The 72,089-nt window shown below is 38.9% G+C and overlaps 1 protein-coding gene and 1 pseudogene across 1 annotated transcript; one reads left to right on the plus strand and one right to left on the minus strand.

Moving 5' to 3' along the window:
* Window positions 1-20,295: 20,295 nt before the first annotated feature.
* On the minus strand, window positions 20,296-21,349 carry LOC144220021 (heterogeneous nuclear ribonucleoprotein A1-like; annotated as a pseudogene).
* Window positions 21,350-28,529: 7,180 nt separating this feature from the next.
* TIPARP (TCDD inducible poly(ADP-ribose) polymerase) lies at window positions 28,530-58,193 on the plus strand. Its single transcript, XM_077750128.1, has 6 exons — window positions 28,530-28,752; window positions 31,651-32,608; window positions 49,152-49,320; window positions 50,657-50,817; window positions 56,134-56,412; window positions 57,117-58,193. The coding sequence occupies exons 2-6, from the start codon at window positions 31,692-31,694 to the stop codon at window positions 57,562-57,564; spliced, it is 1,974 nt and encodes a 657-aa protein (XP_077606254.1). The 5' UTR covers window positions 28,530-28,752; window positions 31,651-31,691; the 3' UTR covers window positions 57,565-58,193.
* The last annotated feature ends 13,896 nt before the right edge of the window (window positions 58,194-72,089 follow it).

The following is a 72,089-nucleotide window of genomic DNA, read 5'->3' on the forward strand; positions in this document are numbered from 1 at the left end:
GAGAGAGAACTTGGACTCAGAATGTTGTCACCTCAGCAGAGCTAACTGTGCATTTGACCCTGCTCCCTTCTAGCTCTGGTGAATAATTGCAATGAGTGCATTTTCCCATTTTCAATTAATACTATCTCAGAAGCATGTTCCATGTTGCTGTGTAGCCCTTGTAATTTGAATTTTAACTTCTACACCATATTTGTAATTATTTCTCTGCTACTGGGCATTTATTTTGTAATCTTTTCCATAATAATGAACACTGCGGCTAATCATTGCTTATTTAGCTTTCTTCCTCATGGATTATTTCTTCAGAATACATTCTAGGAGGTAGGATTAAATAAAGGTCAAAAGCCTAGACGCGAGAAGGTTTTTATTTCACCCAGTAAACAACTGGCTCCGAGGACCCCACCTATGGTCTCCCACCTTTTCCATCAGAGACAGACAATTCTCCATCAGAAGTTTATCAAGTGGCTGTAGTCCCCCCACTAGAATGCTGCGACAAGCTCAGAGTTCATTTCAGAAATATATAGGCTTAAATATTCTGACCTTTCACCCATATGATCTTGCTATACATTGCCACCACATGATTCTCAACAAAAAGTAACACCAGCACTATCAGATTATAACAATTTCACTGAAAAAAAGAAAAGTGACCAAGTAGTGACATTTAGAAAGTTGTATTCCCCTTTTAAACAACGTAAAACAGTTCTTGTTTTAATCTGTATTTATCTTGAACATTAGCAAGATTGAACTAGTTTTCATGTATCTGTTTACTAGTTATATCCTCTTGAATGAAGTATCTATTTCCCCAGCTCATTTACTTGTAAGAATCTAATACTTTTGTATGAGGATTTTATAAAATACAGATTTTAAGCCATTTAAATATATGCTAATATTTCCAGTTTATTTTTTCTTTTTGATAGAATTCTAACATTGTGTTAATAAGCCATACCCACCTCTAATTCTCATAGCATTGCTTCAGAAAGCTTTGGATATAGATTTTGGTTCAAAGGGCAATTTTATTTGCGTAAATCACTAACATACATGTTTCCAGAGGAAGTAATAGAAAATTGTCAAGTGTTGGATTTTTACAACATGCCAGGATTAAATGATGGAAATATCTTTGGTCAATGTTAAATTTATGTAGTAACCCCCCCCCCTTTTTTTTTTCTTGTACCATATAAACAGAATAATCAATATAGGCTGGGACTGGAGGGAACCTCAATGTATGTAACAGGGTTGGGGCCTTTGGAATTGGAAAGACAGGAGGTGGACTTTCTAGGGATGACATGAGCTAAGGTCATGTGATATGAAATGGACAATGTGTGGACTGGGAAGAACCGAGTTAGGAGGAATTTCTCTCCTTTCCATCCTTCTACATTCTCTTGTCCAACCTCTTTCTGATTGCCAGATCAGATTTCCTTAGGAAATAGTTTACAAATATTTTTAGGGTCTCCCTTCATTTCCTTTATCTTTGCTATACTCCTTGCCAAATTTGCTCACTCCTTCCTTTTCCTTTTATTATGGCAGGACAGCACAATCACAATGGGGTAAGCAAAGCTGGATCCAGGCCCTGCCATTTGATTATTACTTGGCCTTTGCCACATTATTCTCTGAGCCTGTTTCCTCTTCTGTAAAATGGAAACAATAATAGTGCTTAATTCTAGAAGGCTGTTAAAGAAGATTAAAAGAGACGTGTTTTTTAATGCTTAACACAGTGTGGTAGACTATTTTATTTACAAATATTTCGTGTTCCCACCTGGGGAAGGATTAGACCCTCCAAACCTACTGATGTCAGCTTTGGCCATGAGGCTTGATTTGGTAAATGAAGTATGAATGGAAGTGACATATGACACTTTGAGGCAGAAAATTTAAGAGCCAGTACAGAGTTTGCCACGTTTTCTTTTCCCTCTGCTGTAATGGTGAGTAGTGCTCCAGTGGAAACTGTTCTATCACTCTAAAGTCTCAAAGAGGATGTAGAATAGTCACAGTCTACATGCAGTGGGCATGTAACATGAGCAAGAAAAAAACCTTTGTGACAAGTTTTAAGCCACTGAACTTGGGAGGTTGCTTGTTATCACAGACTAACCTAGCCTGTATTGATTGATAAACACAGTATATGGCATACTGTAAGAGCTTATGTAATGACTGGTGAGCAGTTAGCCAATGTCCAATGCTCAGACAGGCCTAACAGACATTTGAGATCTGACAAGCCAGAATGGAGTGTCCTTGATCACACATAATAACAGCTTCAAAATACATGAAGTGAGAATGAGTAGAACTTCAGGGAAAAATAGGCAAATCCACAATTATAGTCAGATATTTCAATACTTCTATGTCAACAATTGGTTGAATAGACAGAAAATCAGTAAGGGCATAGAATACTTGAATAACAACCAATTTGACCCACTGGGCATTTATAGACTATTCCAACCAACAATAGCAAAATACACATTCTTTTCAAGTGCACACAGAAACCTTATTCTGCACCATTAAACAAGTCTTAATTAAAATCATTCAGTATATTCTCTGACTACAGAGGAATTAGAAATCAATAAAAGATATTTGGAAATTATATGCTTCTCAGCCTTTATATCAACAAGCACAGGAGAATTAGAAAACATCTTAAACAGTATGAAAATGAAACCAGAACATAGTGAAATTTGTGTGGTACAGCAAAAGCAGTGCTTGGAAGGAGATCTGTACCTTAAAATCTTACATTAAAAAAGAAGAAAAGTCTAAAATCAAAAATCAAAACTTTCAATTTAAGAAGCTGTAAGATGACCATTTAAACCAAAGTTAACAGAAGGAAAAAAATAATAAGAGCAATAATTGATAAAATAGAACACATACAAAAAGGAAAAGTCAGTGAAACCAAAAGCTGGTTCTTTGAAAATATCAATAGAATAAATAGACAAGAAGAAAGAAGACACCAATATTATAAATCAAAGAAAGGACATGACTATAGATTCTATAAACATTAAAATCATTTGTCAATAAATTTGACAACTTAAATGAACAAATTCCTTAAAATAATCAATATTGATTCAAGAAGAAACAGAAAACCTGCTTAACTTCATATCTATTAAAGAAGTTGAATTCCTATTATATATTTTTAAAATTGAGGGTACTTGTGGGGATGAGCACTGGGTGTTATATGGAAACTAACTTGACAATAAACTATTTAGAAAAAATTGAATTCCTGGGGTGCCTGGGTGGCTCATGTCATGATCTCACAGTTTATGGGTTTGAGCCCTGCGTCGGACTCTGTGCTGAGAGCTCAGAGACTGGAGCCTGCTTTGGATTCTGTGTCTCCCTCTCTCTCTCTCTCTCTCTCTCTCTGTCCCTCCCCTTCTTGTGCTATAAATAAATATTTTAAAAATTTAAAAATTAATACACAAAAATAAAAATTGAAGTCCTAATCTGAGCCCAAGTCTAAACCCAGATAGCTCTACTAGTGAATTTTGTCGTTTGAGGAAAAACAATATCAATTCTATATAAACTCCTTCAAACAATAGAGAGCAGGAAGGAATATTTCCCAACTCATTTTACAAAGCCAGCATTACTAATATCAAAACTTATTAAAGATATAAGAAAACCACTAACCAATATTACTTATGAACGTACATGCAAAGACCCTTAGCAAAATATTAGCAGATTGAGTCCAGTAGTGTTAAAAATTATACTATATCATGATCTAATGAGGTTTATCCCTGGAAAAGGAGGTTGATTTGAAGTTCAAAAACTGATTGATGTACTTCACCATATTAACAGAATAAAGGACAATACAATATGATCATCTCAGTAGGTAAGAAAAAGCATTTGATAAATGTTTCATTTATAATGAAATCTGTCAGCAAATCAGGAGAAGGGATACTTCCTAGAGCTGAGCAAGGACATCTACAAAAGCCTACAATTACAATTGACTGCATGAGAAAACATGGGAGAAAACCTTTAAACTTGGGATAGGCAAAGTTTCTTTAAAAATGAAAAAGCTGAACTTCACTGAAACAAAAAACCTCTGCTCTGAGACAATGTTAAAAAAATAGATAAGCCACAAACTGGAAGAAAATATTTGCAAAATGTACACTTCACAAATGATAGGCATCCAAAATATGTAAAGAACTCCTAAAACTCAGTAGTATGAAGATAAAACAATCCAATGAAATAAGGAGCAAATAATTTGAACAGGTACTTGACAAAGATCTATAAATGGAGAGTAAACACATGAAATGATGCTCCATATCATTAGCCTTCAGGGAAATGCAAAGTAAAACCACAATGGGTCACCACTATATATCCATTAGAAAGGCTAAAATTAAAAAGGCTGAAATACCAACATTGGCAAGAACACAGAGCAATTAGAGCTGTCAGACATTGCTAGCAGGAACATAAAATGCTATAAATGCTTTGAAAAATAACTGGGTGGTTTCTTAAAAAGTTAAACATTCACTTACCATACAACCCATGAATCCCATTCACAGTTATTTACCCAAGATAAATGAAAACTTGTATCAGTATATATCTGTACATGAATGTTTGCAGCAGCTTTATTCATAGTACTCAAAGGTGCAAACAACCCAAGTGTCTATCAACAGATGAAATGGTAGGTTGTAAGATATCCACACAAAAGAATATTCCTCAGCTATTAAAAGGAACTAATTCATGCAACACTATCAATGGTTTCAAACGGTATCTGAGCAAAAGAAACTAGAAACATAAGAGTACAAATATACGATTCTATCTTTATGAAATTCTAGAAAGGCAAAATCTAATTTATAGTTACAGAAAGCACATTAGTGGTTGCCTAAGGAGTTGTGGGTCAGGGAGTCTGGACTGAAAACAGGTACAAGGGAATGTCTTACCCTGATGAAAATTTGTGGTTTCTTGACGGTGGTTGTAGCATGGTTGCATTTACTTGTTAAAACTCATTAAACCATTACTTAAATTAGGTGCATTTTATGGGAATTATACATCAATAAAATTTATCTTGTAAAAAGTTACAGGTGTCTGGGTGGCTCAGATGGTTGAGTGTCCAACTCTTGCTTTTGGCTCAGGTTATTATCCTGGGGTCATGGGATTGAGCCCTGTGTTGGGCTCTGTGATGAGTGTAAAGGCTGCTTAACATTCTCTCTCTCCATCTGCCCCTCCCTGCTCATTCTCTTGCTCTCTTTCTAAAAACAAAACAAAACAAAACAGGTTGCAGGCAGTGCTTTAAGGGCACATAGTCTGAACCTTGGGTTGGAAATCAGCTCCTACTCTTATTATCTGTGTGACCTTGGACAAATTAATCTTCCTTTGCCTCAGTTTTATCACCTGTGGCAATAAGATAACAACAGTACCTACTTCATAGGATTGTTGTAGGGATTAAATGAATTAATATACATAAAGCTCTTAGATCAAATGGCAAGTATTACTATTATTACTATTATTTTCATTGGTCACCTGGCCATTCACAGAGAGGCACAAATTTGAAAATGGGCCACTTTGTGGTTCACTCTTCTTCATCATATCTTATTCATTGTTCCCTCCAGTATCAAGCACAGGATGATGCACATAGTGGATATTTCATAGAGATAACATATATATATGTAGATGTTTCTGTTTGGGGTGATAGAAAAGTTTTGATGACGGTTGCACAACATTGTAAATGCAGTAAATGCCACTGAATTATACGGTTTAATGGTATATTTTATGTTATGTATATTTTGCCACAATAAAAGATAAAATTTGTACATACTCTTAATGAAAAAGATTCTACAGCTTTGGATTTCAGCTCTGCAGAGGCTATATATAACTTCAGAAGAGTCACTAGAGTTCTTTTGTCGGTGGCTAAAATGTGGAGGAAGATGTTCATTTGTAATGTCCTTTATAGTCTTAAGATGGGGATGTTTGTGGAACATCTTGACAGAAAAAGTAAAAATTTGGATTCATTGTGTGGTGCATTAATAACCAAAAAGCTTGATCTATCAAGCATTTGTCTAGTAAGAGAAAATTTCCACCAACTAAACTATAGCTTACTTCCCACACTAAAGCTATAAAAATATAGGAGATTCGGCACCTGTTAGTAAAATTATGAATTGAAATATCTTCAGCTCTCATGTTAAATTGCTCAATAACTATATGATTAGCATTCCTCTTCTTTAGAACTTATATAACATGATTTCCTTGCTTATCTTGAACAGTTCCATAAAAATACCAATTTTGTTGATATAGTCAGTTTTTAGGAAATGTTCTCAAAGTGACAACTTGACAAGTATCATTAGTTTATTTCAGACACTTACAGCATTTTATGGATATAAAATATTTACATGTTTCTCCTTCCCTTAATGGAAATTAATTAAGAACTAATGGTATCTAAAAATGATTAAAATAACCTAACGAGTACAGAGGAAAAGGAGTTTTAGTGGTTGAATTACTTTTGATGAGTACATAGTATTTACTACTTTCTATCATAAAGACAGAATAAAAAGATTCCTGATAGCTTACTGCAAAGGAAAGTTTTAGTCATTTATTTCCTTTCCATTTCCCTCTCTACTGCTGCACAGCAACCAGTGGAGAAAAGAGGAGGCATCTGGCCTGACGTAGCGCAGTGCTCTGCTGTCTGGTTGTATGTTTTGGCTCCGGTAGACTACCTAAACTTCTATACCACATACCAAATACCACAATGATCAGAGTTTCTCTCCCCCAAGGAATCCAATTCACTTTACAGTTAATAATCAGCAAAAGCCACAGGGAATTTTTTTGAAGAAAAGATAAATGAATCATGTGTATTATTTTCTTTACATAGGCTAAAGCTTTGAATAGAATACCAGGTGGGAGTTTGCAGGATATTTTAAATATTTCAAAAACCCCAGTAAAAATGTTAACAACACTAAATAAAACAAAGGTACCTGGCCCTACTTTTGGCTTCCAACTTTCATAGCATGCTGATTAAATGCTCTAAATAGAGGTTATATACACCTAATTAGAAATGGAAAAGTAAATTATTGTATGATGAATATAGTTTGCTTACTAGACAGATGTTTTTAAAAGTATGAGGTGCTTATAGGAAAAGTATAATGAATGAAATCCTTGTGATGAAAATGGGAATCAGGAGTCTGTATTAATCATTTGGTAAGTAGTCATCTTTCTTTACTGCTGCTGCGTAAGTGGGTATTTATGATTTATACCCTACCTTTTTCTGAAAGCATTTACATTATCTCATGCTAGCTAAATAGTCTTTCAATATTTTGATTACTTTCTTACCTTCCCAATGAGACGGCAGAATCCCTAAGGAAAAGGAGGACCAACTTAGATGTCTCTCTGAACTTCATTTTGTTTTTCTTTCTTTTCTTTGTTTAATGTTTCTTTATTTTTGAGAGAGAGAGAGAGAGAGAGAAACAGCACAAGCAGAGAGGGCAGAGAGAGAGGGAGACGTAGAATCTGAAGCAGGTTCCAGGCTTTGAGCTGTCCGCACAGAGCCCAACACAGGGCTCGAACTCACAAACTGTGAGATCATGTCCTGAGCTGAAGGAGAACACTTAACTGACTGAGTCACCCAGGTGTCCGTGAACTTCATTCTATTTTTCTAACAGGCATTTTCTGGCACAGAGTAAGTGGTTTCACCTTGTCCTACTCACCTACCAATGGGTTGTTGGAGGAATTTTCAGGTCAGATCCATTTGTTGCCCTATTTCAGGACATTTTGTTGCTTACTGAGAGCCTACTCAATATCAATCCCTGTAACTAATACCAAGTGTAATTAGGTTGAAGGGAATACACATTAAAGAGGTAGGCAGACTGTTTAAGGAAAGGGAAGTTTATGCAAAAGCCCTGAGGCAAGAAAGAGCTAGGCTGGTCTGGGGAACTGAAAGGACAGTAGGTTTAAGTTCTGTGGGCATGGGAGAACACAGAATGAGATGAGTCTAGAGAGGCTAGCAAGAGCCAAGCCATGCATGGCCTTGTAGGCCATATTTGGAAGCTCTTAAGAGTTTACTCTCTGACTCATGTTCTGGATGAAGAGACTGGCATTGAGGTAAAGGTAGTAAGAAGTGTGTCAGAGAAATCAATTTGGAGACCAGGTGTTGGCTTAGACCAAAGTGGTAGAAGGTAGGAACCATAAGGTTTACAGATGGATCAGCTGTAGGAGATGAAGGAAAGGAAGAAGTTTCTGGCTGGGGCAATTGCATTTACTGAGTTGAGAAGACTGGGGAAGAACAGGTTGAGCTGGGAAGACTTGAAAGGGAATTAAGAGTTTGGTTGGGCTATATTATGTTTGAAATGCTGAGAGTCCTTGAGAGAGATGTCAAATTAGTAATTACTATTTACAAGCCTGGAGCCTATTCGATATATCGTTGATCAACATATACTGATGGTATTTAAAGATATGTTAGAGGAACTCCATATTTTAGTGATTGAAGAGGGAAATGTAAGGAGACAGGATAGGGAAAGAAAGTGGAAAGGAAACCACAATGTGTAATGTACCAGAGGTCATGAAAGGAGAATGATCAGAAGTATGCAGTTTGATACTACTAAGATGTGACCATGAGGAGAGAAAAGTGACTATTATACCGGATTTCACAAGGGTCGTGCCACAAGCAGGCAGTTTCAGGAATGTGAAGGACACTGAAGACAGATTGGAGAGCAGGTGAGATGGAACAGGTACGTTTGAGAAATACAAGCAAATAACTCTTTGGGAGTTTAGGAGAGCATATAAAAAGGAAATTTGGGGTGTCTAGGTGGCTCAGTCAGTTCAGCATCCAACTTTGGCACAGGTCATGATCTCGAGGTTCGTGAGCACGAGCCCCATGTCAGTCTCGTTGCTGTCCACACAGCGCCCACTTTGGATCTTCTGTCCCCCTCTGTTTCTGCCCTTCACCTGCTTGTGCTGCCTCTCTCAAAATAAACATTTAAAGAAAAGGAAATTCAAGAGGAGATAGATATGGGGGAGGCAAATGGGGCTGAGATACATTAAGGTTTTAGGTATGGTGAGTCTCACATAGCTGCAGAGCATCCAAGTGAAAACGTCTAGCAGAAGGCAAGATTATGACTGGAGAATTTTGAAACCATGTGTGTGCAAAGCCGGGACAAGAATCTTTGGCCCACATGCCTTTTTAATGAACCCTGTCCACATTCAAGGTCTGATGTAAAAGATGTAGCACATAATCCCTCTTGTGGGCACTCCTCTTGGACTACTCAGCTCACCTTAGTAACTATTCTATCTTCTTTCTAGAATCTACAAGCCACCTTAGTCCTTTACTTGGTCCTTTGGAGTTTTTCTGTAAACTAAATTTCTAGAGGAAGCATTTCTGGGCTGCAAGTTATATCTTGAACCAACATGTCAGAGGGCAACTGCACCCTCTTAGGGACTGTAGCACGTTGTGGAAAGCTCAGTGAGATATGCTATGAATGGAACTCACTCTTTTCTGGGGTCAGTTAGTGTAATCTCTTGGGCCATTCCATGGCCCAAGATTTTCTTTCAATATTGGGGAAAAAGGGAACTATGAGAATCAGAGGTGGGTAGGCTTTTGGAAGTGGAACTCATTACATACAACTGCCAAGACGTTTTTCAGTCCCTTAATGAAGACTATTAAGATTCCTCATGAGAATGCTTTCTTATGAGAGCAGTGTGTGCGGGTATATTTTATAGGCTTCTTTTCCTTTTTTTTCAAAATAACTTTAACATACACCTACTCAAATAAGTTACTGTCTTCTATGAACTGACTCATTTGTCAATAATAATTGCAGAAGCCAGTGTGGGAGCTCAAAACTCCAACAAGAACACAAAGTATATTGTGTTTCAGCTTAAGTAGGTGGAGAGCGGTGAACTTTTTCTTGTTCTAGTGACATCCATTGACATATATGGTTTCTCTGTGTCCTGAAACTGTAAGTCCAGTGGAAAGGGGCAGGGACACATCATGGGCAGAATGTAAGAGATGATTTACAGTACACCAAAAAAGGAATATCTCACTGTATTAGTTTCCTAGGGCTGCCATAACAGTGTCATAAACTGGTGGCTTAAAATAACAGAAATGTATGGTCTCCTGGTATTGGAGGTCAGGGGCCCAAAATCAAGGTGTCACCATGGCCTTGCTTCTTCTGAAACTTACAAGGGAATCCTTCTTTGCCTCTTTTTAGCTCCTGGTAGTTGGCCAGAAACCTCTGACATTCCATAGTTTACAGCTATGTAACACCAATCTCTGTTTTCATCATCACATGGCATTCTCTGTGTCGGCACATGGCTATCTTTTTTAAAGGATACCACTTATATTGGATTAGGGGCCTACCCTACTCTAATATGACTTTATCTTAACTAATTATATCTATTTCTAAATGTTTTTGGTACTGTTTCCAAATAAGTTTACATCCTAAGGTACTAGAGATTAGGACCGCCACATATCTTTTTTTGAGGAGACAAAGTCAACACATAACACTCATAAATTTTCACAAGAGAGCTAGAGTGAAGGAGGATAGTGGTGTAATTATGGCTAATGGGTTAGGAGGCTACTTGTCTCTATTACTCTTTCCAGACCACTACTTCCTTACCCTTTACACAAAAAATTGCATCCTAGGGGATCCTGGCTGCAATTTGGCTAAGCTACCCTCTCTTCCTTTCTTCTGGTAGATACTGTTATATACCAGCTAGTTACTTCTCTCCACTAAATATTGGGCGGTGATTCTCAAACTTTGTTGTATATTCCAGATCACCTGGGAACTCAGTAAAAATATATAGAAGCCCTGACCCTATCCTACTTAAACAAGACTTATTCTTTCAATGGCCCTCTAGGTGATTCTAATACACTCCTAAGTTTAAGAACACCGACACATAACTTGTAGTTTTTCTATCCCAACATTTGCCATCCATAAATATGACTCATCCAACACCAGACCTCTCATTTCTTGACCTTTTCACCCTTAATGACCTTCTACTCCTCTCCGTCATAGTCTGCCCCACCCGCAGCCACACTCTGGACCTTGCCAACATTATCTCACTAATCTGGGGTAATCAGTATTACAGTTAATGAGCTGCAACTCTGGAGGACAGAGTTATAAGGTGAGTTCTTCTTTGCTCCCAATTGCCCTTTCAACTCCCTTTCTAAGCTAGTTTTTGTTTTGTTTTCCTTGTTACGAGAGCAGACCACTAACTTTTCTAGTTCAGGTCATAAGAATTCTTCTTGGAACTCTCAGTTACAAGAATAGTCTCAGTGCAATTATTAAAATGTTCAATAGAATTTGAACCATATTCAAAGCTAAAGCTCCTCTCCTCCCTCATCCTGTTGCTGCTGCTCAATGAAAAGGCTGCGGAGGGAGAGAGCTTCTGCTTCTTCTCCATCCTATTCCAGTTCAGCTGCCTCTGTATCCTCCAGGATTGGATCAAGAGGAGAGAGAAGAGGTTGTCACAGTTTCACTTGATTGGCACAGACACAATCCACCATGGCGGCCTTTGGGATGGCAGAATCCCATTGTTGACTTTTTCCTTTGGCCATTTTTTGTGAGTTTTGAGGAGATATTTCCCATTTGGATCATTCCAGTAAGCTGCCACGATGGAGGCAATGTTTCTCACCTCCTACTGCCTCCAATTTCTTCCTCAGCCCCTGGCCATCTGGTGGCCACTCTCTCAAGCTAGTAATGCAACCTGAGATAGCTTCAGACTGGCTCCTCCTATAGCTCTGCATCTGGCCCAGGGGAAATATTCACCCCCCCCCCCCAGCTGCTGGTGGATGTGTAGCCTGCTCCCAATGCAGCCCTCCATCCCAGCCCACTCAGTCCCATCCTGTCACCACACCTGTCTGACCTAATTTGGTCAGAGCTTCTCTTGCCAGCCCTTACACTCTTCGAACTCAAGGAGGCACATTTGAAGCTCTTCAAATGGTTTCCTTAAAGTATCTCTCATGGTATAAGAGGAGCACCACTCCCTTCATGTAGGATACAGGAGAGAAAGGCTGAGGTACTCCAACAATTCTCCAAAGGAAACTTATCTTTCAATTGTTCAACTCCAGTGCTTGCACAAACTCCAGGTGGTTGATGGAGTAAGAGTCATGCAACCAGTTTGACCATAGCTTTGCAGGTCCTGCATAAGCAATATAATGCCTAATTATACCACCTATTGTTTTCTTAGTCTTTAGGGCATCAGCCAAAAATAAAACCAAAAGAGCTCCAATTAAACATCTTGTTTACACAGAACACCGATCCCTAATTTAGAAAATGGCTAGTTTGTTTGTTAAACAATTCTCACCAGGACCATTACTTGACTTCAAGGGGAGTCTTCTGTGATTCATGATTCCTTTACTTTCTTTCATCACTAATATTCTCCTGCCTCCCTCACTCCCAGGTTAGATTTCATGGTCCATACTTTCAGTAAACCTCTTGTCAATACAATAATTTCCTTTGTCTCTTTATTGTTTCATAACATCAACCTGGAAAAACTTCAATCATAGATGAACTCAGCAGCCTCTATCCTCCATGCCTGCACCCAGGCAACTGTGCACCACAACTGAGAAATACAAAAGGGCAAGTTAATATGACTATAATTTTCAGGTGACTAGCTCTGGGCCCTCAACACTGCCAACAATTCCATTATACTTCTTTGGTCAAATGGCTCTCTTGCTCTCTAGAAGGGCCATTTCAAGTGTTCCCCCCACCACTCTTTTTAACCTCTAATCCCCTATCTTAGTGCTCACTCTCCGAAAATAACTTCCCTTTTATTTCCTGGAGAAATCAGAAGTCATTATCTTGTAACACCTTCTCCCTAGCAAATTTATTACCCAACCTACACCTTTAGCCATCCTATTCTCTTCGCCTCCTGTTAAAATAAAGATGCTTTTTAGTATAAGGCCAACTCCTCTGTTTCTTGTCCTCTCACCATTTTTGGAACTATATCTGTTAATTGTCCCTTCTTACAACTTCAACCTCCCTCTTCTGGATTCTTATTAATATCTAAACACTTAGCCTCCCCTATCTGAACAAACCTGTAACAGCTTACACTATAATTACTATATACCACTATTGTTCTAAGTATTTCACATATGCAAATTATTCAATCATCATATTGCCCCAGAAAATAGGTAGTATTTTTATCTCCATTATTTTTAAGAGGAAACAGATTCAGAGAGATTACATAACTTGCCCAAGATCATACAGTTGATGGATAAAGTGGGTTTCAAACCCAGGCAATTTGGTTTTTTGTCTTTTATTTTTTAATGTTTTCTTTATTTCTGAGAGAGAGAGAGAGAAAGACAGCATGAGCAGGGGAGGGTCAGAGAGAGAGGGAGACACAGAATCAGAAGCAGGCTCCAGGCTCTGAGCTGGCTGTGAGCACAGAGCTCAACATGGGGCTCGAACCCACGAACTGTGAGATCATGACCTGAGCCGAAGTCGGACGCTTACCCGACTGAGCCACCCAGGCACCCCAAATCCCAGGCAATTTGGTTCCACAGCCTTTTCTATTCTCTGGATACCTTGTTGGTCTGTTTTTATTGTCTATTATTTCTCTAGGTTTTCTATTGTATTGTCTTGTCTCCTCATGACCTACTTCCTTCATTCCTCCAACTTTTATTATGGTAAGTTAAAAACTTAAAGAAAAGCTGCAAGAATAAAACAATGGTACCTCTATATCCTTTATTGGGATCCACACACATATCTAGGTATACAAACACACATTCAGGCAGTTAAACATGGCATGATTCAAATTTCTGTTACCATAGTATACTAACTATAATTGCATAAAGGACAACTTCACTGCCAGGACTTCAATCTTCAAATCACCCTATAATTGTCAGATTACCATTACAAGCAGTGGCAGGGCCCAATCAAAACACGTCTCTCTTTTTTTAAAAATTTTTATGTTTGTTTATTTTTGAGAAAGAGACAGAGTATGAGTGGGGGAGGGGCAGAGAGAGAGGGAGACACAAAATGGGAAGCAGGCTCCAGGCTCTAAGGCTTTGGCACAGAGCCCAACATGGGGCTCGAACCCACAAACTGTGAGGTCATGACCTGAGCCAAAGTCAGACGTTTAACCAACTGAGCCACCCAGGCACCCCTCAAAACACTTCTTTAAAAATTTGTCAATGATTAGTCTCTGCACATCTGTTATTCAGTTCAAGCACAGACAGCAAAGCATGCAATTGTGTTGGCCTCTTTTTCTCCCCATGATAAACTCACGTGACACTTTATAAAAATGATATTTGAAAGAGGAAATCAGCCAAAAAAGATGAAAGTGCAGGAAAGAAATTAAAAGTGATAACACTGAAAGTGAAATCTAAATCAAGCACAAATTGAGGTCAGAAGAGATAAGTGGGACTCTTGACATTGCCATCATTAGAAACACTCTAGATACACAACCAGAGGAACCCACTGAGATTAAGGAGGCAAGTAGTTGTGACGAAAAGGTTGAAAATGTCTTGGAGGAAGTGACATTGGCAAAAACTTCACACTAAAAGAACTTTTGAAAATACTTCGCAACATTGTAAGTGCAAATGATAAACTGATGCAATCTGATCCAAACTTAGAAGTATGACCATTTGCAAAGGCACAGAGAAGATGCTTAATCCAAATAGTTATATGATCAGAAGAACTGCTCAAATTATCTTTAAGTTTTTCACAAAGAAATGAAATACTTCAATCCTCAATGTTTTGTGTTTTAAATGATAGTGTACCAAGTAAAAATTAGTTTTACTAGTTTTTCACTTTCTTACATTTATAACTGGTCATCATAATGTTTTGACAAAAATGTTTAAAGGTCATGGAACAATGGTAATTTTTTCCACTGGTTATTAAAATCACTTTTTATAATTTCACTTTACATGGTCATTTGAGTGCTGCACTACTATGTAAAGTGAGTACTGCATATATGTATTTTTTTTCCTGAACCATTTGAAAGGATTCTACAGATATGATGGTTCACCCTCTAAATAGTTCAACATGTATCTTTATCTGAAGAACAGGGACATTCTCCTACATAATCACAATACCTCTCATCACTTTCAAAACATTAAATATTGATAACATAATATATCTAATACTCAGTACATATTCAAATTTCCCCAATTGTCTGAATAATATCCTTTATAGCATTTTCTGAATATCCAGTATCTACATAAAGATCAAGCATAACCTTTGGTTTCCTTTAATCTAGAATAGTTGTGCTGGCTTTTTTTTTCTTTTCCTCTTAAGTCATTGATATTTTTATTTTTTTAATTAAAAAAAAATTTAAATGTTTTATTTATTTCTGAGAGAGAGAGAGAGAGAACGAGTGAGAGTGAGCGAGAGCGTGAGCAGGGGAAGGTCAGAGAGAGAGGGAGACACAGGATCTGAAACAGGCTCCAGGCTCCGAGCTGGCTGTCAGCACAGAGCCCGACACGGGGCTCGAACCCACGAACTGCGAGATCATAACCTGAGCCAAACTTGGAAGTTTCACCAACTGAGCCACCCAGGCCCCCCACGTCAATGATATTTTTAAGGAGTTCTTTAGAATGTTCCATTATTTGGATTTATACGATTGTTTTCTCTTGCTTAGATTAAATATTGATGTTCTAGAACTGGTTTCTTCTACCTGACCTGCTCCTACTCCCCAGACAGGTTCTAGGTAGCTATGGTAAGGTACAGTAAAATTTCTATAATGTTCTTCTCTCCTTTTTATTCTTTATCCTCTCTCCTTAACCAACCAACAAATAGCCAACCAGTCCTCTGCAAAAAACAAAACCATATAACTCCACAACTAAATCCCTCAACTCTCCCATATGTTCTTAAGAATGGCAGAAAATCATAATCCATTTTCCTGTTTCAAGGAAAGTCTCTTTTTATCTCTTGGGTGCTCACATGCCCTCAGTTCTCTACCCCCATCAAAATCTACTTTCAAGACTGAAAGTCCTTAAACTAAAATTGATATGACTTGCAGCATTTTAAAAAGACACATCTTCCAGGGGAGGATTTGCCTTTTAGCAAAGCCTAGGAAGATGTATGCCCAGTGCCCATATAGTTCCCAAGGCATAACAGACTCTGACATTTTGAAGTAAATTGACCTCTATATAGCTCAGTGGGCAAAATTAAAGATTTCAAAATCAAATTGTCTTAATGAAAGCACTACTTTGAGTTATAACTGTTTCTATTGATAATTGGTAACAGTTTATACAGGAGAATGCTAGAATCTTGGATGACCAGGTAGGCATTTGAAAAAAAATCTTTGAAATATTGTAGCTTTAATTTTGGCAAATAAAATAACTCTCGTAACATAATTATATTGGATGGCTTATCTCACCAACTAGTTTATAAACTTGAATTTAAAGAAGACATTATTACAATATCTTAGGTCTTATTTTCCACAGCTCCTAAAACATGACTTTTCTGCAATTAGAATTGAGTAATTTAGCAATTCAGCTTGCTAAACTATAAAAAAATATATGTATACATATTTTATAAGAATACTACATTGATGATGGTTTGTCCTCCTCTGTTCACCTTATCAGAAGGCATATATGGTTAACAGTCATTTTAAATGTAATCATTTGGTTAAGGTGGCATGTGTCAGACTTTTCCACTGTCAAATTACCTCTTTCCTTTTGTTGTTAATAATATATAAGAAGATACTTGGAGACTATGTGAATATCCTATTTTCCAATTGTTTACCCAGTGGTGTTAACATCCATTAATAAGCATTTCCTTATCACTTACTATTTTGGTGGTTACAAAATTATTTTTTAATGTCATTAATCCATCTACATTTATTAATTGGCATTCCTCTGTAAAGAAAAGTTTTCCCTCTTTGTCCTTTGAGTATTTTTATCAATTCATGGATTCTTTTTCATTCAGTATGTTATAATGAATTGCCATCATTTTTATCATTCAAATTGCCCCACTTTATCTAGCAGAACCTTTAATCTGGCTTCTGTGTCCTTGGACATGTCCCATCAGTTTGTGAATGCTTATCTGATTATTTTTAATTGAGTGTCAGATATTGCATTTAGAAATTGTAAAAATAGTTTCAGGTCTGGAATGATATCTTTCCCTAAGGAGAGTTTATATTTGCTTCTGGCAAAAGATTAAGGCCACTATCAATCCTAGACCACCTTAATCCAATTGAGGGACCTGAGAGGATTTGAAACTGGAAGGGATAGTCTATTTCTTGTTTACTATTACTCCCAATGTAGTCCTTTGGGTTCCAACTTATAGTGTGTCATCATCACTCCCCTTGACCTTCCTCAGACTTCAACTTTTATACCCCTTCCTCTGTTAATCTGTCAAAAGTTCTGTTCAGCTTCTCAACCACCTCTTTGGGAAAAGTAGCTCTAAATATTCTCACCTCTCTGGGTTTCTTTCTCTCAGATCTTGCTACCTTCATTCTTCAGTTTAAATCCTAGAATGATTTTTTAAATACTTTGTCCAACGTCTGTGGGTCTTGTCAGTAAGAATATTAGCCTGAATTACCAAATCTATTACTGGAAGTGAAAGTTCCCTTTACCTCAGGATTGAATTTTATACTTTTTTTTTTTAATGTTTGTTTATTTTTGAGAGAGAGAAGACCGGGGGTGGGGGGCAAAAAGAGAGGGAGACACAGAATCCAAAGCAGACACAGAATCTGATGCAGGGCTTGAACTCACAGACTGCAATATCATGACTTGAGCTGAAGTGGGACACATAATTAGCTGAGCCATCCAGGTGCACCCCCAGAGTTTACTTTTAAAAATAAAAATATGGTCATGTCATTTTCCGAATTAAAACATTCCAATGACTATTTTTGTCTTTTTATAAAGATTTTATTTTTAAAACTTTTTAAATGTTTATTTTATTTTTGAGAGAAAGGGAGACAGAGTGTAAGTGGGGAAGGGGCAGAGAAGAGGGAGACAAAGACTCCAAAGCAGGCTCCAGGCTCTGAGGTGTCAGCACAGAGTCCGATGCGGGGCTTGAACTCATGAACTGTGAGTCATGAACTGAACCGAAGTCAGACACTTAACTAAGCCACCCAGGCACCCCTAAAGATTTTATTTTTAAGAAATCTCCATACCCAACGTGAGGCTTAAACTTACAACGCCAAGATCAAGAGTCATATGCTGTACCAACCGACCCAGTCAAGTGTCCCTGCTATTTTTCTTTAGAATCCTTAATTAGGCCTGAAGGTCTACAGCTCTAGATTATCTCCAACCCCTCTCCCTCTCACTTTCTACTTTCCAGACCCACTGGCTCTCTGCATGCCACACCTTCACAATTCTGGCTTTGCACTTGCGTTCCCAACCCCTGATCATTGTTAACTGCTCCTACCCATCTCCCTCTGATGGAGTTAATGCTTAATCGTCAAAACTCAGCCAAATGTGTCTTCCCCAAAGATGACCTTCCTGGCTCCCTTAGCCTAGGTTGGTCTCTGTCATGGTATCCTGTTCTTCTTCAAAGTATTTACTGAAGTCTGTAATTATATGTTCATTTAGTAACTATTTGAGTAAAATTTGTCTTCTTCCATATGCTAAATGAAGGTGGGGATCTTGTCTATTTTGCTAACCATTGCATGCCCAGCAACTACTCATAGAAAATATTCAATGAATGAATAAAAAATGATCATCAATCAACAAGTCCTTTTCTGGGCCACTTGTCTATGCAAATAGCCCACCAACAGGACTGCATCTAAGATTTTGGTGATACGGCTAAAATTTCCTGGCCTTTTGAAATCTGATTTTTAAAAAAGTTTCAGTTTTCTTTTTTCTTATGGTCTCATTGATTTCATGTCAAAAGAGCATTATTTTTGACCAAAGAAACATTGGTTTTTGTTGACTTCGCAAACCTTTAAAAACCAAGAGGCTAACCTTGGTTTCAGTGTAAACACGCTTATTGCTGAGAACAAGTCATTCAGATTCTTGACTTCTAATTTAGCTAACTCCTCAGACAGTGCAAAATAAGAGTTTCAGACAGGTGATGAAGTCAAAATAATATAGGAAATAATATTGGAAATATTTTCTTTTGCTTAATATAGATTTTCCTGATCTAGTAAATTTCCATCTGTTTTTCATTTGAAAATAAAAGACAGCTGCTTCTTTACAGTTTGTAGGCAAGTAGTCAATAAATAATGGGAACTCTAATTGAAAATACAAGATTTTGTTTCAGAATGAGATTTATGCTTACATTACTAGAAACTTGTATGAGCCTTCACTGATTTATTTTCATATTTTAATATGCTTGAAATGGAGTTGGCTATTTTTTTTCCCTCTAAACCCATAGACCATATAAATGTAACTGTTTCAGTTGCTCTTTAGCCTCAAAGTAATTTCTTATTCAGTCAGCTTCTCTGAGTAGGATCTTCACTGACAAAGCTGGGCGATGCGAACTGTAAGTTAGCTTAGGTTTATGGGAATTACGGTTTACCTCTGTTGGAGGAACGAATGGATGCACCACCACTGGACAATACTTCACTTCTAGGCTTTGTGAAAACAAATCGCCTTCCTCTGCAAATGCAGGATACAGCCCAGTACTTATTTAAAAAGATATACTTTTAAGCCCTCCTAATTACCCTTGTCAAATAAAGGAATCAGTGTGTTTGCTCTGTAAGGTTAGAAATGTGGATATTCTTAGGCATGGTAGCAGGCAGTGCTAGCTTCTCCCTTAAGCTCTAGTCTTCATTATTCAACTGCCTACTAACCATCTCCACCTTGGATATCTATCATATCTCAACCTTCTAAAAAAATGTTTATTTGTTTGTTTGTTTAGAGAGAGAGACGGAGAGGAGGGGAAGGGTGGAGAGAGAAGGAGAGAGAGAATCCCTAGCAGGTTCTGCTCTGTCAGCATGGAGCCCAAAGCGGGGCTCAACCTCTCAAATTATGAGATCATGACCTGAGCCGAAACCAAGAGTTGGACGCTTAACTGACTGAGTCACCCAAGTGCCCCTATTATATCTCAATCTTAACATGTCCATAAATACACTGTTTCCCCTCGCTCCCAAAAGCCGGCTTCCCACAGTCTGCACCATCTCAGTGAATGACAACTACATTCTTCTAACTGCTCAAGCTATAAAGTGAGGGGTCATTCCTGGCTCTTCAGTTTCCCTCATAACCCATACCTAATTCAATAGCAAATCCTCTCAGCTCTACTCTCAACATGTATCCAGAATCTAAATACATCTTTTTTTTTAAAGACACATTTATTCTAGCATCGTGATCAGACTATTACATTTAGCAATCAACAGCATGGGTGCAAAAAAAAATTGACATTAAAACCCTTTGTTAGAATGCTTTACACTTTCCACAGAACAGAAACTAAAATAACCTGTTATACAATTAGTCACAAATACTTGAGGTTTTTGCCCATACACATGAGTATTGTCTAAAACATGTCTTCTTTGTAGCAGTTAGACCCTGCCACGACTGTGCTTGGCTGAGCTCACAAATCTGTTGTAACCTATCGCGTCCCTGTCACTTCTCTGCCTCTTCTCTCCTGCTAAGCTTTGCTTCCTGGCATAATTAAAACTTCTGCCACTGCCATAGCCACTGCTGTTGGAACCTCCATAGCCACCTTGGTTTCGTGGTTTGGCAAAGTATTGGCTTCCACCACCATAGGGGCCAGAGCTTCTGCCTCAAAATTTCCTCCTTTCAGGAGTCCAAAATTTGAAGATTGATTGTTGTAATTGCCAAAATCATTATAGCTTCCACCACCTGCAAAGTTGCTTCCATCATTACCAAATCCATTATAGTCATCCCCACTGCCACCATATCCACTACCACCTCGACTGCCACCAAAGCCGCCTCAGCCACTGAAGTTTCCTCTGTGACCAAAGTTGTCATTTCCACCAAAACCACCTCCACAACCACCACTGAAATTTCCAGAACCACTTTGACCTCTTTGGCTGGAGGAAGCACTAGCTGTCTCTTGCTTAGATAGAGCCTTCCTTACTTGGCAGTTGTGGCCATTCACAGTATGGTGTTTTTGAATGACAATCTTGTCTACAGAGTCATGGTCATTAAATGTTACAAAAGCAAAGCCTCTCTTTTTGCCACTGCCTCGGTCAGTCATGATTTCAATCACTTCAATTTTCCCATACTGTTCAAAATAATCTCTTAGATGATGTTCTTCAGAGCCTTCTTTAATGCCACCAACAAAAATCTTTTCACAGTTAAATGGGCACCAGGTCTTTGAGAATGTTCTCTCGAGACAGCCCTCTTTGGTTCCACCACTCTTCCATCCACCTGTGTGACCTTGCATTCGTGGCTGCATCCATCTCTTCTACAGTGGCATAGGTGACAAACCCAAAGCCTCTGGAGTTCTTGGTGCTTGGATCTCTCATTACCACACAGTCCATAAGCATTCCCGATTGCTCAAAATGGCTTTGTTGTTTCAAAGCTTAAACCTCAGATGAAAAGCTTCCACAGCTGTTCAGGCTCTTTGAGAGACTCTGACTTAGACATGATGGCGGTGGGAGGGGAGACTTTAACCGATCTTGCAATCTTGCTTATTCAGCAGAGTCCACAGGCAGAAAAAGCCAGAATCTAATCACATCTTATCACTGTCATGGTTACCACATTTGTTGAACCACAATAATCTCTTCTCTAGACTATTAACTGATCTTCCTGCTTTCACTTCTGTCATCTTACAAGATTCTTCTACAGACAGCAGCCAGACTTCTCCTTTTAAAATGTAAATTGTATAGCTTTCTGTGTCAGTGTAGAATCCAAAGTCCTTACCATGTGCCTAAAAGGTATGAAATCTGGCCACTCCTTTGACTTCTTCAACAGATTTTGTTCATGCCAACCAAACTGGCTTCTGTGATTTTCCTCTAGCATGCCAAGCTTACTTCTACCTCAGAGCCTCTGTATATGCTGTTCTGTTTACCTGGGATGCTCTTACTCTAATATCCTCATGGCCAGCTCCTGTATCTCCCTCAGGTTTCTGCTTAAATGTTTTCATTTAGGATATGCCTTTCATGCACAGCACATCATTTTTTAAAAAGCACCTCAATCCCTTACAGCTTTTTAATATCTTAGCCAGAATGATTCTGTATCTCAGTTTATCCAGGACAGTCTTGGTTTCATCTGCATTATCTTGGAATAATTATAATTAATTACTCTCAACGTGTTTTTATTTGATAAATTATGTGGTTGTATACCCTTACCATGTCTTATTTTTAGAGCTTTCATCATCACCTGATACTACTTGTCTATCTTTTCTCATTAGAATGTTGATAAGAGTTGACCATTTCATTCTCTGTTCTATCCCTAGCACTTAGAAGTGCCTAGAACACATACTCAAGTGTTTGGTGAACAAATAAATAAACAAATGAATGAGTTGGGGTCATTAACTATCTGATTATGTCAAATGCTTTGCTGGGAATTAGGGAGGAAAAAAATAAATAAATATAGTGCCTATTCACAAGCACAAGCTCCACCTGAGAGATTCTGATTTGACTGGTCTTGTGTAGAGACTAGCGATGTTTATTTTTAAAGTGGCTCAAGAATTCTCATGTATAGGCCAACCTGAAAACTTATGGTCCAGGAACCATCTGTCTAGTGGAAGAGTCTGAGACTAAAGGCAGATAGGCATGAAAACCATCTCTCCTCAGTAAACGGCTAGTGTGCCAGTGTGCCAAAATCACCATTTTTAAAGTTTAGACATCAACATGAAAATTGACACTGTGTACATGATACCACCCAATGGGGCTGGCCAGGGCTCCTGATGATTTAAATTCCTAAATTCCATTTTTGTTACTGAACAAAATCTTGAGTATTGGCTTTTCAGAGCCTGAAGAGCAGAAAAGGAAACTATCATGGCCTCTTGATAGTATAAGTGGGGACAAGAAAGTTGTCCCATAGAGAACTGATTCCGGGACTTGATGAAAATGAGCACTTGGGCATGATTTATTTGCAGGGAACAGCTTTGTAATCAAGCCTGTGCATTTACCCTAATTATAGCCTTTTTTTTTTTTAAGTTTATTTTGTGAGAGAGTACACATGGGAGTAGAGCAGAGAAAAAGAGAGAGAGAGAGAGAGAGAGAGAGAGAGAGAGAATCCCAAGCAGGCTTCACACTGTCAGGGTGGAACCAACACAGGGCTGAATCTCATGATCTGTGAGATCATGACCTGAGCAGAAATCAAGAGTCGGACACTTAAGCAACTGAGCCTCCCAGGCGCCCCTATCATAATTATATCCTTAAGATGAACTCACAAAAGTAGAAATGCTGTTAACTCAGATGGATCTCTGAACATGATTTTCAAGATAATTGGGAATTCACTTTTTCAGAAAGTAAATGTTTTTTCCTCCTTATTAAATTTATTTGTACTCTAAGCAGAAACAACTGAGTTTCTTAACATGCTAAAGAGTAATAATTCTAGGTACTTCAAGAAATCTCCTGTTCTGAATTCTCTCCTCTGAAATTATGTAGTTAGGCTTAACTCCTCCTTATATATTCTTAGCACTTTGCCTGTATACCTCTATTTTAGCACTTACCACACCACAGTGTATTTGTTTGTTTTCCTATCTGGCTATACCTCCTCCCCACCACCCCATCTCCTTCCCCTCCCGTCTTCCACTATCTCAAGTGTTTTAAAAGATTATGAACTTGTAAAGCAACAGTACCTAGGGAATAACTTCAAAGCGCAGAATCCCTTGCCCTCTGAAATTTAGATCCAGGATGTCTGGGATAGGACTTGGAGAATCTGCAGCAGACTTTTGCAGGTCATCTGTGTGGTCAGTTGACAGACTTCACTCACTATAAGAAGCTGACAGAATAGGGACTATTTTAGTCATCATTGCATAACTAGTGCCTGGCACACACAAACCCAATAAATTGTACTGAATCAACTGAATGAATGATCTGGAAAACATCTGGGGACTCCTCTGAGGGAATCATTGTATATAGACCCAAGACCAGTTAAATCAAATAGCACTTTGATTATGTGCTGTAAGAATTCCTCAACAGGTCTGAAACTTGAAAGGGATTGAAGAACACACTTGATTGTCATGCATCCTGTGAGAAGAACAATTGAGCAGATTATTAGGCAGTTGACAAATGCTAATCTTAGATAAACAGAATAGTTTGTGATCTGGCATAAACATTTTAGAACTCATGCTATTCATATTTTATGTTTAATTTTCTACTAGGTCTTGAATCCTCATCTTTCCCAGACAGAGGTACATTACTGCTTCAGCAGAGGTAGAGAAAAGTGTCTCAGGAAAGAGATTACAAAGGAGAAATATTTTTAAAAACTTGGAAATAGTCCTTCAGGTGAATATTACATCACTTTATGAAAATATGAATCTTAAATTCACATTTATCAAAGCATGTTCATGTCTGGCTCTAAACCAACCTACCTCTGAGCTTTGAATTAATTCACCCTTAATTCATGCTGATTAAATTCCCTACCTTTAGTTTCTCTGACATTTTCTAGCAGCATCTTCCAATTTTTCCCCATCGACACCATATTTAAAACCCACTTCAGGTAAATAAATTTCAGCCAAAACTCTTTCTTGCACTAGAATACTAAGAGTGCAGCACCCCCTCAAAGGAAAGTTAGGTAAGTCCAGGGGTTGACCTATTAATAACACTATCAAGACACAATTTTAAATAATAGATTTTATGTTTAGAAACAGAATTCTTTTGCCTAGATAAGAGGTTTGACTTTTCTTTCACTTTGAATATATTAGATACACGCACATATGAATTTCATTTAAGTTAAAGAATAAGTTGTCTTTATAAACATAGTCAGAAAACATTAGAGCCTGGGCTTAGCACTCACAGATAAGGAATCCTCAGTCTGCCTTTTATGCAAGTTGGTTGTGTTCTCCATGTAATCTAAGTATAGCTTTGCTAAGAGCTAAGGCCTCTCTTTTCAAATCTTGGGTCTTTCATTGTGCTGAGTCACATTAGTCACTGTTTCCTTCTTGGTGTGATAACCAGAAATGATTATCTTTCTACCAGAAGGATGTTGGGGAATTAACTATTACTAATAACTGTGAAAACCGAAAACAACAGATATTGTTACTCATACTTTATAGCTTGTATTCTGTTAATAAAAATGGGAGAGGAAAAAATGGGAGGTCTTCAGATCCACCTGAAATTTCAAGTAAGTAGTTTTGGCTTTTTACATGAATAAGTTGTTCATTGGAAGTGCTCTACTGAACTGATCTGCCATCCCAAGGCAAATCTGGCAGACAAGGGTAACCGAAATTAGCAATAAAAGGAATATACAGAGAGGAATTGGAATGTTTTAATCTTATAAATATATTTAAGTAAAATATAATTCCTTAGGAATATATACAAATAGAAAGTGTATACCTACATATGCCCTATATGTTGCATGTATAGGTTTCTTTTGTAGTTTTGAAGAATATTTGAGCGGAGCCACTTAGTCATGTATGTTTACTTACAATATTTAATCCAGTGACTTGAATGTAGTAGATGCTCAGTGAATAAACGATTTTTTAAAATGAATTGACATGCTCTATGACAAGGAACCAGTAAAGTAAAACTTGTTGTAGTTACAGAATATTAAATGGCTATTTGTTCAAAAGATTGTGTTAACATAGAAAGCTATTTATAATATAGTGTTAAACAAAATACAAATATATGGTAATGTAATAATGATAGGAAAAAAAACCTTTGAATAAAATAGACCAAACATAACTATAGCAAAATGTTAAAATAAGACTTTAGAAGATTCAACTATAGGTATTCTTGTGTTTCCTCTCTAATTTTTTTTTTCTTTAATAAACATATTTCTTAATCATACAATTTGGTATACCTGTTAAATTGGCAGGGAATGTTATAGGAGTTGATGTATTACTTTGTGACAGCTCACATTTCTGACATAATGTCATGTTGCTATCTAATTGGTAGAGCTTCCAAGCAAGAAGACTAGTTAGAAGGTAACTTATCATAGTTTATGTGAACACTAAGAACTAAGAACATGTTTAACTACACATAACAGAAAACAGTCTAACCAAATTGGGGTTACAATGAGTTCAAGGGTAGCCAGTTTAGGACTGCTGCTACAGCCTCAAGGTGTCATAAATGACTCAGATTCCTACCTTTCTGTTCCAGAATCCTTAGCTTATGGATCCCATCTTTATATTTCCCACATCATGTTCGCTTTCATTTTTGTCATGAGGCTCCATCTCCATCCTTAGGTCATGTTATAGGAGGAAGAAGAAAAGAACAAATGGAAGGGGTGTCTATATATGTTAAGGAAGAAATGCATTTTTAGCACCAAATGTCTAGAATTATATGCTGTGGGCACTCATAAGTGTACAAAATCCAAGAAAATGAGGTTCTTGGCTAGGCACATTGTTAGCCCTCCCCCCTTCCCGTAAAAAGTATCAGGTTCATTCTGATAGGGAAGGGGCAATCATTAGTATCTACTAACCCCCTTCTCATATAAGAAATATACTTTTCCCCTACCTAAGAGAAACAATCTAAAAGTTTCATCTAGTTATTGTAATGAGCTTACAGTCCAGGATCCAGAAGTTCCAATGATAGGAGATACTCCCACTGTGTGGCTCTTCATGCTCTGGGAACCAACTCTGACAGAAAAGTTATTTGCCTCATACTCTTATTAAGTAATGGTGGATGAACAAGGTACAGAATGGTGGTAAAAGTCTCATCAGAAAAGGGGAAAACGGGAAACAAACAGTGAGCACTGGTCCATAGAACATCACCAATCCTGTTGGGTAACTGTAGCAAGAAATCTATGCTCTTGGTCATTTAATCTGTCAGTTCCTGATCTTGCTCTGTAGGACCTTTCTTATCCCATTATCTTCCAGGGATCACCATTTGGGGTAGACCTTATTAAAAAATACTCTTCTGGAACAGTAAAACTAACTGTTTGAGGAACCTAGATCCAAGAGTGGTGAGTCAAGAATCTGGTGCCATTTTTCTCTTTGAGGCACTGATGTTCTGAAAGTAGTAGAGGCTGAGAACTAGCTAGAATTTTCAGCTGCCTCAGGGGAAGTGGGTGGGAAGTGGAAGGTGAAAGATTTGAGTTCAGGGCCTGAGGAAGAAAGACTTCAAACTGGAATTCCAAAGGGCTACACTCTGGAAGTAACTTTTAACTATTAATCCCTGGATTACGGTGGTTTGCCCTTAATCTGAGTGACCCCCCCCAACCCCCCCAGTGAACCACACCTTCCCATATTCATGGATTCTTGTGGGCCCCTCCTATGTAGAGGCTGAGTTTAGTCATGTGACTTGTTTTGGCCAATGACACATGAGTAAGCATGATGAAAAGACTTACATTCTATTTTACGTCTTAGCCTCTGAATTCTGTCCACATCATTCCTACCTTAGTTGAATGGCCATCACTTGATGGAATTTGAAATAAGCCTGCTGAGGAGGTACTACCCTTAATCTATTCTTTGCCGGTGTGTCACCCAGTCTGGTATAGAATAGTTTAAGAAAACTTGAAACCATTACCTCTATTACTACTGCTGCTTAGCTCCAATTTTGATAGGCTTTCTTTCATGTTTTGTAAGGTAATAATTGGCTTTTTCAACCCAGAAAGTCTCCGAATTATGGAATTCAGTCAGTTTAGATTTCAGGCAGAGGGTACAGCTTTGCAAGCTGTCTTCCCTTCTCTCCCTCTGCCAGCTGTTGGGGATATAGTCATAATTAACTTTTAGGAAAAGAAACGGACCTTTCTCCTCCAATGTGTAGAGACTGTATGAATTGAACGTAGTGTTTCTTCCTCTACCACTGAAAGTCTGTTCAACATAGGAAGAGGCTTACCATCCAAGACATTTTACAGTCCAGAAACTATAGCAAATTCACACGCAGTGTGTATATTGAAGATGAGTGCATGGTACTCTGCAAGTTCCATGAAGTTCCATGGCATCTGAGCTGATCAAAGCTGTATGCAGCCTAATCCTAGTTACATACACAATAGACACCCCACAAACATTTGTGGAATAAATTATTCACTACGGTGTTTAAGGGCTTTCAAGCACATACACGCGCTTTTACTGTCAAAACCCCAAAGCTAGGTTTCCCTTCGGTTACGCTGCCTACGTTTCTCCTGAAACAGGCGTGCCCGCGACCGCGTCGGGTAGGCTGCCAGCCCCGAGGCGCTGTTGGGCTAGCCCGTCAAGTATGGGGCGGGCGACCCCGTCTGGCCACAGTGGCAGTAGCAGCCGTTTGTCTCCTCTCAGGGTCCAGTGGCGTCAAGGGCAGGAGGCGTCTTAGGAGGAGGCAAATAAAGCCAACTGTACAGAAACGGCTCGTTCCGTTTCACATCCTCTCTCGGGTTCGGGTTTCCTCGGAACACAGTGACCCTTCACGTGTCTGCAGTCAGGTAGAGTCAGCCCCCCACGGCGCACAGCAGCCTGCTCACAGCGGCGCGCGATCCCCAGCGCGCGTAGATCTGGACCCTCCCGGACCCAGCTGGCCCGCGGAAGGACACGCCCCCTCGCGGGAGCACGCGGCCGCGGCCGGCACACTTCGCGCGCCTCCCTGCCAGAGAGCGCGCACGCGCACGCGGGGCGGGCCTCCTTCCCGGCACCCACTGAGCGCCCGGCCCTCTCACCCCACCCCTCTCCCCCGCGGCCCAAGCTCCGCCTCCGCGACGGGGCAGCGGAGAGGAGGCAACCGGAAGCCACTTTAAAGCAGAGCTCGGGGTGACAGGCGAGCGAGCAGAATCGGGAGTGCGGTCGCGGCTTTCTGCACTCCCGGTGTTGGAATGGCCTGTGCGCTGCTTGTCGCGTCTCCGGTCTGCGACCCTTAGACGCCTAAGCTTTCCCTGCGCGCCGATCCTCCCGCGCGGACGCTGCCAGAGCCGGCTGAGGCGACTCGGCTCCTGCGGTCCGTTCTCTCAGGCTGCGCGATCAGGTAAAGGGCTCCGGGTGGGCTCTGAGGGGCTGACGAGAAACCTTAGCTGGGATGGCGGGCGCCGACGGGGGCTCCGGCTTCGCAGCCTCTCACGGATCTAGGGGTAATTGATAGGTAGACGGTGCCTTTTTCTACCGAATTCACTCGGATCCCGTCAGGACCGCGATGGGAGTGATTTACACTTCTTAATCACTTACGGCCTCGGGCAGGTGTATAAATCTGAGGAAGACACTGAGGGTTTAGTCAGGGTCGCCCCGGCGGCGTCTCCCCAGTCCCACTTGGTCTGGGTGGGCGCGGGGGCGCGTCTATGCGGCCTCCCCCGCCGGGCGGACCCCGAGCGCTCCGAGGCGAAGTGAGGAGAGGCACTTCGCAGATTGAGGGGCAGGGCACGGCAGCTGAGGGGAGCCTTGCGGCACACCCGCGTTCCGGCTGCAGCCCAGAAGTTTGCAGGCTGTTTTCAGATCAACTTTGAAGGCACAGAAGTCCTCGCCTTCCTGCCCGCCGCCCCGAGAAGCGCCGGCCGCCTTTCGCCCCGCGCTTCTCGGCTCGTTTCTGCGAAGTCTCCGAGACCCGCAGGACGATCCTCTCAGGACGGTCGGTTGAGGAGGCGAGGAAGAAACTAAGTGGGGAAGGCGCCGTGAGGGGCTTCTGGGATGGGGGGAAGCCTGGGTAGGGCCCGTTGGTCGGGGCGAGGCTGGCGGGGAGGGTTTGGGGGCGCTCCGGTGCCTGCCCAGGGGAAGGCGAGGGAGTGCGATGCTTCGGAACGCCCGGAATGGGCCGAGCCGGGCGGCGGCTGGGTCGGGCNGCTGGAGGAAGTGTCCTTCCAATCTTTATTTTTCTGTCATGCAAACTGATTGAGGAACTAGGTTCTAGTGACTTCCCCACTCCAGCCACTTCAGTTCTCTGCCTCTTCCTCAGTTGTATTTCCGAGTTTGACGGAGGGCAATAACCAGAAAAGTTACCGTGTGCGTACACCTCTATAAATAAAATTGGTTCAGTGTTTTGCCTTGAGTGGATGTGGTAGGAGTGGCGTGTGCGCGCGTGCGTGCGCGCGCGCACGCGTGGGNGTGATGAATAATAACGCCTGGCTTGGCCGCTTTCCAGTTGATTTATGTCTTATGTCAAGTCCCTCCTTCGTGAAGCTTTCCCTAACAATGCCAGCTCACCCTGCGCTCTTTCTGCTTTTTCCTTTTGTACTTACCGTGTGCACGAACACCTGGTTAGATACAATTGAGCACTAAAAAACAGGTTTGAACTTTCCGGGTCCGCCTATATGTATGAGGATTTGTACACTACTGCGAACGTATTTTCTCTTCATTATGATTTTCACAGTAACATTTTTCTTTTCTGTAGCTTACTTTGTTGTAAGAATAACAGTATAATAACACATGTAACACAAAATTTGTATTAATCGGATGTCTATTAATCGGTTAACGGTAGGCTGTTAGTAGGTAAGTTTGGGGGAATCAAAAAGTTATAGATGGATTTTTCCAGGGGTTGGTTCCGTGAACCGTGGCTTTCTCCCGCTCCCACCTTGTTCAAGGGTTAGCTGTACTGTGCTTTATTTTGTTCGAATTTGATCATCATAAATTTTTTATACATAGATTTATGAATCTTTCCAATTAGATCTTTAATATTCATTTTTCTGGGGACTAGGTCTTATAATTTTGTTATTGTTAACCTATAAAGGCTAACCGAACTAGGTATTTAACAGGTGATCTTTCTTCAGTAATTCAGTTAAAAAATATTATGGAGCACATACCGTGTGCATTGTGCTAGGTATTGTGTACTGGTCACCTGGGGTGAGTATTTGATGAAGCCATGGACCCTTGCATCAATGATCTCTTCTTCTTTTAGTCTGTGGGCCAAGAGAGAAGATTAATTGCTTATCACCAGCTCTTTTCCACCTCCTACAGTGCTAAGTGAAGGAGGAGGAGACCCTATTTGTCATTTTACAGAGTTTTCTTTGCCTTTTACTTTAAGTTGTAGTTTTTTTCAAGGGGTCTGATTCTTTGAAGAGAGCACCTTTTTGGTTTCAGTAGTTCATTAGGAATCTGACATTTGGGGTGTATGTTTTATATTTTTGCATTATTTTTCTATAATATGCCTTCATTTGCTTTAATAGAAAAAGTCATATATGTGTCATCTGAAGACAAGGAGGCCCTTTCTCAATTAAGAAGTTGTGTGGTTTCTAAAACAGCATATAGTGGTTGCTGCTGATGTAGTTTCTGTTGCTAAACAAGCGACTGGTATTCCTTCACCAATGGTGGTAATGTCTTGGGGATTGTAAAAGCAGATCCTTAACATCCTTCAGGAGTATATTGGAACTGAGAAGAAGTGCAGTTGAGGGCCCCTGTTTCCTGAGTAGATCCTCATGCTTTAAATTCACTCACTATTTAACTTTCAAGTTTATCCTTCATTTGGTAAACTTTTTTTTTCTTTTCTTACAAAGAAACCATTTTTGTCACCTCGTGAGATAGTTGATAAACAAGTGTGAAGAGAACCACAAAAGCAGAGAAGATGCGGTTTCCCTGCTGTCATCAGTTAGCCACACTTATTTCTGCGCCTTAACCCCCAACCCCACCCTAGACTTAAACAGTAAAAACTGATAACACCAGCAGAATTACCAATCATATATTGTCCACAAATACATGTCAAGAGTCTATTGGAAGATACTATCTCTTTACGTTTACCTGCTGTGGGCTTTTGATTAGCCTCGGCTGCTTTGGAACCTTAATTTCTCATTAAAATTTAAAATTGGCCCATAAAGATGAAATACGGTATAAGAGGAGTGACTTCAGGGACTTAGTCACAGACTAAAACAAAACATTTTGATGAATGAATGGGATCCACTTGTTGTCAGCTTGTAAATGATCATCATCTTTCTTTTCCTTGCAGGATTTTTAGACTCTGAGGAGCAATTGGAGCTAATCCACACCATGGAAATGGAAACCACCGAACCTGAGCCAGACTGTGTAGTGCAGCCTCCCTCTCCTCCTGATGATTTTTCATGCCAAATGAGACTCTCTGAGAAGATCACTCCATTGAAGACTTGTTTTAAGAAAAAGGAACAGAAGAGATTGGGAACCGGAACCCTGAGGTCTTTGAGGCCAATTTTAAATACTTTGCTAGAATCTGGCTCACTTGATGGCGTTTTTAGATCTAGAAACCAGAGTGCAGATGAGAGCAGCTTACATGAACCTATAGTGAAAAAACCCCTGGAAATCAATCCGTCATGTCCACCAGCAGAAAACAGTATGTCTGTCCTGATTCCTGATGGGACAAATGTTGGGGGCCAAATACCAGAAGCTCATCCTTCCACTGATACTCCAGAACAAGTGGTTCCAATCCAGGATCACAGCTTTCCACCGGAAGCTATCAGTGGGACGGTGGCAGATTCTACAGCAGGGCACTTCCAGACTGACCTTTTGCATCCCGTTTCAAGTGATGTTCCTGCTAGTCCTGACTGCGTAGACAAAGTCATGGATTACATTCCAGGGGTTTTCCAAGACAACAATTTTACAATCCAGTACATTTTGGACACCAGTGATAAATTGAGTACCGAGCTCTTTCAGGACAAAAGTGAAGAGGCTTCCCTTGACCTTGTGTTTGAGCTGGTGAACCAGCTACAGTACCACACTCACCAAGAGAATGGAATTGAAATTTGCATGGACTTTTTGCAAGGCACTTGTATTTATGGCAGGGATTGTTTGAAGCACCACACGGTCTTGCCATATCATTGGCAGATCAAGAGGACAACTACTCAAAAGTGGCAGAGTGTATCCACTGATTCCCAGGAGCACTTGGAAAGATTTTACTGTAACCCAGAGAATGACAGAATGAGAATGAAGTATGGGTATGTATTCATAACTACTTTAAAGCTATTGTTAAATCCTATACAGAAGGTCAAGAGGCTAAATGCTTAGTAGGGTGGTTTCTTTCAGTAGTAACCTAACAGGTTTTATTCTTTTTTCTACTGTTACTCTTTTGGCTGTATGCTATCCTGATTTTTCATGTTGGTTTAATGCACAGTACTTACCTAACCAGACTATAAAGGTTTTATGATTTGAACAATCCACAAGTCACTCTGTGCAATACGTGCATGCCAGAGAAGTTGCATATACATTGAATGTTGTGAATCAGATACTGTTTTAATCACACAAAAGAGCTTGCTTTTGAAAGAAAATCCAAGGTTAATCTTAACTATAGGATAGATAATGAATACCAGATTTATCTAATTTTAAAGTTTTGCATGTTGAGTAGCTACTGGTTTTTTTAAAGGAAAATAGTATCTTTGGAGATATTTGTGTCCCTCTTTCCATTTTTGAACACTACAGTTTTTCTGTGAGCTTCTTCTCAAACTTCTGAATCACACCCAGACATACTAATTTTTTTTCTCCTTTTAGTTCCGTAAGGCTTTCTGCCTTTAAGTTTATTATTCTATTTATCTTGTAGATAATTTTTTTTTTCAATCCAGGCTATTTTCTCAGACCTGAACAATGAGTTGTAAGGGAAATTTATGTTAATAGTTGTTTATCACTTACATAAAAAACAGTTATCCTCAAGTTTGTGTATGCAAGACATGTATGTAAATAATTCAGTTCTTTTAGTGTGGATTCACTGGTAGGGAGCTAAAATTTCCACATCTGGATTCTTATTTAATTAAATATAAAAACGAAGAAGGAAATGGTAGTTGCTATGTGTGAAGTTGCTAGTGTAAAAATGACTGCGTAGAGGGGCGCCTGGGTGGCTCAGTCTGTTAAGTGTCCGACTTAGGCTCAGGTCATGACCTCACGGCTTGTGGGTTCGAGCCCCGCATTGGGCTGTGTGCTGACAGCTCAGAGCCTGGAGCCTCTTTCGGATTCTGTGTCTCCCTCTCTCTTTCTCTCTCTCTGCCCCTCCTCTCTCTCACACACACACTCTCTCTCTCTCTCTTTCAGAAATAAATTTAAAAAACATTAAAAAAAGAATGGCTGTGTAGTAAGCATTAATCTTTACATTTCCAATTTGTTTCTCCTGTGGCATAGGAGTTAATATATGTGACATTAATGGCTATTTGTCTATGAACAAGAGAAAGGATTAAATTATATGAGGGGGAGAAGAACACATCTGTCCGTATTACCTGACTTGGAAGACAATGAGGGCAACCTGACACCTTCACAGATAATGAATGGTCTGAGACATACAGTAGGCATGACCCATAGAAAGAAAAATATGCTGAGTATCCTAACCCACAAGTCCAAGAGAAAACTTTGTCATCTTTGTTCATAGATAAGTTGGGTTACACTAACCCAGGTGTCTAGAGAGCCAGCAATCAAGTGGTGTCAATAAACTATTTTCAAGTTGTTTAATTTCATTAAGTCTTGATGTTAACCTGTGTTCTAACATATGCCAGGGCATTGTTGTATTGTAGAAACCAGGTTTCCGGTTTTTTGTTTTTTAATTTGTTCCCCTTTAGTATTAGGTAAGTGGTTTTCTTTTAATATTGCATTATTTAAGTTGTATAGTACACCTATCTGTGTGTCTTTTTAGCATCTTAATTATCATGAGACTAGAACTTTGCATCATGTGTTTCGAAAGGGATGCATGGGGGGCGGCGCCTGGGTGGCTCAGTTGGTTAAGCATCCGACTTCGGCTCAGGTCATGATCTCACAGTTTGTGGGTTCAAGCCCCGCGTCAGCTCTGTGCTGACAGCTAGCTCAGAGCCTGGAGCCTGCTTCTGATTCTGTGTCTTTCTCTCTCTCAGAAGTAAATTAAAAAGTTTAAATTATTAATATTTGGTATTCAAGATTCTATCTTGCTTGAGTAAAAAAATTCTTAGATCCTGTAATAAAGCAAAGTACATTTTTTTTTTAAAGCCAGCATTGGAAGAGAGAAAAATGTTTCCCATTTTATCTTAAAAATCTTTTTTAATAAGGTATTGTCCAAAATCTCTGTTGCCCATGAGCTAGCAATTCTAATTGGTATGTCAAGGGTAATTAATTTTATATACTCTCAAAGCCACTGTAATCCTTCCATCTCCAGATTGCAAAACTGCAGAGCGGTGGCCTCCCACTTCAGTCTTATGAAGCAAATTTCCAGTCTGCTGAGTACTTCAGCATCTTGGTACATTAAGTTTCTATCTGTTTGAATTGGTCAGGAAGAAACTAGCAGGATTATTGTCCAACACATTACATTCTGTTACCATGAGCAAAGCAAGACAGGTATTTTGATTTCAGGATATCCAAGAACTCTTAGATCAGGTATTTTATTCCCTGATAAAATTAGTTGGCTGAAGAATTAGACAAAGCTATATAGGCCAAAGGCATACATTGTTGGCTAATTTATAAAGTAGTTGCAGTGAGTGCTTGATTTCCAAATGTGTTTTAATGAAGTAAACTAATATTTATTTGACACTTGAGAGGAAAAGTATGAGTGAATTATTGTAATTATTAATGCTGCTGCTACATTGTTAATACTAGTAAGTGGTCCTGCTCTGATAAAATGTGCAAAAAAGTATTAACAGGTAATTACTAGTAAAGTGAAGTTCTCCATAGACAACAGTAAGACATAGAAGATTGTAGATAGCTAAGTGTCAAAAATTAGGCTTTTGGGAAGTTGACCTGTGGTCATTGCAACCTGGTTTTCCTTGTATTCCAAAGCGATGTTGTGTATCCTGGCAACAAGATGCAGATAACGGCATGTTGAGCCTTGCTGAGAGATTCACAAACAAGCTGGAGCAGCCCAGGTTCACATGGTTACCACATTATTTGGCTAAAGCTATTAATCTCTGTGGTCAGGCCTGTAAAGCTGGTCTATCTGTACAGATTGCACATAACCAGGAAGTGTGTGTTCAGCTGTGTGTATGTCCAAGTCTAGCCTAGCAGTCTTCAGATTCAGAAATAATGAATGGCAGTTGTTTATCCCACTTATTTTCAACAGTTTATATGACTTGGTAGATCATTATTATATACTATATCCATGATACTTCATTGTAGGTAGGGAACTTGGGAAAAGTTCATAGTTCTGGGTCTCTAGCAGAGACAAAAGTTCAAAGTTTCAAAACTACAGATGAAATTCTTTGTTTTGCAAATGGATTGGATTTAACATCTAACTTAATCCAAATTAGATGTGCAGTATTTATTTTATTCTCAAGAATGAAATTGGAAAGGACGTTGAGCCAGATAAGTTCACAGGTCTCTTCCAACTCTTTAGTCAAGATACTAAAAATTTTAGTGTCTAGATACTAAAAACATTTTTAAAAGAGGATTTCAGTAGTAGGTGCTTATTTGGTTTATTATAGTGAAATTATTTTAATTACTCTTTTCCAATTTTGTCTTTATCCCAAATTATGATACAATCCCACTTCACTTTTTCACTCTGCTTTTATATATCTCTAGATGTTCATTGCTGACATCAACTGGAAAGTAGTTGTATGTGTGAACTCCACATATTTAGATACCAAGGCTTCTTTTGCACACGGGATGGGCTTTGGAGAATTTCCAAATTCCAAATACACAGTTAAGAAAACAACATTGAATGTTGTGTTTTCGATTAAGAAAACACAGTCTCTGACAGCTTAGGCACTCATCCTTAGTAAAAAATGATACTAAATGGCAGGACTAAGCAATTTTGAAAGAGCTTTACAAACTGTGGAATACTGTTGTGGATAATTGAAATTGTGGAGGATGTGCAAATCTCCCTTTAGCAACTGAGATCACCATTGTTTTTCATTTTATATTCATTTTAAAGTGAGCCAGAATACAGAATAGTCTTCTAGTTACTACTACCCATAAAGGAAAGGCATTCTGCAGAATTTATTTTGGAGGTAGTCTATATGTGAAAATATGACCAGTGATTATTTCTAATTCTGAATTTCCTGAAAGGGGGAGGTTAAGAAGAAAATTGCAAACCCTGACTCCACGGTTAATTTTTCTTGGAGGCCAATGTTGTTGTTTTCCTTTTTTGAAATTAAAGCTTATTGATATGAGAGGGAGTTTTATTAGTTTATGGTTTAAGCCTAGTGTGTTGTTATAGTCTTAGTTTTGAGTGATTTTGATTGCTCTTAGTTTTTTGTGTTTGTTTTTCTTTAATCTGTCCAAGGGACAATACCATTAGATGATTTCATGGGAACTCTGTGAAAGAAGAGAAGATTGTATATTAATGATAATAGAGAGCATATGCTGCTATTTTTTATGTGACTTGAAGAGTGGATTATATAAAGTAGAGCAAGCTCCTGACTGAACTATACTGGAATAGTTAAATTAGCCAAGTTAGCTTTGGCCTGCACAGCTGTGATGATATAGGAACTAACTCATTATGTGTTATTGATAACACTGGAGAGAGGAGAACAGCTGAAACTTACTATGCCTTGTGACTTTTTGGTATTTCTTGAATATACACAGCTGGATGAGTTTGAATTTATTTTAAAAATTCCTGCCTAAGAGAAAGAGAGAGCTCCATAAGCAAGAACTGTGTTTGAAGTGACTTTCAAAATGTGTGCCTTCTGCTTTAGGATAAAGCAATCCAATGAATTATTTTTTGTACCTCTTTATGCTCTATTTACATATGAAATATAACTAATTGGCTTCTGTCTATACTAATCCAGAGAAGTTACTGGGTCTGTGTAGAGCTATCATGGGAATCAATAGCAATCATCCATTTATTTCCTTTCTGGTTTTTTGTCAATAAGCAGATTAGACTTTTTGAAGCAGCTGTCACCTGGCTTCAGGTTGGGGTCAGTCTGTTCCTGAAGTATTTATGGTAATGAAAATGAACCTTGCTAAAGTCAAAGATGTATAACTTTCAAATCAGACATTTGAAGAAAATAGCTTATAAGGTTATCTGGCATGAGACAATATGCATTTTCTTGAATTGACTCTGAAGCTTTTTTAATTTTTATTTTAAATACGTGGGAAAAAATAATGCTTCGTTCAACATTTAAGACTTCATTCTGCATATGTGGACATGCAGAAGCTGCAATTTGATTAACTCTGCTATGTTCCTGTAAATCTCTTTCTTACTTTTACAGTAAAATTTCTAGATTCTGGATCTGCATTCTACTATAGAGCAAGTAAATTCATAAATTTTATCTGTGTATCTCTGATCTAAGTGATCCTTAGTTTTATATTGGACTTGGGGGCCCTTTCTAAAGGGTGAAACAGGGTGGAGCCCATATATAACTTAGCTACTCAAGAAATGCTACTAAAATCCAGCCATTTGAGATTATGACTGTTTTTCTATGACTTCTTTTATTTCTTACCCTTTGATTTGAGACCACCAGATTCCACCTCCTTTATCTGATTGTAATAATTTTGATCATACTTAAGTTAGGACCTGAGGTCCTCTTAACCTAGATCAGTAACCTTTAATAATTACTAGTGTCCTGTTTGAGAGTTGCATTTGCCTTTTTGTGGAAGAAAAACTTAGGTACTTAACGTATATTTTTACAGAGGAAAAGACATATTTTGAGCTGTACGATGATTCTTGATTATTCTGGCACAATTCTATAAGGCTGGTTTTGGTAACTGGATACTGTTGTTTTCCAAGAAATTCCCTTCATAAAAGCAGCAGAATTTCTTTTTTAAAATCTATTTGGGAGTTTTAAACTAAAGTGAAGTGAATAGGAGTGATTTTGTATCTTGAAGACACCAGAGTGCTGAGGGTTGAGCCATGTTCAGTTGCATTCTGAGTTTGACATTTTTAGGTAGTAGCTTAAGATCTTGGGTTGAACTGAACTTTGTGACACCATAAACAGAAACTGTATAAAGGAATAAAATACCTCTAAAGTTTACCATTTCTCGGAGCAAACAAGTACATTTTAGATATGAGGAACTTATTTAACAAAATCATATTTTTTAATATTTATGTTATGTATGGTATTGCTTTCTAGAGTCTAGAAATTATTATGCACAAACTTGCTTCAGTTTAAAATCCCTGTAAATGTTAAACCAATCCAGTCCAGTCCCTGACACATGAACTAAAAACCTTAAAATTCTAATAAAAATTCCTTGTTAATAGGGGAATTTGAAATTTAAGTGGGTAAGTTCTGAAATACAGTCTGAGATCTGTGGAAAAAAAGGATTTTATATAAAATAAATTCCTTTTAGTCAACTTGGTAGTTTATAAAAGTTTGTATTTGATTTGTATAAAATTACAGTATTGCAGTCTTGTGCTAACTATAACCAATTCTGTGGCCACTAAATTAAATTTTAGAAGTTGATGATATTAATAAACCTCTAATCCTGAAACTTACAATTTTCCTTACTGACCTAACCTATCGCTGACCTAACCTGTTGCTAAGACAAACGTAGAAGGGAGTTAACTAAGCATTTCTATTTGCTGTGTCCACACGACAAAATGTGTCTGTCTCCTTGATCTTTCTCTCTCCTATGTGCTGTTTACTTACTGGTAACACCCACTTCGCCAGTAAAGAACCTTTGCATGGTCATCACAATGAGAGGGTAAGCTCTGATGACAGTGAGAATGCTAATGACTGTTCCCTTTCACATTCCACAGAAACCAGTGATTTGCCAGTATGTGTGCCTCACAATGTGTCAGGAGTGTATTAGAATCTCCCATGACTAAGTTATTTGAGGAAGAGTTCAGGAAATTTGTATTTTTTATGTAAATGGACGTCCTTTATCTGGGCACTATTGCTTCTGGATATAAGAAAAGGTTTGTGAATAGTCTTACATGAAAATAGCACTTCTCATATGACTGGAAAATGTTTAGGCCATACTTACAGGAGTTTCTTTTTGTTATGTTAGGGTTTTTTTTTTTTTTCTTTTTGGATTAAGAGATTTTAAAATTGCCTCTTCTCATTTGATACATAGCCATAGAGTTTGGGTGACCTCTTTGCTTCAAATTTTTACCAGCACTGAATAGTCAGGGGAAGAAGGGCAGGATTAGGGGCCCAAGGGTGATTCTGCTTGTAGTAGTGTGTATGCTTTCAGAATTTTGCCTGCACCCTGTGATCGTCACAGCTCCTGCAGCTGATCAGGGCGTGGAGAGGGCAAATGGTACAAAATACTCTAAATAATTTCCTGTTGTGGTTGGTCTTTGGTTTCTGACTGTCACCTGGCTTCGCTCTTTCATTTCCAGACATTGAGAGAATAAAAATAAACGCAGGAGAAATACTAGATTTGCTTTCTGAAGTAATAAAAGAAAGACATCCTTGAATGGGGGTAGAATATGTGAAACAGAAGGAACTTGGCTTACTTTCTGACGTTTCAATTGTCCAAATGGTGCCACACATTAAAAAATAATTTAGGATGTCTGTATTGAAAAAATTGGATCTATCAGAGCAACTTGGTTTTGTAGAATCCCTCTCCCCTTGAAAGAGTTACTGATTGAAGATCCTTGATCATAGTTTATGAAGACAATTAAAAAAGTATCTCTTAATAGGTTTTCTATAGGAAGTCTTTTGTTTTTTTTTTTCTTTGAGAAATTTGCTTTTAAAAAACTCAGGAAGTGATGAATTCTGTTTGGTTAGTTTGCATACATTTAAATCTCTAGTCTTGAGAGCTTATTATTTCCTCTCTGTGTTCTCATAATAAGCCATCAAAGTGTGTATTTTTAATTTGCTCATTTATCGGTTAGTTTATCTGCACTAACTAGGAAAAAAAGACAAGGCTAACTTAAGAATTAATTCTGAGTAAAAATGTTTTTTTAAGAGTTTGTGATTTAAAAATCAATCTATAAATAAATTAATAGATTGTATCTTACTGGTGGTTATTAGAGGATATATTTTATGATAATTATAGTTAGTATTCATTTACATGTAAATGAGTTCTGAATTGTTAGAGGTTATTTGAAAGCAATTTTAAAGCAGTATTAGCATTTATATACAATTGATTTTGTAATTAAATAGAAAAGTTATGTAAACAAATATATTTCAGCCCTGTTTCAGGTAAGATAGAGGTAAAATAGAAACTTCACAGTTTTAAAAATATTTCACTTAACAAATGGGATATTTACTCATCATAAAAAGCTGTAACTCGGTAATTTAAGGCAGTATAAGATATGATAAACATTTAAAAAAATCTATTATGTGCTTTTTATGCCACCTGTTCTTATAGAAATTAAGTTTCACTTCCTCTTCAGGCCATGGTTGACAAGTATTTCTCACATAAGTTACCTTCTAGGAGCCTCAGGACATGTGACTGAACTTGGATAAAAGTTAAAGCTGTATGACATTTCTGATGTCTTCAGAGTGCAAAATTTAATCCCATGCTTCTGTAAATAGATAGCAGTGAGATCTTATGAGCTCATAAGTGTAATTTTTATTTATGAAAGATTTTATGTGGCTTATCCACATCTTAGAAAGTTCTTCTGTGTTCTTTTCTCTGATCTTTTGTAATAAAAACAAACAAGCAAAAAGCTTAATTTAACAAAATTTAGCAAGTTCTTTTCCTCAAGTGAATTTATAATTTGCTTTTAGTCATTGTATAGGGCACAGGGTGTGTGGTATTTTTTAAGGGTTTAGGAAACACTTAGGTGTACTCAAATGCATCTTAGTACAAAGGCTTTTGAGAATAAACTGTGTTATGTGTTTGTTTAGTTACCCACATCCTTTTGGAGAATATAGAATTTTGAAAGCTTGAAAACAGTATTCTTTCATGTAGGAAATCTACCTGTCTTCCTTTTTTTTCCCCTCTTAACTTCTTATTTTTATTTCACTGTGTTCACTTCTAGAATGACTTTAAGACCATACTTAGATGTCTAACAATTTGTAAATCAGACATGTGGTTTAGTACAGAGATCATTGTTTCTAGACAGCATCCACTCACTAATTTGCTGCCTTCTTATTCACCTGTTTACAAGATGACCTAACAAGGGAGCAGCACATACAGTCAGGATTTTGCTTTATAATGACCACTTTTTAAAAATTTTTTTAAATGTTTTTTATTTATTTCTGAGAGAGAGAGAGAGAGAGAGAGAGAGAGAGGGGGGCAGCATGAGCAGGAGAGGATCAGAGAGAGAAGTAGATACAGAATCTGAAACAGGCTCCAGGCTCTGAGCTGGCTGTCAGCACAGAGCCTACGCGGGGCTCGAACCCACGAACCGTGAGATCATGACCTGAGCCCAAGTCGGATGCTTAACCTACTGAGCCACCCAGGTGCCCCGCTGGTCACCTTTTTTAGAATTGATTCTCAGAAACTCACTATATCTTTTTTCTTCAATTTTTTTTTTAACATTTATTTATTTTTGATAGAGAGAGAGAGAGAGAGAGAGAGAGAGACAGCATACCAGTAGGGAGGGGGACACAGAATCAAAAGCAGGTTCCAGGCTCTGAGCTGTCAGCATAGAGCCCAATGCAGGATTTGAACTCAAGATCCGTGAGATCATGACCTGAGCCAAAGTAGGACACTTAACCAACAGAGCCACCCAGGCGCCCCCAGAAACATATTGTATTTTAAAGTGAGGATATTTTTACCTACCCCACAATCATTTGTGGTACTTAGAACCATAAGATAAATCCATGATCCAAGTTTGATGTTAATTGTTTTATGGAGTAAGCTAAGCCTCAGCAATCCTGTCTTGATGAGGTGAGGGTCTCCTTAGAAGTAGATAGATTGAATTGTCAACATTTGATTCTTAGGCTGCCCATAGCTACTGTGGGTCATGTGCATCATAATATAAACTTCCAATTTTGATTTGTAGGTATGTCTATGTCTGTAGCTACTCCTAGATACAAAGGGGGAAAGTCCAGTTGTTACCAAGACCCATGTTATAGTGTAGAAGTTAAATATAGAATTCTAACCTCTGATAAATATTGAAAGATGTTGCTTTGTATGTAAGCATTTATAGATAATTTTTATTGCCTCAGTAACTCTGTGTTATTTATCTGAATCAGTGTTAACAAAAATCTTAATTAGTAACAGAATAAATGTTAGTTTACTATGTTTCTGAAGCATAAAGTTAGAATACATAGTCCTCTGAAGTTTAATAACTACACCACTATCACATAATATGTTGGTATTATATATGCCATGGCTTTGATTCTCATCACCTTGTAACATATTTGAAGGGATATATAAACTGCTAGATATTCCAGCATTGCTAAAAGAGTCCTGGAGACATCAAAGCCAGGTATCAAAAGCCAGCTATATTTTGTGTGCCTGTGAAATTTCTTTAGCAGCGGCAAACATATACCATCTGTCATGCTTGTCTCAAGTCTGTAGCAGAAGAACCTAAATACTCTTCACACTTCATTTGATCTGTATCCTTCTGTTGTTATGACCCTCAGTTTTAGGAGAAATTTTCACTCTACATCATAGTAATAACATTAGAGGACCTTTTAATTGTGTCTAGTTAGCTGATTAGGGCAAGTGTTAGTTTGGGATCATAGGTTTATCCTTGTAGAAACCAGTTATCTCTTGGAGGATGGAAGCCAAGTTTTGGAAATATAACCCATCTGATTAAAACTGTACTGAGTAGGCCCAGAAAACTCCTATTTAATTGAGTTTTACTAAATCTGAGTTCTATATTTTGTTTACATCATCTTCCCACTTAAATGTGTTATACCTCCTGCAATTCCTGTCTCATGTAGTGGCACCTTATCCTTATGTCATCTAGATCAGAAACGTGGGGCGCATCCTAGACTCTACATTCCCTTCAGCCTCATGTAATCCTCTTTTATGCAGTTAGATTCTACCTCTCAAATCATCCCTTTTGTTGCCTCCTTAGTTCTCAATCATCATTTATCTCATGTGCAGTTCTACTAGTTAACAGATGGTTAAGCATAGAATAGGAAATAATAATAAACATGTTAATAAGTATTTAGAGAGTGTTAGTCTCCACCCTTCCCCCTCACTATTCCCCACCCTCCCCTACCAAAGATAAACAAATCAGTCCTTCATACCACCACTGTTGCAGTGGTTTTTTAAAAGGCAAGTCTCAACTTTGTTAAAAATCCACCAGTGATTCCTACTGCCCACAGAATCAAGTCCTGACCTCTTAACCCAGTATACAAAGCACTTCATTATCTAGCCCCAGCCAACCTATCCAGTCCAGTGTTATCTCTTATCACCCCCCTCACACACTCATAAACCCTGACCTCCCACATGAACTGTATGTACTGCACGCTCTTGGGTCCCTCGTGCCTTGTTTGGTTGGCTTCTACACATGTCAGTCACTCTGCATGTGATGTCTTGCCACCCATTGTCTTGCTTGATGGCCAGCCAGACATGGCTTTCATTTCATCTACTCTAGAATACCTCCCATGATCACCTTTCCTGACCTTTTTTCTAGCAGAGGTAGGCCCTCTGCTTCTGAATTGTTCCCAGAGCACCTGGTGCCACACCACACACTGTTCAGTGGTACAGTGGCTTTGCTTGTATCTCTCTTTACTGACACTGACCTTTTTTCATCTTATCCCCAGCACATACCCCAGTACTTAATGTGTCTACTTAGGATGCTTTTGTCACATTCTTTCTTGGTTTCAAACAACTTATAGAGAAATTATCTGAAATGGTTATATTCTTTACTGAGAATTATAATCTCTACTGAGCTCCCAAATGCATAATCCCAAGAACTATTTATCTAACAAACAGCATGTTCTTACTAATTTCTATTTTGTTCAGGAACTTTTTAAAAGTTTGGTTTTTATTACAGCTCTATCACTTATATCCTAGGTCCTGTTTACTTTTTTTGTATTTGAAATATACATAGAAGAATATACATTGTGGGACATTCTGACTTAGTGTGGGTGTTGATGCTCTATATATAGATAACAAATATTGGTGAATGTTTTCTTAATTGGTATGTCATGGTATTTGTTGAGTAGGAGGAAAACCATTTTATAAAGCATCTAAATTATGAGAATGGGTGTTCTTTTCAGAATTTTAAATTAGTTTTGTATCTGGATTCTTACATTGATATGTGTGATGTGTTTGTTGGTGAAGCATGTGGAAACAGAATTGTTAATATTTCAGCAGTTCAAGTTCATTCTTCCCTTTGTAGCAAAAATCATCAATCTTTTTACAAGATTTTTGTTTCTGATTCATTAGATAGGGTTATATCTTGGGTTAAGTCAGTACTGATTGATTTAGCCACATGATGTATTTAGCCAAATGTAAATCCTGCATAGTGGCTATCTCAGACTTTTCTGGCTGTCCCTCAGTGGGGATGTCCTTAGGCCAGATAGGGTTTTCAACTACCAGATTATTGCACTCTGCTTTTACAAAGCCTCAGTATACCTCTGAATCTCCAGCATTGTTTCTCTTGCTCAGTCTTCACACATCTTATATTTACTGCTTTGACCCTTTATCACTGTCGGCTCCATACTTGAAATTTGCACTCTTATTTGACTCTCTTGAGACTCTGGGCTTACTTCCTCAGTTCATGACCTGACATCTCTCACGCTGCCTATTATATCCTGGTTCACATTCCCTCCTCTGTTATGTGTCCCTGTTTGAAAGATTTCCATTTCCAGCTATTTGTACTGCTCCTGTCCTTCCCTGTCCCCGGTCTTCTTCCAAAAGGCAAAGTGCTTGAAGAACTCTTTCCTTATTCTTCCACACAACGCTTTCCTTACTGGCATTATTTCCTATTTAAACTGTTCCTAAAATTCTTTCTCTACCAGAAAGCTATCTTGGATTGGTGTAGTAAAGCCTCTTAATTTTTCCTGATCTTTTTCCATTCCTGAGCACCGGTAACCACCTTATGTCCCATAATGAATGCTGCCATTCCTGGACACAAGTAACCTCCTCTCCTATAATGCTGCATGCCTACTCTTTGTCCTCTCATTGCCAGGATATATTTGCCACTATTAAGTTTAGATAGGCAGATGTACCGACTCTTTGGTTTTATGTTTTGTTAGTTATTTCTCTCTTGAAGCCCCTGGAAGCCAGGAACTACATCTGTTTAATTCTTTGTGTATTGCCTAATACAGCCCACCATCACTATTATCACATATACATGACTCATAACTGCTTTCTTATAATAGGAAACAATGGTTTGATAAGGAAAAGTGGTGTATGTTGAAAATTTGGCATCTGTACTACATGCATTTTCTACTGATGCAGATGGAAGAGAAAAGAAACTCTTGGCTTTGGATTTTTTAAGCATTCCCTGTTTAAGGGAGAGCAGGTGGTAAAATTAATCTTATAAAAAGATAATTTAATGTTTTTCAAATTTGTTGTTTTGTCTCTGCAAAGTCTAGAAAAGCATATTGAAAATCAAATAGAGCTAAAACAGTACTTTGATACATCAATCCAAAGAACAGTTGATTGTAGTAAATTAGGATTTGTCATAGAATTTTCATAATGCCCAGTGGACTGAAATGCACAAAGGATGTGGCAAAGGCTGCAGTTTTAGATGTCTTTCTCATGCAAATCATTATCTATGAAGTCTTAATAATACAAGCTTAAACAGAAATTGCTAGAATGATGTCCAGAATAAAATCTGGTACTTGAACAGCAAAAAGCATTGGCTGTTTATAATGCATATTAACATAATAACTGCTGTTCTGAGAATTCCTTTTTTTTTTTTTTTAAGTTTATTTATTTATTTTGAGAGAGAGAGAGAGCCTAAGCTAGGGAGGTGCAGATGAAGAGGGAGAGAGAATCCCAAGTAGACTCGCACTCAGTGCAGAGCCAGACATGGAGTTCTGTCCCACAACCCTGAGATCATGACCTGAGCGGAAATCAGGAGTTGGATGCTTAACTGGCTGAGCTACCCAGGTGCCCTATTCTAAGAATTTCTTAATTTTTTTAATGTTTTCTATTTATTTTTGAGAGTCAGAGACAGTGCAAGCAGGGGAGGGTCAGAGAGAGGAAGATACAGAATCTGAAGACAGGCTCCAGGCTCTGAGCTAGCTGTCAGCACAGAGCCCAACACGGAGCTCAAACTCAAAGAACCGTGAGATTATGACCTGAGCCCAAGTCGGATGCTTAACCGACTGAGCCACCCAGGCGCCACTAAGAATTCCTTAGAACACTGAGGATTTAACACTTAATTGGAAACAGTTACTAGAAGATAAACTTAAAGTGGGGAAAATCTGTTTATATACTAGAAACTAAAGAGGGGGAAACAGGTTATTATCTCTCTCCTCAGTGATATCAGACTCTCCAAAAATTAAGTGAAAATTGTTTAAAACAAGTTGATGTGAAGTTTGATTTAGGTATAAGAGTTCCAGTTTTCAGTGTTTCCTCTTCTTGTTTTTCTTTCTTTCTTTTTTTTTTTTAAGAATTTTCCTGGGGCGCCTGGGTGGCTCAGTCGGTTAAGCATCCGACTTCGGCTNCATTAAAAAAATTTTTTTCCAGAAATAAATCATTTTAAACAAAGAAGTGTCCAAATGTAATTTTAAATTATATTTTATTGCTTTATTCCCATTTCACACATAATGAAAAATATGTGTTCCTTNGTTCTTTCTTTCTTTCACTTCCTTTCTGTCTTCCGGTCTTTCCTCATTCTAAGCAGGAAATTAGGGTTTGGGGAAGTTTCTTAGGAATTTTTAAAGGAGCATACTGCCTTTTACAAGTTATGTGCTTCGTGGTACCATTAATTGGTATATATGACTTAGGTTATTTTTGTTTTATTTTCCAATAGAACCTATTTCAAAAATTATGAACATTAGGATGGAGGATGGGAAATAGATTTTCTTGCCCTGACATTTGCCAGGAGTGTTATAGAGGGATGTTATTAGGTATTCATGAAAAAAAGGGAGAGCGCTGTCATAGGTTTGGAAGGGTGCTTTATAGCCCTCATCATGGTACTTCAGTATTTACCTTAGCATATGAAAGGGACTGAGGAGTGGCCGAAATAAGTAAATTGTTGAGCTTTGTGTAACCAAGTTTTTTTCAAACATTTCACCACAGAATGCATTCTATGGAGAATACCCATTCACAGTCCTTGAAACAAGGGTTCCAAGAGCAGAATTTGTAAAGTGTTGTATTAACCAACAAAACCCATAGGTCAGAATTAATACCATTTTCAAAATCCTAATTTATGGCAAGGAAATTAGTTAATTATTGGGAATATTTGTTCAAATACCTGGATTTCATGGGAACCAGTCATTGGGAGTGCCACTGGATCTGGACTATCCTGTGTATTAGAGACATCCATTTAGAAATAAATCTGTTGTGGAAAGGGTGGAAAAATGAAGGAATGTGTTTGGACACTTAGTCACTCTGCTGATACCTATGATGTTACTTTATGATATACTTTATTTTTCATGCTTTCTTAGGAACAATTTTAAACATACACAAAATGAACAGTACAATGAATATTTTTCTGGTTACTTAAAATAGTTCATTATTTTTAATGAAGTTTCATTAAAAAAGAAAGAGGTTTTAATGGGACCACCCATTATAATTCTTAAATGATTTTGATTCATAGAGTGAGATTTTCTTCTTATAGTATTGAGATATTTATAAAGTGCTGATTCAGCAGCAGCAGACCAGATAACAAAATTACAAAAATATTCTCAGGGCGCCTGGGTGGCTCAGTTGGTTAAGCGTCCGGCTTCAGCTCGGGTCATAATCTTACAGTCTGAATTCAAGCTCAGCATTCAAGCTGAGCTGACAGCACAGAGCCTGGAGCTTGCTTCAGATTCTGTGTCTCCCTCTCTCTCTGCCCCTTCCCCATTCATGCTCTGTCTCTGTCTCAAAAATGAATAAATGTTAAAAAATTTTTAAATTACAAAAATATTCTCATAACTAAACAATAATAATCCCAACTGTTTTTCTCTTCATGTTTTACAAACTTTTCTTCTTCCCCTCTCACAGGATAAAGGATAGTATTGATATTGGATAGAATAGCAATACTGGTCTCATCTGGGGTCTTTTTATATTTTCCTTTTTTTAAGTTTTATTTGTTTATTTTGAGAGAAAGCGCACACAAGTGGGGGAGGGGCAGAGAGAGAGGGAGAGAAGAGAATCTCAAACAGGCTCTGCACTGTCAGCCTAAACTATGAGATCATGACTTGAGCCAAAATCAAGAGTTGGACGCTTAACCAACTGAGCCACCCAGGCACCCCTTTCCTGTCTTTCATCAGGCAATATTATATATTCCGGTATTGACTTAGGTAAACTGGTGCCTCTGAAAAAAGGGCAAGCTTCGACAGAAGTCTCTTGTTTCTCTTCCTGCTTTTATGTCAGCTTCATCTTAAAACTGACTGCCTGATTGGCTGAGACTAGGGTTTAGTTCATCCCACTGTAGGGAGGGTGGGATTATGTTGATTGGTTTAGGTCAGTGACTGTGGGATAGCATCAGTCCTTCCATAACTCCATGGCCTGGAACTTTTGGTCTTGTTAAGAGAAAACATGTAGGAAATGGGGAAACCAGTAATGTCCTTTTAATCCAAATAAGACAAGTTTTGAAAATTCTACATATTTTTGATGTCTGATGAGATGTTTAGATATTTCTATTTTGCCAATCTATTAACAGTTCTTTTTTGGGGGGGGTCTTTTTAGAGGACAAGAATTTTGGGCAGATTTGAATGCCATGAATGTGTATGAAACAACTGAATTTGACCAACTACGAAGGCTGTCCACACCACCCTCTAGCAATGTAAATTCTATTTATCACACGGTCTGGAAGTTCTTCTGTAGGGACCACTTTGGATGGAGAGAGTATCCTGAGGTATTTATAGGTGCTTTTTCCAAAAAGTACATTTAAATTTTTTTTTGGTTTTCACTGTCCTTTCTTTCTTCCTTTACAACAGTGACTAGACAGAACAACAAATCAAAGAACTTATTAATGTAAAATTGAGACTTATTGATAAAAGTAACCTTATTCTTTCTTGCTTTTTTTGAAGATGTATTTCTTTCCATTAGTCTTCTGGAATACATAATTACAAACCACTGTTATTAGAGAGGTAAAATGTTTTCCCCAATATCTTATACTATAGAGACCAAGTATTTACATTAATAAGTACTCAAATTCAGTGCCCCTTTGGCCTAATTTTAATGAGATGAGCACTGGTGTAAGTCTGGCTATTTCTAGCTCCAGGGCTCGTGGTCATTGGATCCTGTGTTACACTTAGCATTTCGGAAGTCTGACGGGAAACCAGCACTCTTAAGCCCCTGTAAGAAATACTTGACAATGTTTATTGAGCTGTGGTCAGGCAAATCAGTCATTTAAAATTCTGGCATGTGCATCCTTAGTCTGAGATGGTAAGAATAGCTCATCAATCACAAAGTAAGCTTTTCAAAATGATGATGGGTTTGCTTTGCCTCTGAGTGAGAATTCTGAGTCCATTTTAAAATGATGAAATGGACTTCAGAGATTAATTTCACATTCCAAAGATCTGACTTCTTTAACTTGATTAAATTCATTTCCAGCATTACAAAAAGGGAGAACTGATTTCTTTACCCTTAATTTTTTTAAGGCAATAACAAAAGAAAACTACCTAATATGTTAATTACTTAATAATACACAATGGAATTAAAATTTCTGAGACTCTTTTAAGCAATCACTAGTATCTAATACTTTCCATGGAAAATAAGAGGCTCTTTAAAAAGTATTCTCAGAATACTTGGGCTGTCCCTCTGTTTTTCCTCTGAAAGATTTCTTGGGGTTAGAACTTAACTACTTTATTTGAACTGTATACACTATCATCTTTAATTCTCTTCTGAAAATTCCCATAAGAAATACAAACAAAAAAAAATCTCTAGGACTTTGTTAAGGCCTCAAAATAGAATAGAGTAGTTCCCTGGGCCTCAGTGTTTCCTGTGTTGGACCACAATCTTCTGAAGAAAGAACATCTTTCTATTCTGCATCTTTGCCCCCTGCTCCCTCCCCAAAAGTCCTATGTGTAAAGGGAATTAGTTTGACTGTCTGTACTTTATTGAAACTTCACTGATGTCAACAGCAAGGTTAGCTATTTTTGCCTTTAGTTATAGTAACGTTTTGTATATTTCATAGTGATTGCTTTTTCTAACTTTGTTTTTTCTTTATCTTCTGTTTTCTGCTCCAGTCTGTTATTCGGTTGATTGAAGAAGCCAACTCTAGGGGCCTAAAAGAAGTCCGATTTATGATGTGGAACAACCACTACATCCTCCATAACTCATTCTTCAGGAGAGAAATAAAAAGGAGACCTCTCTTCCGCTCCTGTTTTATACTGCTGCCATATTTACAGTAAGTGTCCAATGGAATGCCTAATCTTTACTCTCATTTTATGTAAATGTACAACTGAATGCCAAAGAGTAAAAGATTTTAAGTGAAGACACTAACATGGTTATTCTAGAATGTGAAATTTTGAGTTATTCTATGGGTTGAAGTCTTCAAAAAGTAGCATTCAGGTAAGCTACAATTAACCTCATTAAAAGAGTGATTATCCAATTGGTTTTTTGTACCAAAAAGCAAATAGAAGTAACATTTTTACACAACTAAAAATAATTATATCTGGAATGAGACAGTTTGCATTTGCTTCCTTTGTGAAGATTGAATTTCCTGATGATATCTTTCCATGTAATGGGACTATTTCCCAGTCCAGGTAAACTGCCAGGACAAGTAGAGAGAGTCCTCCAAGGTGGCATTCTCCAGTTCTTCCTTGAGTGAATTTTCTTGGGAAGAATCCTTTTCAAATAATTTGTATTCTCATATGCTAGGTAAGGCCCACCTTCCTGTAATACTCACTAAAATTATCTGTCCTATTTCTAGGGTTGAGACTGAATTCCTCCTGAATTATAGATGAGCTCTTCTTCCATTTTCCCAAGTGCCATTTCTTCTTCCCCACCTCTAAATAGACAACCGGCACATCTCCATAGATGCCAAAACTTTTGGTGGAGCACGTTACCAATAGCATGGCCATCTTTAAAAGTTAGTAACCCTAGGGAAATCATTATGTACTCTTGTCAGATATACCATATTTAGAGCCTGATTTTTATTTTTATTTTTATTTTTTTAAATATTTTTATTTATTTCTAGGAGAGAGAGAGAGACAGCGTGAGCAGGGGAGGGTCAGAGAGAGAGGGAGACACAGATTCCGAAATAGGCTCCGGGCTCAGCTGGCAGTCAGCACAGAGCCCGACGCGGGGCTCGAACCCATGAACCACGAGATTGTGACCTAAGCGAAAGTCGGACGCTTAACCGACTAAGCCACACAGGTGCCCCTAGAGCCTGATTTTTAAAATGATACTAGGTTTGCTTGGTTTTATGGAATGGGAAGGCCTAGAGTAATACTGGTTTTTCTCTTCTACTAGTCTTAGAGATGCTGTTTTTTATTCTTACTAGCTTTTTTAAAAATTTCAGTCTCAAGCCATGTTTTTCCCAGATCATTATGACAGAATCTTAATGATTCTAATTATGAGATTGCAAAGGGAACATAAAAAACAAAATGCAAAAAAAAAAAAAAAATACAAATGAATAAAAATCCCTAAAATGCTCAGTATCCAAAAGCAATTTTTAGTAAAGATGATTTTAGAAATATATATTGGCTTGGGGTAAATGTGTGCTTTCTTTCTAGTCCAAGTGTGAATTATTTTACCTTGTAGGTTTCTTTTTTTTATTAGAATCTAATAAAAAAATGCCATTTCTGTGATTTTACTAGCACAGCTGGAGACAGTGTCAGCGTCCGGTAGTTAGGAACATATTGTCCTCCTAGTGAGACAGTAGGACTCATTAGTGGGACCAGCAGCTTGGCATGCTGAGCCAATCAAGCAAGATGTAGCTTCTGAGTGAGAGTAAGAATGCTCATTCGAGTACTGCATTGTTGGGGGAGTTTTGCAGCATGGCGAACATTGATTTGCTTCAATTCTAAGACAAGTAATTGTAGAATAACCCCTCCCCCTTTCCTTTTAAACTTAGGCTTATTTTGTAAAACCATGAACTATAGAAATAATATAAGCAATAGTAAAATTAATGCCACATATTTGGCACCTTACTGTTTATAACATTGGCTTACCAGAGAACAAAGAAATTCACTTTATTTTCTCTTCCCTTTCCTTTTCAAAATTTTCTGTTTTAGTCTTCTTGTCTGGAACAGTGATAATCAGGTATAAAGTAAGAGCTTAGCAAATAGACACTTCAGTGAAAAAGAGAAAAGAAGCAGCAAGTTCATCAGAGTGGAATGGGTAAATGCAGCCCTTCAGTTCCTATCTGCCCTAGAGTCTAGAGCTGTGGGGCACTTAGGCCTAGTGGGAAGAAAATACAGGTGGATTAGTTTCAAAAAGCAGACTGCAGGGAAGCCTGGGTGGTTCAGTCAGCTTCCAGCTCTTGATTCGGCTCAGGTCATGTTCCTAGGATCTTGCGATCTGAGCCCCATGCCGGGCTCTGCACTGTGTGTGGAACCTGCTTGGGATTCTCTCTGTCCCCCCTCTGCCATGCTCGCTCTCTCGCTCGCTCTCTCTCTCTCTCTCTCTCTCTCTCCCCTCCCCCCGTCTCTCTCTCTCTAAAAAAAAAAAAAAAGGCAGACTGCAAAAATAGATGTCAGAGAGTCCACAATTTTAATCTTAGCCAGGAAGAAAGTTTTGTTTTTAAGTAAATGCAGTCAAATTAAAACATAGGTGTCAAAAAGGCTATAGTTCTCAGTGAATCAGAGATGCCTAAGAATTGGGAATGCCCAGAGTAAGGGAAGTGGGGAGAGAAGACTTAATCTATGAATTTCCTGGAAATATGGCTCTTTATAAATGAAAAGTTCCCTGTTGGTGCTTTTTATTCCTTGCAGTTTTATTGAGCTGTAACTGACATACAACTGTCCATTTATGACTCCAGATACATGTATATTGCAAAAATGATTACCACAATCAAGTTTAGTTACCTCATAGTCACAAAGAACATATTTTTTTCCTTGTGCTTGCTGCTTTTTAATGAGGCTGATAAGAAGGAGCTTATTCTTTTTAATATTATTGGAATATTTGAGCTGAGGCTGCATAAGCAAACAAATCTCAGATTTAGAGGTTTAGGAGTTCATTTCAGCTGAAAGGACATCTATCTGGTACAGTCACCTCATGGTCATGGGAAAGCCTGATAGAGTTTCTTTGACTCCTCCTCAGAAAGGATACAATAAGTTAATTTTTATATCATCAGTAAAAGTGGGTTAGGAAACATCTTTTGAAATGGCAAGGGGAGTGAAAGGGTGCAAAAGATGACCTTGGATTCTGAAAATCCATTCTTCAGAGGTCCTGGAGTATAAATTCTATACCCTTCAGCTTTGCCTGGTACAACACTGTGAAGCACACGGTATGTCATTGGAATACCCATGAGCTAAATACGAACTCAACATCCTCAGAAAATAAAGCCACATTTGTAATTGTGCTTGGACTATGTATTTCTGACTCTGTAGAAGTCCATCAGACAGCTGTGTATCTGCATTTTTATCTTTCAACCTAATTTGGATGTTGGCTTGTTAAAAGTAAGCATCTGGAGGTAGAAATGGATGATAAAATCTAATGTAATGGTTTAGGATGGATAGGATTTATTTACACAGGCTCATCTTTAACCGTGTGAGTCTTCTATGGTTAGTGCCAGGTTTTCAGTACAGCTGTGACAGCAGCCTAAAACCTATTTTGGGCAGAGTGGTTTGGGAGAATCTTCCCTTCCTCCCTCAACTCAGAAACCTCTTTTGGTAACTTCAATCCCTAGTAATACTGGAAAACCTGGTAGGCTGGAACTTACGCTCTTTGCAGAGCAGGAATAGAGAGAACAGCTAAAAATAAGGCGCTTATACTCTGTTTCCTGCCATCTCTCCAGAGTAGTGATGGCTTTTTAAGGAGTTACAGACCTTTCAGAATCTGATTAAAGCAGTGGGGCCTCTCTTCAGAAAAATGTGCCAGTAATGAAGGCTCTGGAGGAATCTGTCAGGGATTTATGAAAATGCTCCAGAGGACAAGAACTATTGTGCCTCTGCCATGAAGGTTGGAACAGCCAGTGCCCCTTTAAGTTGACCCCTGAACTTAAAAGAACCTAGGGGGTTCTGTAAGCCCTGGCTCTATTCAGAACTCCTCTGCATCTCACAAGGATTTTCAGGCATGATAAATTGTGGGCACAACTACTTGAAGTGTGGATGGGTGTTAGAGGAGGCAGTTGTGCTTCTATAGCTTTTAGCTTCTTAACAAACCATCTCTTAAAAGTCAAAAGACTGTGTGAGGTGGTGGTGGCGGCGGCGGCGGCAGTGGGAGTCAGGCAAACCTGAGTTGCAACCCTGGTATACATCTGTCACTTTCAAGCCTTGGTAGAGAAATCTATCTATATGTCTTTATCTATATATGTGAGGTATATAGAAATAGAGAATGCTGCATCTAGAAATGATGCAGATAGACTTGGATTCAAATCCTGTCTCTGTTCTTTGCTACTATGCTAGCAAGATCTTTATTTGAAAAGTATGGATAACCAAGCCATCTTGCAGGCCAGTGATAACTGTGTGTAAAAAGCCTGTTCATAGGATGTGCTTACTATCAGGTGGCTATGATTATGAGGAGGCTAATGGTAATATATGCTCTTGGAGATTATTTGCATGTTCATTCACAGTTGTAACCTCTGTGTCATAAAGCTCTTTTGAAAATTTTAGTTTCCTAATCCAGTTTGCAGACCTACTGCTTCCTTGTGACCACTCTGTGCTGATGAGTATTACAATACCCTGACCCTGAATCTGGATCTCAGGGCCAGGATTTCCTATCTTTCTGATTCTTCCCTTTTGCTCTGTTTTGAAAAGGGCCAAAAAAATAGAATTTAAACTTAAGCATTTAATTGGGCAGGAATAAGAAACCCTCAAGCTGATACTCATCTAAACCGATCCTTTAGAGTATAAAGACCTGAATTTTTAAAGGTTCAAGAATATGCATTCTAGTGTCTAGAGCTTAAAGTTAATTAGCTCTATCTTAAGCACACCTAAAGCTGTAAAATTTGAATACAGTTGATGGTTTTCTTATACGTGATACTGAAAAATGAAGCAAATGCGAAATGTCAGCTTTCAGTGCCTACTCCAATGATTTTTGTTTGTTTTTATACAAAAAGTATAAGCTTTTTTATTTTTAATATCTTACGTCATTACTGCCTGTCTTACTTTGTCTCCCCATTATTCTGCTCCCCCCACCTATGTAGCCTTTAGTAATGGTAAGTTTTTTGCTTGGTATAGCAAAGTTTGAAGAATGCATATAAATTGTCGCTGTTTCCTTCAAACAGTTTCTTTAACTGTGTAGGCAAAAGAGGAGTCCAGGATTCAGAAAGTAAAGATATTTGTAAATTGGTTCCTGCTTGCTTGCCTTGTAGCAGTACATTCCAGAGTTTTCTCCACAAGGAGGAAGCCAGGAAGAAGCTAATAATAGGTTATCTGTATACAGGCAGTGTTACTCTAAGCTTTTGTCCTTTAATACATAGCATTTTTATATTGTTTTTTAAATAAGCATTTAAGCTGTACAAAGTACAATATTAGATATTGCTATAGAGCACTCTAATGTGAGATGTGCTTATCTCTGAATGTTTTGCATTGACATTCCTTCCTCTCCCTTCTAGGACACTTGGTGGTGTTCCCACACAGGCTCCTCCACCTCTTGAAGCAACCTCATCATCACAAATTATCTGCCCAGATGGGGTCACCTCAGCAAACTTTTACCCTGAAACTTGGGTTTATATGCATCCATCTCAGGACTTCATCCAAGTGCCTGTTTCTGTAGAGGACAAAAGTTATCGAATCATTTATAATCTTTTTCATAAGACTGTGCCTGAGTTTAAATATAGAATTTTACAAATATTGAGAGTCCAAAACCAGTTTCTTTGGGAGAAATATAAAAGGTGAGTCAGCAGTATGAAAAGTTCAAGAGAGCTTTTCTTAATGTAGCTAATAACAAACGCAGAGCATAATAATAAAGACTTCACAAAACCCAATATGTTTGTATTTTATTATACAAACTCACATATATTAACTCCTATATATGCCTCATAACAGACCTGTAAGTACAATTATTGCAACACATTTTACAGAGAGGAAACTGAGTCATATAAAAGCTCAGTAACTTCCCACATGTGATACAACTAATAAGATAACGTGCTGGAGTTTGAACCCTGGCAGTTTAGCACCAGAGGCTTTGCTCTTAATCACTTGACCGTGCTGCCTCTCAAGTAACAAATGTGGTACAAAAAGAATACATGCAGGTTTGAGGAATCTGAGAATTAAGAGACCCTCAGGTTGGTGGAATTAGACAAAGAAGCCATCCTGAGAAGGTAAGTCTGTGCCCTGGATTTGAAATGGAAGAGAAAGCAAGTGAACAAGTGTTGGGAAAATCTAAAATAAAATAAAAGGGCTTTTCTTATCTGCAGTGGAAAAGATAAGTGTAAACTTGTAGTATGATCTTTAATGACATTTTGCCCTTGAAAACTACTTTAACTAACGCTTCCTCCCCATTGAAACCATACGGAGAAGTTTATGACTATGTCTTGCCTATTAAATTGATATATACCTTCCTTTTTCTGAATTCCCTGTCCACTTTTTGCTTTAGGAAAAAGGAATATATGAACAGGAAAATGTTTGGCCGTGACAGAATAATAAATGAGAGACATTTATTTCATGGAACATCCCAGGATGTGGTAGATGGAATTTGCAAGCACAACTTTGACCCTCGAGTCTGTGGAAAGCATGCTACAATGTTTGGACAAGGCAGTTACTTTGCAAAGAAGGCAAGCTACTCTCATAACTTTTCTAAGAAGTCCTCCAAAGGAGTCCATTTCATGTTTCTGGCCAAAGTGCTAACTGGCAGATACACGATGGGCAGTCATGGCATGAGACGGCCCCCTCCTGTCAATCCTGGCAGTGTCACCAGCGACCTGTATGACTCTTGTGTGGATAATTTCTTTGAGCCTCAGATTTTTGTCATTTTTAATGATGACCAGAGTTACCCTTATTTTGTTATCCAGTATGAAGAAGTCAGTAACACTGTTTCCATTTGAAAAATCTTGGTACCGCTAAGTTATTTGATATGAACTCAATCCAGCATTTGTAGCAGGTTTTAGATGGGTGGGACAGAGTGGGAACAGTGTTGGACATTAATAGGGCACTTTTAAAACCCCTTTTTTTTAAGTGCTAGAAAGTGAAATTTTTTCTTAAAAACACAAGTTTTAAAATGACCACTTATTCTTTAATTATTTACTAATTGTTGTTAGTGTACTCAGTGTGGAAAAGACTATAGATTGCATACTCTTTTTATTCACACTTGTACATACAGGCAGCAATGGTATTAGAAGCATTTTTTCAAAAAAGAAACTGAACAGCCTAACGAATTAAATGTGACTTAAGCCTGGTAGAAGTTTGGCCAAATGAAATGGAGGCTGTGAGCAAAGTGAAGATTCTGTTTATTTATAATGATAAAACTGACTGGAGCTGGTACTACCATACTTACTCCCTGTCCAAAGCATCACTTGTGGTATAGGATAAATTCACAAAATTCTGGTGGGTGGAAAGAAATTTTTATTTTCTATCAGCAAAACTGAAATGTATCACCCAACCAGAGAGTGATGACTTTAACTGTTCTCCAGAGTTTGCCTGGGAATTCAGAGGAAGTTAAAAAAAAAAAAAAACCNTGTTTTGGTTCCATTTACGATGATTGAATTCAGCACATAGTGGATGATCTGTAAGTGCTGGTTGATTGGTTGAATGGCTGTGTGATTCACTAAATGAACAGACCCAACCAGAACCTGCTGCTTAAACTTTTTTGCTCTAGGAATCGGCAGAAACTATATTAGCTAGCAGTCAGTTGTAAGTCACAAGAGAACAGTGAATATTTCATTTTGCAGGTAAATATTTGAGGAAAAGAGACAAGTTGTATATCAGCAAACAGCTATAATGAAAAATATGGGCAGGTTGTCCCCGTCAACAGGTGCTGTAGGAAATTATATGAAAAGGAATTATAGAAGTCTTGTCAGCTGTTAAGCACCTTAGCTTTCAGCCAACTTAATTTAAAAAAACTTTTTTCAAGTTTATTTATTTTGAGAAAGCACACACACATGCCTCATGCACAGGGGAGAGTCAGGGAGACTCCTAAGCAGGCTCTGCACCATCAGAGGCTCTCCACCCAGAGCCCGAAGCAGGGCTCAAACTCACAAACCATGAGATCATGACCTGAGCGGAAACCAAGAGTCAGACGCTCAACCAACTTAGCCACTCAGGGGCCCCTCAGCCAGCTTAATTTATACTATGGTGAAGATTTCCAAGCAGAGACTACAAACTGTCACACACTCCTATAGACAGGAAGGGTTTTTAATATGTGCAAAGTTTATAAATATTGGATCCTTTGTAATTATAAATTCTAAAACCTAACTCTGCCTTTTGCTACAAACCTATTTTAGTAAATTATAAATATAAAGAAAATCATTAGAGCCTGAAATACTAATCTTTTTTAAATGTTTGTTTATTTTTTTGAGAGAGACCAAGTGGGAGTGGGGGAGGAGCAGAGAGGCAAGGAGTCCCAGAATCCAAAGCAGGCTCCAGGCTCTGAGCTGTCAGCACAGAGCCCGACGTGGGGCTAGAACTCCCGAACTGTGAGATCATGACCAGAGCCCAAGTTGGACACTCAACTGACTGAGCCACTCAGGTGCCCCTGAAACACTAATCTTTAAAGAGGAAATTTTATTATACTAGGTCTGAAAATGATTGAAAAAGAATATATTCAACATTCGAGACACCTGGGTGGCTCACTTGGTTAAACCTACAACTTTGGCTCAGGTCATGCCCTCATGGTTCATGAGTTTGAGTCCTGTGTCGAACTCTGTGCTGACAGCTCAGACAGCCTGGAGCCTGCTTCGGATTCTGTGCCTCCCTCTCTCTCTGCCCCTCCCCAACTCATGCTCTGTCTGTCTGTCTCTCTCTCTCTCTCTCAAAAATAAACATTAAAAAAAAATTTTAATGAATATATTCAACATTCAGTGCTGTATATAGTCTGCTTAAATCAGTGGGTTTTTTCCTCCATTTAAGGAAGATTAGATGACCATAAAATGTTTCTAGCTTTCCTTAATTGGGATCAAATAATCAAAATGTGTTTAGAAAATTCTGTATGACATTTCTAAAACCTAATCCACATTATTTATGTTGCTGCTATTGTGTTTATTTTTTTTAAATAACTTAATNCTGATTCATTTTCTCATCTTTGTAAAAGAAGCTTGATTTACAAAGACTACAAATAAGAGATCCTACAATGCAAACATTTTTTTGTAAAGTCCTATACAAACTGATAGTGTTTATTTACAAATTAAAAGCCAGATATATAATATTTAGAGAAGATCGTGTTGGTTTTAAAAACCTGCCCTTTACAGTTTATTGATTTAGATACTCTGTGGGCAAGTTAAAGAAATGAAACCGTACTTTTTACCTTCTCTTCCTAACCTTTCTCATAAGATACGGTAGAAAGAAAATTTTGCTATTGAAAGTTTTCATCAGCATTATTATTGGTCTTAATTAATACGTTACTACTCAGCTCATTCCTCAGCATATCTTCTGGGAGCCTGTCAGATGAGCTCTTTTAAAGCTTTAATCTCACTTGAAGTATCTGTGTGTTAGAATTGTTTCATGGACACTTTGCAGAATTTTCTAAGCTAAAGCAAAGGTGCCCTACCACTCTGAGCAAATCGGAATTTCATGGATTTAATTGCCCTAAGCATCTAATGATTAATAAAAGGAAAAATAATTATAAACTTTGAATTCAGTGATCTTTTCATGAAAATTTGTGTTAACTCATCACAAGCATATCTGTGTTTGATAAGTAGAATATACTTAGCCTACAGACAACATTTGGTGCTCAAATGGATTAATGGGCTCCTTACAATAACTCCCATATGCTGCTAGAGTTTATAGCCAACAGGCTGGAAGCCGCTGGGCTAAACTATTTCTGTATTCAAGGTTTATAACTATATATCTCAGTCATATCCAGTCTTTAAAAAAAGCCTTAAGTCAAGACACCTAAGGGGCTCAAACTAGTGTACAAGAGCCTCGAACCCTTCTAATACCTAGCAAGTTTTAGGTGCCAGATTGTCATTTGGTGGGCCTTCCGTTTAGATACATCAGCTGCACTTAATAGTGTTTCACAGTACGTTAAGGACTGCATCTAATATATTTGAGTGGCAGGCGTACACTAAACATGCTACTCAACTACATGGTGATGAGGGACTCTTCAATGTTCATCGGTTTATAAACTGGTTTTTGAGCATCAGTGATGGATTTTGGGCATTAACCCACACTTTCCTGATGAAGGCCATGGTTAAAGGTCTGCATTTCCTGGTATCTTGCTCAAAAGTTTACGTCGTAATTTCTAAGCTGAGTGCAGTGAAATGCCCTACTTAGGTGGAGCAACCATAAATCTAACTAGCATTGGCCTCAGTGATATAAGCTAACAACCCAGTAACTACAGCTTTAGTTCCAACAACTGTAAATACAGCTTATTTCTAAATGCAAATTTCTACCTGCATAACTTACATTTTTCTAAAACTACGAGTGTGTACTCTTACAGCTAACTTGTAGGCATATACAAGGCATATACAGTGCTAGATAGGAGTAGAAATGCAGATTTTGTGAACCATTGCTATTCAATTTTATGATGAATTACTGTCATTTATCAGAAAACAATGACTTAGTCACAAGCCTGAGAAAGTTACACAATCTTAATGTGGGGCTTGTGGGTTAACTGAGATCAAAAAAATGCAAAGCAGTTAGCACTGTGCTTAGCTCATGATATACAATCAAATTTTAGCCAGTGGTAGTAATGATAGAAGCAGCAGTGTGGTAGGCTAAATAATGACCCCTAGGAACCTGTGAATGTGTTCTGTTATACAGCAGAAGAGGCTTTGCAGATATGATTTAATTAAGGGTTTTGAGGTGGGGGGCCCAATATAATCACAAGTTTCTTATAAGAGGCAAGCAGAAGATGAGAGAGATTGGAAGATGCTTTGCTGATCACTTTGGAGATGGAGGATGAGGCCATAAGCCAAGAAGCGCTGGTGGTCTCTATAAGCAGGGAAAGGGGAGAAAACAGTCTCCCGTAGAGCCTCCCGAAGTATCCCAGTTGTGCTGACATCTTGATTTTAGGACTTCCGACCTCCAGAACGTGTAATAAATTTGTGTTGTTTTAAGCTACTAAGCTGGCAATAATTTGTAACAGCAGTAAGAAGCTAATACAAGTAATAAATCTAATAGAAATTATATTAAAGAATTATCAAGAAACTTTTCTAACCTGAATTAGCAATTGAAAAGGGCACTAAAATAAGAAATATTTCAATGCTTGTTGGAAATCTTAAAACGTTATGTGAAATTCCAAGACAATAAACTACCAGTGGCTTTCCGAAAGTGGTATATACACATGCTAAAGACAAACCTCACAAAATAAGGCTTCATCTAAGGGGTATTTACTTATTTTAAAAAAATTTTTTTAATGTTTATTTTTGAGAGACTGAGCACTAGTGGGGGAGGAGCAGAGAAAAGGGAGACACAGAATCCAAAGCAGGCTCCAGGCTTTGGGCTCTCAGCACAGAGCCTGACGTGGGGTTCAGACTCACTAACTGTGAGATCGTGACCTGAGCTGAAGTCAGACGCTTAACCGGCTGAGCCACTCCGGTGCCCCTCAGGGGTATTTAAATACTGAATAAAGACTAGCACTATAGTTTGATAGTCCAGTCCTCATAAAGACAGGGAAAAAGCAAACTACTTTAGTGAATTGCTGGAAAAGATGTTTGGATGGAAAATTTTAATACCAAGATTGTCTAAGAGTGGGTATACTCCGCAGATTCAAACCTCCTTTGAGTGATCTTTTGTTCTTACACAGCAAAGAGTACACAGCTCTCTAGAAAACGTTTGTTGACTATCTTCTAGAACCCTGGGACTTCCTCCCTGAAAGGGCACTGTGCTCCAGGATACAAAGTAGCTTCCTTGATAGCAAAGTACAGATTTTTTTTAAGGAATATCAGAAACCCCTGTCCTTGTAGAGACCTCATTAAAATCTCAGATATTATTAAGAGTAACTCCACTCCTAACTGTCTTATTTCCCTATATTCAGGAGCTTCTCACCAGGAGACAACATTGAGCTTTGTTTCGAAGGAAGGGACATCTAGTTAGTCAGCTTTGCTTTGCTCTTTGCTTTGCTCTTTTCTTCCAAAGAGCCTGGCAGAAAGGTCAGCGTAATCAGACTGTTTTGATAAAAATGCCTAAGGGTGCCTTAAATCATAATGAATGTAATGAATTCCTTATCATAACAAATCCAGAACAGGTTATTCCAACACTAATTCATTCAAAAGTGCAGCATTTCTGAGGATTCTGTATAATTCCCTTGTTTCCCCCATCATGGTTACAAGATAACTACTCCAGCCCTAGATATTACTACATCTCATTTGCATAATCCAAAAGGAGGATGGGATGAGCTTCAGGTAGTTCCCCCGCCGTTTTTTTTTTTAATTTCAAAAGTTAGAAAAACCTGACACAAGCACCCTATTGGAATGTCATTTTTGTCTTACTGTCCCGGGTTGTATGATGTGCCCATGCCTAACCCGGTGCCTGGCAAAGAAGACAGAATCACTATGAATGATTTAGACTAATTCACATTCACTCCTTAGGGCAGGAAAATGATCCATGAAGCAAGTTATCACCCCCCATACCTGAGCAAGATTGAGATGTTTTTAGGAAGAAGGCTGTTGGGGAGAAAGATCAGTTATCTGTCACACATACTGTTCTTCAAGATTAAATTGAGGGATTGCATCATGCAACACTCCTTAGGAATGTGGTGCAGTGTATTTCACAAAGACCCTAGGTATCCATTTCCTTAAAGACCAAATGGTTATGGCAGGAAAAGACATGGTTTCAGAAAGCCTATAAACTGACTTAAAGCTGGATTTACTACTAGTTGGTCTTTGAAACTTCCAGGGGAGCTATTTTTAATGTGAAACTTTGGCCTTCCTAATGGACTGACATTACGAAGGCCTGTGCAGCATGGGGGGCAGGAACAAAAACTGTTAGATTATTTAGATTGGAATCCTCGTATCATTATCTCCATGTGAGGTAACTTGAGCAAGTCAGCATCTCTAGGACTCCATTGCCTCATAATAACCTCACGATCTATACAAGGATTAAAGAAGATTTCATGTAGAACACTTAGTGCACTAATAATGCTCACTTCTTTTTACTTAAGCCCAAGAACTCAAATGAGGCCAAATTGAAGATCTATATTTGGGAGTAGGGATAAACCCCTGCAAAGATAAAGCATCCATTTTCCTCGGTTTTAGACTCAAAAACTCATATTTTCTAGTTAAAAAAAATTTTTTAAATGTAAACTGCAAAGATAAAATACAGGTAAGCAGAATATAATGAAAATCATAAATCGACTGTCCACCTTCTCAGCGTCAAAGCCAACCCTCTAGCTTTTTGGAACTGCCTACGAAAGTTGGGGGTTCTCACTCAGAATTTGGGAGGGGAATTGACAATAGGCAGCATCAGAAATAGACTCATGCTTCAGATTTGCTGGGACATTTTAGGTCTTGAGCTTGTGAGGGTGATCACGAGAAGCCTACTTGGAGCTGATGAATGTAAATCATTACCAGCAGGCATACTCAACTAGCTTCCTCCATTGATGCAAACAAACATCTGATGGAATTAAGGCAGCACCAGGCAGTATTCTTACAGAAACCCGGGAAAACCCAATTCTGAGTATTCCCAGTTCTGCCTTGGAGCAGTCACTGCTCCTTCCCACAGTATCTTTGAGGAAGTATTTGCTCAAAGGAAGCAAAGCAAATAAACTCTTATTAGTTGGGGGTCTTGGCTCCAATCTCTAATATCATACAGTAGACTGAAGGTTGGAAGGCTACTTTGTCTGTTATTAGTTAGACCTAAATGCTCTCAGATCCAGCAGGGTATGTAGGAGCCCTGCCTCAACTATTCCCTACTTTTAATCAGGCTTTACTTCTATAACACAAAGACAGACCAGTCCAACTCACTTTCCTGCCAGCTCCAGGAACAGAAAAGTATTCATGATTTAGAGCAAGGGTTGATGAAGGTTTTGTATAAAGGGCCCGACAGTAAATGTTATAGGCTTGGTGGATCAAGTAGAATCTCATAGCTATTCAACTTTGCCATCATAGCACAAAAGCTGCCATAGACCACGTATAAGTGAACGAGCATGGCTGTGTTCCAGTAAAACCATACCCCTAGCCTGCTGCCACCTATGCTATATGCCACTTTTCATTCAGTTCAGTAAACTGAACCAAAGTTAGTTTATTTGATTTGTTACTTGAAATGTCCAGGTACTGTATCAAATATCAGCTTCTAATTCCTACTGTAATTGTGCTCCTAACTATAGGGAAAGCATGATTATTACTTTTTAAAATCCAATGCCCTTTTTTCCATGTCCTATACTAGACCATATTCAAGCCAAAAAGAAAACTGAAAGCCTTTAGGAAGACTCTACCTTTGTGTCGATATTATTTGTGAAGGCATGCTGCAATGCTTATATTTTCTCTAAGGGCAGTGGTAAATCGTGAGGCCATTAGGAAAAGGCTTCCACCATTGCACTGTTACACCCACCAGTTGAAAGGCCGTCCGGTCCTTGCTATTCTGGTTTAACAGAAACTTCCCATCAGAGGGCAGAGTAGACAAGAAACCAACTGCCTCCAAGAGTAGCAGATAGTCAGGCTCTGACCTGGGTGCCAAGTGAATGGAAAACTTTTCTGACTTAGGGGCTTTCTGTCATAGGATGACCAAGGGCCTAAAGACACCCCCAAAGGCAAAGGGTCACTTATAATTCCCACCCCTCTTTTTCAAGTTAGAGTTGTCAGGACTGTGGTAGCACCCTCACCCTAGGGCCAGAAAATAGAGCAGAGTTTTTCCGGAGACACAGGAAGACAACAGGATGGAAAGGGTAGAAATAACCAGAACTATAAGACCCAGGAGCAGCCCCAAGTCTGAAGAGGTCAATGTCAGAGCCTGCAGTTGGGCTGTACGGAAGGAAAAGATCAGGACTGGGACATGAGTTTTGTTCTATCCTTCCCCGAAATGGGGAAAAAGGATATTTGCTAAGTAAAAGTAAGTGAGAAGAGACAGCTGACAGACATGCCTTGGATGTCCCCACCCCCAAAAGAGAACTCTAGAAAGCTTTGGCAACTTTTCAAAGAATTACCATAGGGCCTCAGAAAAGCCAATAAGGAAAGAGTGATGGCTATGTTGGTGGCGATCATGATCACCAGGGTGATGATGATGGTCCATTATGTTGGCGGCGACTGTAATGTTGGTGATGGTAGCGACGGTGATACAGTGGTGATGGAGAAGGAACATGGTGATGGTGATGGTACTAATGGGGACAGTGATGTTCATGGTCAAGGTGGTCATGTAGATCAGGATGGTGGTGATGGTGATGATAACATTGTTGCTCTTCTAACACCTGATCTGAAAAGAAAGTGGGGGTAATACATTTTCTATTACCCAGCTCCACTATAAAGATTGATAGGAAAAGGGAAATACACAAATTTTGACTTTGATCCCTGCCTTAGAACTCGGTCTGATAACTTTGGAGTTAGGAAAGAAAAGCAGCAAACTCACAAGCTTCCATTAATTGTTTAACGAGAGATAGAGACCTATGGTGATTTGTTATTTAGAAAGATATGCTAATACTTCTTGATTTGGAAAATGAAGGGTTTGTTTGTTTGTTTTTGTTTGTATCTACTTCCACTCTGGATGAAAAGGATCAGGGCTGCCTTCCTGTACGACTCCAGGGAGCATTCACATCGGTGTGACTAGCACTCCTGGAGGAGTTTAATGCCCAGAGTGCAGATATGCATAAGGCCTTGGCATCACAGGTAGCCTGAGAAACTGGGGCTGGACCCCAAATTCAAGGAAGAGCTAAGAAGGCAGAAAGCTCTTAAAAAGGAAAGAATAGGGCCAACAGCAGAGAGATAGGCCAGGCCTAAGCCTGGACAGAATCAGTAAGACATTCCCAGCAGTAGGCAGCAGTCCATGAACTTAGGAAGGGTGTCGTGTGATACCTACGTTTTAAGTTGTTTCCTGTTCTGAACTATATTTACCGTGTGTTCTCCACAAGTCTTAAGGAAAGTCTTACAACAGCCTTGAGTCTTAAGGAATACTCAAAAAAAAACTTATGTCTGCTCTTTGAGTCCTATAGAAAAGGAATAGGGCAGAAGCCTGCAAGTGATAGACAACTGAGCCAGGAGAGAGACACTGGGCAACCATATCTCTCCATATCACTGGGCGCCCCTTTTATGATATATTTTAAAGAAGCAGAAGCACATAAAATGGAAACACACCTAAATATTTTTTCCAAATGCTCTCTACTGAAGATTTCTTGTAAAATACATGAGCATTTGTGTTTCCTTTAAAAGTGAAAGGCAATGGGGCACCTGGGTGGCTCAGTCAGTTAAGTGTCCGACTTCAGCTCAGGTCATGATCTCACAGTTCGTGGGTTCGAGTCCCACGTCGGGGTCCGTGCTGACAGCCAGCTCAGAGCCTGGATCCTATTTCAGATTCTGTGTCTCCTCTCTCTGACCCTCCCCTGCTCACACTGACTCTCTCTCTCTCTCAGAAATAAATAAAGCATTAAGAAACTCTTTTTAAAAATACTTAAAAAGTGAAAGGCAATTTCACTTGCAAAGACAATGTGGAGGATTGAAATGTGGGGGATTTTGGTTTTTGTGTTTGTTTTTCAAAAATATCTTCTAGGTCACTAGAATCAGCTACCTGTCACCAGAAAACAAGGTTAGCAACTTTGAAACATTGGTGTTTTTGCAAAATAAAAATGCATAACTGATCTTTAATTTCACCTTTCTTGTAAGAATGTGGTCATGAGATAGTCAGTGAATCTAGGCACGCTATAAAGATTTTTCTGACCACAGCCCTCCCTCCCACTCCCATCTTATACATTTTAACAAAAATTGAACTATTTCAGACAGGTTTTGGCAAATATTTTCTGTAAAGCGCTTGCTAGCAGATAATTTAGGTTTTCCAAGCCATGCAGTGTCTGTTGCAACTACTCATCTCTTCCCTTGTTATCTGAAAGCAGCCAGACACAATGTGCAAACCAATGAGCATGACTGCATAAATAAAATTGTGTTTACAAAAAGAGGCATCAGACTGAATTTCGCTGTGGCCATCGTTTGCCAACCCTAGATTTAGGATGATATCATCTTTAAACCCACTCAGCCAAGCCCAGATAACCTGCGATCTGTTGCAACGCTCTGAAAGGGAAGAGGGAGAAGGGGTCTCCCTCTGCTCAGGGAACCCCTCACTCTCTCCTGAGTGACCATGCCCACTGTACATGACACATCCCAGCCAACAGACTGGCCTACATGGGGTGCCAGTGTCACAAAAGGGAAAAGCTAGAGAAACTTAAGGTTTTCCTTAAAATTTTTAGACAAAATGAATATAAACAGATGTTCCAATATTTTTGTCCTTCATTTGAATTGATCATTGTTTTCATCCCACTTCTGAGATGACTTCAAGCTTCTGCACGTCTACCTGGGAAGGGAAAGCAGGTGACTGGGATGAGAAGGGGAGGGGAGGTGAAAGAGAAGGCGCGTGGGACCTTTCCTGCCTCTAACGCGAACCAGCTCTCAGATGGCGGAGGCATCAGTGTGAAGGCTGCCTTCCAGGATGGTTAAGAAGCACAGAGACTGGACTAAAGGAAGAAGAGGGCCTGTGGCCTTTGCGGAGACTTTCTAATCGCCACCCAGACATAGTCTGTCCTGCCTTTACCACACTACACTGTTAGGATTTATTTAAAGGTAGACGAGGCTCTGAGCGCTTTGAGTGTATCTTTGTATTTTCAGTACCTTTTTTAGAAACTGGGTGTCACGGACACGCAATAATAATGTTTGGTGAGTGAGCAGATGCAGACGTGGAGAAGAGCCAGCCACAAGATTCGGGTCCCATTCTTAAGGAATAAGATTAATTTAAGATTGTCTAAGACAGCCATCTAAAAGTATAAGGCACTGTATGTTCCCAAAGTGTCACTGTGCATCACAGACCCAGCCCAAGTACAGGAAGGACGTTGCTGTGACTCAGCGGAATGGGATATTTCACCATCCCCGGGAGCCGTGTCCCATGAGGAACTGTAAGGTGACACAGCAGGTTTTGAAAAGGTCTTTTCACAGACAGAGTGGCAAGAATCTAGTTGATTTGATCAATATAGACTGCAGGACTGGAAGATTCTGGTAAAACACAAACTACTTCATGACAAATTATGTGGTTTGTCTAGACTCACTGAACTGGAAAATGCCAAATTCCTTTTCACTTGGTGCTGCATGAGTGTTACCCGCAATGATTAAGTGCAGAATCCCAGACCAGGTCAAGATATCAGCCAGCTGATGGTCTTAAGCTAGCATGGCTTCCCCTGAAGACAGAGGCTAAGTTTATCTTCTGTATTTCATACATGCGAGCTGCTGTCAGTTTATGTCTAAAGTGTTATTAAATCTGGACATTATTGGTCAATTGAGATTTCTTTGATCACCATTAGGCTTCATAGGCCCTTATATAGGTTTGTGTGCTCTCTCTCACTCTCTCTCCGTTTCCCTTCTTTCTCCCTCTTCCTCTCGAAGCACAGCTTTCTGAAATTTTCTGGTGAATCAACATATGCACTTCTCTTTGGGGCAGGGAAATTGGACCACACAATGTGAAAGAGAGTGAATAGAGGAGTGAGTAGAATGTGTGAGTAGAACATTACTTTTTAAGTAGCAAAGGACTCTGCTTAGAGAAAGAAAACAAATTCTACCCCCTGCCTTTTCTGATAGCCTTACTCAAGTTACTTAACCCTTCTAGGCCTCAGTTTCCTCATCTGTAAAATGAGTTGGTTAGATCTCTACTGCCCCTTCCAACTCTATGATTCGAAGACAGATTAAGAAATAATAAATGTATAGCTTCAATCATCAATACTAAAACCTTGACTTTAGGGACATAATATGTTTCATGAGGAGTCATCTGATTCCAAGCTGAGTGACTCCACAGAAGCATCTCAAAACTGGAAGGTGAAAGGTCCAAGTTGAAACCCAAGATTATTCGCACCCGTCACTCTGATCACCACAGACATATGGCCTGCCTGTAACAGAGCAGCCCCTCCCGGGGACAGAACCTCTTTCAGTGTTTATTTCTAGAATCCTGTCTGAATTTCTCTCTCTCTCTCTCTCTCTGGCATTTCTCTCCATCTCCACTTGTGAGTGCCCGTACCACCACCCTTTCCCTCCCTCCTCCAAGAATACCAGAGAATGTGTCCTCAAGAGCCTTCCCTGAAACCTGATCCCGAGGACAAGGGACCCTAAATCTGGAGTTGGCCAGCCCTCTGCAGTGACCCACTTTTTAATAACTTCCTCCCCTGCATTCAGGTTCTGCCAGCACAGATAACAGGGCTGCCGCCTGGAGCCTGGAAAGGCCTCCCGCAATACGGACTCTGGCTTTCTCTCCTGGGGCCCCCGCTACCGTGCGCGACCAGCGGCCAGTGCGCCCGCGCTCGGCAACACGTTTCATCTGTACCCCTTTGCAGAGTGTAGGTTGCCTCTGCCAAGTACTGATGACATTCACTGCTTGAATGGAGCTTTCAGAGCTGCTGTCCACGTGTTGATGGTGAGCGGTTTCTGTCCTCTGCCCCTTCTCGGTCAGGTTGTGCTCTCTGACTCAGCTTCACATGCAGCCTGTTCTCTGGGGTGTCACCAGGGCTTTTTCTGATGAGCCATTTCTCCTTTCTGCAGCCCCACTGAGATTCAAACCGCAGGCCACTCTACTAATTCCCTGGGCTCTGCCTCTGCGTGGATTCTCATGTCCACCTTGCGGCTGATGGAAACTTTGCCTGCGAGCAAGATAATTCCTCATGATTCTACTAGATACATATTTAATGCATTTTTAAAAATAGATCCTGAATGCCATTTCCATGGCTATTTCAGATTATTGATGGCACATTTTCTTTTAAATAAAACTTTTATATGCATCAATGATTTATTTAACATGGGGCAGACTTTATCCCCAGGAGAGAAGGGGTTATACGTCTTAGTTGCCATATTCCCCTGGCACAGCACTGTCGGAAACCAGAGACTGTGCTTGGAGCACAGACATCTGAGGCACATTTGATTTCCACTGCATTTCTTAAAATTTTACTAGTAGCTGAACACTCTTATCAGTCCATAATCATAAATGGACCAGAACATGAAATAGCTGTGAGAGCTAAGAAAAACATTCTTGCTGGAACAAGTTCATTCTTAGAAAACAAGGCCTTTTCTAACTTAAGAAGGAGGAAAATTAAATCTCGCATATACGTTGGGAAATGTTTTTTATGACAAGTCATCTTTTTTTCTTTTGGTTCTCTCTCTGAACAGCAGTCAGTTTAGTTGTTCAGATATTTGAATGGATTCTAAAGGAGTGCGTGTCTCCCCAAAAGGATGTTCATTGTAAAGGAAAATGCCTTTCCTGAAACATTTCTTTAACTCATTCTCACAGGGCTTTTACCCAAGCCCTGGCTGTGAAATGACCTGACACTGAGCCAGCCACCAAGGCGAGGATATAACTGAACTGAGGAGCTTTTGTACTTTTGACGTTTAAAATTCATTCTGAGCCACCTGGGTGGCTCAGTTGGTTAAGTGTCTAACTCTTGATTTCAGCTCAGGTCATGATCTTATGGTTCAGGAGATTGAGCCCCATATGGGACTCTGTGCTGACAGTGTGGAGCCTGCTTGGGATTCTCTCTCTCTCTTTCTCTCTCTCTTCCTCTCTCTGTATCTTCCCCGCACTGTCTCTCTGTCTCTCTCAAAATAAATAAGTAAACATTTTAAAAATAAACAAAACTCATTCTGGCTGAAACTGTGATGTAGAAGTACACACAAAAAGAATTTTGTATGAATATTAATTACATGCTTGTTTATACTGTGAACTTTTGATTGTCAAAACAGGTTTCTTAATTTGCTAATACATGCTATACGTAAAAGAAGCCAGTGTTACAAAAGAATATAAGAATATAGATGGTCTCCCTAATTCTCCTCTAACACCTGCTGAGGCAAAAACTGCTGTTTCTCATATCCCCTTCCAAAGATAATACACAGATGTGAGTATATATTTTAAAAAGATGTATTTAAAAGATGATAGCATATTGAACATATCGTTCATGCACCTTGCTTTTCTTCACTTGGTTCATCTCGGAGCTCAACTTCAATCTTTTTAATGACTGCAAAGCCTTCTTTCCTGTGGCTGTACGAGAATTGACTTTCCCAGTCCTTTAGTGATGAACTCCTGGATTGTTTGCAGTCTTCTGCTAATACAAGCTGTGCTGTGGCAAATATCCATATATTGTTTCCTTGCATATGTGCCATTATTTCTATAGATGAAATTTCCTAGTGTGGTTATTGGGCCAAAGGACAGTGCATTTTGTTAAATACTGCAATGTTGATGTCCTTACAGACGATCAATTCATCAGCATTCCCCACATATTTTCTCCCACTCAGAAAACAAAAAGTATGAGAGGACA

The sequence above is a fragment of the Crocuta crocuta genome, unplaced genomic scaffold (assembly GCF_008692635.1).
Source record: "Crocuta crocuta isolate KB4526 unplaced genomic scaffold, BGI_CrCroc_1.0 scaffold19, whole genome shotgun sequence".
Lineage (NCBI taxonomy): Eukaryota > Metazoa > Chordata > Mammalia > Carnivora > Hyaenidae > Crocuta > Crocuta crocuta.

Bases quoted from the DNA above. Each gene is read 5' to 3' on its own strand.
- TIPARP (XM_077750128.1), top strand. From the start codon at position 31,692: ATGGAAATGGAAACCACCGAACCTGAGCCAGACTGTGTAGTGCAGCCT. The intron at 49,321-50,656 runs GTATTTATAGGT...TTTCTGCTCCAG, and splicing joins GATGGAGAGAGTATCCTGAG to TCTGTTATTCGGTTGATTGA. The intron at 50,818-56,133 runs GTAAGTGTCCAA...TCTCCCTTCTAG, and splicing joins ATACTGCTGCCATATTTACA to GACACTTGGTGGTGTTCCCA.